This window comes from Grampus griseus (assembly GCF_964374135.1).
Source record: "Grampus griseus genome assembly, chromosome: 5".
Lineage (NCBI taxonomy): Eukaryota > Metazoa > Chordata > Mammalia > Artiodactyla > Delphinidae > Grampus > Grampus griseus.
In genome coordinates this window covers 139,870,235-139,931,182 of record NC_138998.1, presented here as the reverse complement: position 1 = coordinate 139,931,182, position 60,948 = coordinate 139,870,235, and the positions used below count along the sequence as shown (strand labels likewise).

General features: G+C 54.4%; 1 protein-coding gene across 1 annotated transcript; it reads left to right on the top strand.

The window, feature by feature from the left end:
- Window positions 1–2,075: 2,075 nt before the first annotated feature.
- PRDM15 (PR/SET domain 15) lies at window positions 2,076–43,651 on the top strand. Its single transcript, XM_082655420.1, is given in 25 exon segments — window positions 2,076–2,116; window positions 2,648–2,741; window positions 4,204–4,357; window positions 6,601–6,853; window positions 13,257–13,358; window positions 14,639–14,863; window positions 16,357–16,477; window positions 17,877–18,058; window positions 18,178–18,272; window positions 18,582–18,669; window positions 19,488–19,509; window positions 19,511–19,545; window positions 23,585–23,752; window positions 25,882–25,979; window positions 28,289–28,420; window positions 29,023–29,157; window positions 29,886–30,049; window positions 30,939–31,018; window positions 31,273–31,392; window positions 34,029–34,160; window positions 35,723–35,806; window positions 36,179–36,354; window positions 40,036–40,116; window positions 41,890–42,099; window positions 42,913–43,651. Coding segments are annotated over 25 exon segments (3,459 nt in total). The 5' UTR covers window positions 2,076–2,079; the 3' UTR covers window positions 43,384–43,651.
- The last annotated feature ends 17,297 nt before the right edge of the window (window positions 43,652–60,948 follow it).

Genomic DNA, 60,948 nt, shown 5'->3' with positions numbered 1-60,948 from the left:
AGCACTATTTACAGTAGCCAAGACATGGAAGCCTTGAGAGGCCCGACCAGAGGCAGGCACAGGGGAGGCGGCCACACTGGGCCATGGGGAAGGCCAGAACGGTTCCCTTTGTCCACACCCTCTGATGCTGCCACCTTTGTAAGCAGTTTGAGGGCTCCCTTAAGAGCCCACTGTTCTTGTAGAACTTCCTTGACCCTGAGCTGGTGTTGGTGGGTAGAGTGGGTTCCTGCTGATGGGCGGACGGCTCTCAAGCTCCTGGGGGCACCTCAGCAGCTCACGAAAGCGGGTTTTCATGTGTTTCCTCTGCCTCTTTGTCCCTCTTCTCCTTTTGCTCCGTGACCAGCCATTGCCCCTGTTCCAGACTGGCCCCTGACCCCACCTGTGGAGCCCATCAACCAGGAAACACAAAGTTAAACGTGCTGAGGCCACATGAGGCATCTTGTAATGTAAAGGGGTGTCCCCAGGAACAGAAAAAACTGTGCTGTGTTTGGGGAAAACATATGCCCTGGTTGTCGATCCTTGGCATTTTAGGGGTAAATTGGAAACGCCATCTCTCTGCCTTGTTTCCTTATAACTAATTCACTCTTCTGTGGTGGACCTTTCAACTAATCACGTGTTCAGCAAATCAGTTTTCATTGGGACTTTGCATTTGTCTGCTATTCATTCTTCGCAAGCTCCCGGGGTGGAAATGGGGCAGAGGGCGTGTGGAATCGGCATTCATGGAGCGCCGGCCTGTGTACTTCCCCAGAAAGGTACCTAGTGATACACTCGGGCTTGGCTAGGAGTGGGATGCAGGAAGGATGTGTTGAGTTAGCTTAATTGGGGATGGAGGGGTGGGAGGGAAGAGGAACGATTATTGAGTGGCACATACGGGGTGTGTCTCACTTTATGCTCCCCCCAAAACTACATGAGGTGGGCATTTTCATTTCCATTTTATAGATCAGGAATCTGAGGCCCCATCTGAACATGTCCAGATCGCCCACGAATATGCAGGGGGCCTGAGCACAGCTGCTCGCTGTGGAGGTGAACCTCAAGGTTGAATAGGAGATAGAAGTGACCAGTTGTGATAAAGGTTTTGTGGAGAGCAGGCGGGCTCTCCTCCATGATGTCAGGCAGTGCTTAGTCCCCCCAAGAGAAATTTGGTGTCACGCACAGGTTAGCAGGTGGAAGAAAATGGAGGTCACGTGTGATGTGATTGCCCCGGAGGAAGTCATAGTCCCATGAGGGAGGAAAAAATAGAAGTGGCAGTGAGAAAACGGGCTTTTTAAAATAGTGGTGTATTTATTTTACAACTGGAAATGGATGGCTGATATGAAAGATGAAAGCCTGAGTTCACGAAGACGTCCTAATTCAGAGCCATTCACATCAATGGCTTATGAAAAAGCATCATTCTCGGTTAGAAAACATTTCAAGGCCCCCACCCGAACCCACGATAAAGGGGACCCTGCTGCCTGTTGCCTTTAAAGCACAAAGTCAGGGACTTCCCTGGCGGTCCAGTGGTTAGGACTCCACGCTTCCACCGCCAGGGGCCCAGGTTCAATCTCTGGTCGGGGAACTAAGATCCCGCAAGCCACGTGCCAGGACCAATAAAATAAAATAAAAAATTTCTTAAAAAGCACAAAGTGGGCTTCCCTGGTGGCGCAGTGGTTGAGAGTCCGCCTGCCGATGCAGGGGACACGGGTTCGTGCCCCGGTCCGGGAAGATCCCACGTGCCGCGGAGCGGCTGGGCCGGTGAGCCATGGCCGCTGAGCCTGCACGTCCGGAGCCTGTGCTCCGCAACGGGGGAGGCCACAGTAGTGAGGCCCGCGTACCGCCAAAAAAACAAAAAAAAAAACAAACAACAACAACAAAAAAAAAGCACAAAGTAAGTCAGTCCCTACACAGGCTCGAGGGGGCCATTAGCAGGGACTGTCTTTAAAAACGCCAATGGAAAAGAATCTGAAAAAGAATGTAACTGAATCACTTTGCGGTACAGCAGAAATTAACACAACACTGTAAATCAACTGTACTTCAATTCTAAAAACGCCTTTGGCCAAAGCTGATCACTAACGCGGCGCTCTGTCCTGACAGGTGGTGGTGATGGCTGAAGATGGGAACGAGGAGATCATGTTCATCTGTAAGTGGCCCGTGGCCCGTCCTCACGATGGAAGGCAGAGCCACGTCCACACTTGGTTTCTGTAGTAGAGAAGAGCTCTCTCCTTTAGACGTGGTCTTACTTGTTTTAAGAACCGCGATTTATTACACGAGAAATGTGCTGCCGGGTACCGTTTTAAAAGGATCGTCTTTCTGAGAACTCCCGGCAAAGGGCACTCGGAGGGGTGGCAGTTGACTCAGATGAGTAACCCCGGGTTTTAGAAAGAGGCTCACAACATGGTAGATTTATGATAAACGGGTTAAGTTGGTGAATTTTCATTTACGCTCGTTCCCTGGGGACACCCCTGTCCTCCGTCCCCATAGAGGTGGCTTGGCCTACTTTGCAGCATGTCGTGGAGCAGGATTTCCTCCTGGGGGCGCACGTCCTGCGTTGCGCTCTTTTTGCGTCCCGTCCGTGGGGAGCACTGTCGCTTACCCCCAGGCCGCGCGATGCTCTGTGGGCGTCTCCCTCCCCACTCAGCGCCCCCTCTGACGCTGGGATGTTTGTTTGCAGGGTGTGAAGACTGCAGCCAGTACCACGACTCTGAATGTCCCGAGCTGGGCCCAGTGGTCATGGTCAAAGACTCCTTTGTGTTAAGCAGGGCAAGGTAAGTGACCGTCTTGAGCTGCTTTTATCGTCCTGCCTGTCAAACAGGGTTTTCGGCATGTCACCTGCCGCAAGAGCCTGGTGGCCTGGGTGTCTACGAAGCGGGGGGGGGGAACAGCAAAAGAAGAAGTGGGAGAGACTTCGGTGAGAAGGGCTGTCCTCACGTTTGAGGCCGTCCGAAATCTCCGTCCCACCGTGAGCTGAGTCTCCTGCCGCCAGGATGAGCGGAGGCTGGTTGCAGACACTTCAGGGTCAATGTCTTTTATCTAGTTCCTGGTTCAGCTGATGGGCTGGGTCGGTTTATGCGTTGACTGCCATGGCCAAGCTTGTTCAGTCTCCCCTGTGGTCCGAGCCCAGGCCTGCCGTCTAACTTGCCGTCTAACTTGCCCACTGTGGGCAAGGGGCGGGGATGCGGGCAGCCAGGCAAAGGTGTGGCAGCTTCTGGACGAGCACCTAGATCTGGTGAGGGGGCTCCGTGGCTCTGCCAGTGCACGTTTCCCTGGGGGAGAGGGGCACAGCCCCACCTACCACGTAGTAGCTGTTTGAACCCGGATGAGACGTGCTCCTGTCTGCACCTCAGTTGCCTCATCTGTGAAGTGGAGAGAATAACTACCCCTTGGAAAGTTGCTGTGATCGTTACACCTGATTTAGGGCCCGGCATGTAGTGGCACTAAAATTGTCATCTAATCAACGCAGTTCCTAGAAGCCGCCCAACTGGTTTTCCCAGCCTCTTTATTTCCTTGTCTTACTGTTGCTTCCCTGCACAAAGCAGAGATTACTAATTTCGCCTGAAGTACAGATCTGATGAGCTCTCTTCCAAAAACCTTCAGTTGTTGCCTGTCGCCCACGAAGTTCCCGTGGGAGCCATCGGTCCCTCTATGATAGGTTCCTCGTCTCAGCCCCCCTGCTCGCTCCTGGGAGGCGTGTATGCTCCAGGCGCCCTGGGGGTCCGCCCCACTCCCGACGTGGGCCAGGCTGGCCCTGGCCTTCACGCAGGGCCCCAGCCCACATGCCTTCCCGCTGGCACGCGTGCCCCATCCTTGATATTCTGAGTTTACTTAGAAAGGCCACATCCTCGATGAAAGCGGCCCAGTGCGGCCTGGCTGGAAGCGCTTTGCTGGTCTTTGGAATGCGGTGGCAGTTCTTGTCTCCCCCGTGGTACTCTACACGCGGCCCCTCTTTGTGGTCTCTCTGTGGTCCTCCTCTCTCTGGTGGCCGATTGAAGCCCACACTTAGGATGTGTGTGTGTGTGTGCGTGTGTGCGTGCACACACACGCATCGGCTCTGTCTCCTGGGCAGGGATTTTAAACGCATCCTTGAGTCAACGCCCCTCTATCGCCCACTCTGGGGGCCAGTGAGAGCGACCTTTTCCGTCACCCTAACGCTCTTATCCCCTGGTGTGGGTGGCACCTCGGTCAGTGGATGCCCGGGGCCGAGAGTCTCTTGCTTTGTTCTATTTCTAGGTCGTCCCTTCCCTCCAACCTGGAGATCAGACGCCTGGAAGATGGAGCTGAGGGGGTGTTTGCTGTGACCCAGCTCGTCAAGCGCACGCAGTTTGGCCCATTTGAGTCGAGGAGAGTCGCCAAATGGGAGAAGGAGTCTGCGTTTCCATTGAAGGTAAAAGCTGGGGCCAGTGGGGGAGGCAGAACCCCTGCTTTGTGACCTTCCTCGTGCAGATGGGGCAATGCCCGCTGAGCTCCAGTGATTCATAAATGTCTTAGAAACAGCTCTAGGTATTATAATTCTGCTGAATTTCCAAGACAATGTTCAGATTTTTTTTTAGTTTGTTTTTATATCACAAGAGCCTCAGAGTTAAGTTAGTATTTTGCAAGACATTAAAGAGAGTCTATTTAAAACATCTGCAAGAGTAGACCCCCAGCGCAGGCTTTGGGGGGGGCTTTCTGTGGATTTTTGCAGGGGTGCGTTAGTGTTTTTGCAGGGGTGCGTTAGTGTTTTTGCAGGGGTGCGTTAGTGTTTTTGCAGGGGTGCGTTAGTGTTTTTGCAGGGGTGCGTTAGCATTTTCACACCGGTGCAGAGCGTAGGATACGTTGCGAGGCTCTTTCGAAAGGAAGGTGTCTTGTCGAGGCCTTGATGAGAGGCCAGTGCAAAATTTGGCAGCTCTGAAAGGCACATCAGGCTGGAAAATGACAGCTTTTATATGACACTGAGAAAAACAAAACGGAAGGAAATCGGTGGGAGGGCTTGGATCACTTAAAGTGAGACCCACGGAGGCGCCGTGAGGCGAGGGACGTGGGTGTCAGTCACAGCTCTGTCCCTGCACCCAGTACGCGCCCAGCCTCAGCCAGCCTTCAAAAACATCTGTGACATAAACAGAGGAACAGGTGCTGGTTGGGCAATGGTTACCCCGAGAGGTGAGCTCTCCTGGAGACCCTTAGCAGACACCCACGTGTTTCAGGACAGAGGTGATCTAGGTGACCGCGGAGTTCCGCCAGTCCTTGGAGAACTGAGTTTACAGACAGATTTCAGCACAGCAGAGCGGAAGGAAAGGCACTTGATTTGTTTACAAAGAAAGAAAAGAAAGAGACGTTATTTTACGTGAAGGAGTGCGGTAAAGAGGCCTGGGGCTGATGCACGTAATCACTGTGGGCCCGAGGTCGGCCGAGGCCCCTTTGAAAAAGTCCTCTGTGCCTGTTTTGGTTTCTTTCAGCGACTCAGATTCTGAAGGTCTGTGTCTCGTATTGAGTTGTTTCCAGCACAGGCTCAGCGTTGGTTACCTGGGTGCTGGGGGCAGCTTTATGCCCGTGGAGGGAGGGCAAGGGAGCAGTTCCCACACCGGCTCAGGGTCATTAGGCACCTGGTGGACCCCTCTGCCCCCTCCTCTTGCTTCCGAGGGCTCCATCCTCAAAGGGGGCCTCTAGCTCTTAGCAGTGGGGAGCCCCTACAGGAAAAGCCCAGGAGAGGGGAGAGATTTCTTCCTACAACAAGGAAGCAATGATTGCATCAGAAAATGGAGGACAGGAACTCCCTATTCCATGTGGTTACTTTGAACTTCAAAATATTCAAGCTTCTCCCCCTGGTCCCTGCCTGCAGTTAATGGATAAAGCAGTGGTGCTGCTTTGCAGAGGAGGGCGCACCATATAGAGATTGAGGAACTTTGCAACAGAGCCGGGAGAAGAACTTGGGTGTCCTGATGCCCAGATGGGCCATGAGTAGAACTCAGGTGTCCCGATGACACCTGGGCCAGGTATAGAGTTCAGGTGTCCCGATGACGTCTGGAACTGGAGTAGAGCTCAGGTGTCCTGATTCCCACCTGGGCCATGCCTAGAGTTGAGGTGTCCTGATGACACCTGGGCCGGGAGTAGAACTCAAGAAGCACCTTCATGCCCACTTGAAAACTGATTAGAACTTGAGTGTCCAGGTTGTACACCTGGACCGCAAGTAGACCTCAGATGTCCTAGTTCCCACCCGGGCCATGCATAGAGCTCAGGTCTCCTGGTAACTCCTGGCCTAGGAGCAGAACTCAGGTTTCCCCGTGCAGCAGAATGCACGCGTCCGGGTGCCCACCTGGACCACAGGTGGAATTAGGCGTCCCAGTTCCCACCTGAGCCATGCGGAGAGCTAGGGTCTCCCGGTGACACCTGACCTTTTGCTGTGTCTCCTGCTTCCCTTCTGCTTGTGATCAGCCTACCTGACCCCTGTTCAGGGGTCTACCTCTGCCCTCCCACCACTGTAAATGCCCAAACAGGTCCGCATGGAGCACGGTTTGGCCTCTGATGTGGTGCCGTCCAGACTGGCCACTCAGCAGCCCCCCTTCTCTCTCACACACACACACGCTGACACGCAACCGGTGGATAACCAGCCCCCGGCCCGGCCCCTCGGCGGGCCGCGCTCGCCCCCAGGTGTTCCAGAAGGACGGGCACCCCGTGTGCTTCGACACCTCCAATGAGGATGACTGCAACTGGATGATGCTGGTGCGGCCGGCAGCGGAGCCCGGGCACCAGAACCTGACGGCCTTCCAGCACGGCAGCGACGTGTACTTCACCACCTCGTGTGACATCGCCCCAGGCACCGAGCTGCGCGTGTGGTACGCGGCCTTCTACGCCAGGAGGATGGACAAGCCCATGCTGAGGCAGGCCTGCCCTGGGCTCCATGGTACGTGGGGGCCCCTGTCGCCAGCGCGCCTGCCGTCCTGCCACCCCGCGGGACCCACGGCCCCTTGGCCGCACGCAGCAGCCCGGTGTTAGTGAGAAGAGTCGGGCCGGGCAGGCCCGCGGGCGTGGGGAGCACCGAGGGCTCGGTCCTGACACCACGTGGTGGGTCTGTAGGTCTGCTGGTTGAACATCTGGGCCGAGAAACCGTTAGAAGAGCTTGCCCCAGGCCAGGCGCTTGCTGGCGGGCAGCTCTGCCCCCAGCTCTGCGGCTTCACACGCGTCACTCACCCACCTGGTCCCTGGGGGTCAGGTTGTGGCCCCTGGGTTTGGGCAGAGGGAACGGAGCACAGAGAGGTTAAGGAAGCTTCCCTGAATCAGTGCAAAGAGTGACGGAATCAGGGTTTGCACCCGGATTCTGGCTCCAGTGCTGGTGCTAGCCACCTTCCAGCAGCCTTTTCCTGGAGGTCGGGGTGTGCGTGTGCATGTGTATACGCATGTGTGTGCCTGTGTAGCATGTGTCGTCAAAGAAAGGCCTAGTGGAGTCACGTGTGATTCACCCACATCCCTTTGGAAAAGCAAATCAGAATGCGTGTCCTGCTGACCTGGAGTCGGGGGATCACCTCGTGAAGGGGGCCTTTTCTACCCGCGCTCTGGGTCCTTGGGTGTTCATCCTCACCACCTGACCTTGAGGGACCACGTGAGGTGGCTCACACGTGGCACTACAACCTGGGAGAGCAGGGCTTTCATACGGCTCCACCTGGCCCTGCCCGGGGCAGCTTGTTGCTGCCAGGAAGATTACTTCCTGTGGCAGGACTTTCCTTCCGACCACCGAACAACAGGGTTCTGACAAGGAGGTGATCCCTCTTATTATGAGCACTGTGGGGTACAGACAGCTCCGTACAGGCTTGGGAGGTTCTGGTCTGTCCCATGTGGGCATCGTGGCGGAGGTTTGGGAGCTGCTTCCGGTGGGCTCACGTGGCAGTGTGAGAGAGGGAGGGAGGTATCCGTGAGGCATCCCAGACGAAGCACCACAAACCGGGGCTAAAACAAAGGAAACGTGTTGTCTCACAGTCTGGAAGCCTGGAGTCCAAGAAGCGGATTTCCCAGCTCTGGCGTTGCCGACAGCCCTCGGCGGTCCTGGAGTGTAGCTGCAGCTCCCCGTCCCTGCCTGGGTCTCTCCCTGTGCCTCTGGGTTCTCTCCTTATGAGGACACCAGTCACTGGATTCAGGACCACCCTCAACCAGTCTGACCCATCTTACCTTGGTTACCTCTGCAGAGACCCTACCCAAAGGTTCCAGGCGGACGTGAATTTCCAGGACCCCTCTTCAGTCACTGCAGGCTGGCTGGGTGGTGGTGGCCCGTGGAGCCTCTGGGGGGTGCTCTGGGGGTGACAGATGGCTGCACGTGGGGTCTGGTGGCAGGAGAGGGTTTGCATCTTCGCAGGGATATTTGCAGGGAGACTGGGCTTGATGCCCTTTTCTTTATTTTGATAGTAAAGGGGGCAGGAAGAATTTGAAGAGACCCTGCGTTTTTCACCAGACTGCTCTAGCCCCTAGGATTTGCTAAAACTGGGTACCTGGCCCTGGCCCTGCCCCTGCCCCTGGAGGCACCTGCAGTGGTACTCCACGGGGTCAGGAGTCATTTTCAAGCACCGAGGTGAGGCCACCTCCCTGGGTGCTGTCCAGGGTCACCAGGATCTTCCTGACCTGGCTTTCTCGTGGCGTGGATTCCTGACCCTGTGCGTGTCCCGGGACCAGCCCAGACTGCACGTCAGGGTTTGGCTTGTAGAGCCTGACCTTGTCAGTTGTGTGCTGGAGGTGGCATGCATGCCCGTCATGGCTCTCAACGTCAAAGTCAACACAGAGGTCACCTCCCCTTATCAGAGTTCCAGTTGTTGTTGGCCTTTTGCCTCCGGAGGGCTCTTGAATCTGGGGCTGCGTTGGAGAGCATAGATTTCATGAAATGAGCCCAGGACCGTGTTGTCCAATACCTGCCTCCGGATCCCGTTCTGACCGTTCTCAAGCAGGACACTGGGGTAGCTGTGGCCCTCCTCTGGGCTTCTGAGAATGTAGGGCGCTGTTCATAACCAGGCAAGCAGCGTGGCCACCCTACACTAGCTTCTGAATTGGGGAAATAAATAAGCAACTTAGGTACTCGAACAGTTTAGAAATAGCTTCTATGATCTTTTTCACTTTCTGTTTCGGGACAAATGTCAAGCACATATTTCTTGGCGACGTGATGAAAGTTCCTGACTACTGTTAACTAGCTGCTTAGTTGGGTTCCTTGTTTCTTTTCTTCCTGGGGGAGCCCCCTGCTGAGTGCCCGCTTGGCCCCGGCAGTGCTGCTGGCGCCAGTACCATTGCTGCACCTAGGGGCGTGGCAGCCGCCCTAGGACCCCCGCGTTGTCTCCTACCACCCTGGCCTCCTGCCCAGCCCCTTCCCCAAGCCCCTCTCCCCTGCCAGAGAGGCTTCTGGAACGCTGCTCCTGCCCCACCCATCCGGGTGCCCAGGGCCCAGGCGGTCTCAGGTGTGTGTTTTGAACACCTCACCCATCGGCAGCCGTGCGTTGGGAGTACTGGGTCACTGAGTGCCCACTTCTCAGTAACGGGAGCAGATGAGACCTGTGAGGAAAGGCCTGGAAACCCGTGGAAAGCTGGCTTTCTGCAGGATTCCGATTATCCAGATCTGACAGGTAGGGAGGTGGCTTCCCCTCTGCCCCTCCTGAGATGAGGCCGCTCCCCATCCCGCCTCTGGTCTGGACGCACCCGTGAGATCACACGGGGCCTTTGTGGCCAGCGCTGCACCCTTAGCCCGATGCGGGTGGGTCAGAGCAAGGTGAAGGGGCCTTAGGAACCAGCAGTTTGTTCCAGAAGCGTCCTGAGGGGGCCCGTGGGCAAGGAGCAGTCTGCCTCTACGTTATTCATAAACTTTCTAGGTGAGCGTCGGAACTGCTAAGACTCATTGGTTCTCTCTCTCTATGAATTTGCCTCAGACGTCCTTGTCATAGATGTTTGCCATAGAGATCGGCCAGTTTGTAGACTGGCAGAGGAGACTTTTAGATACAGAGGGAAGTGGGTTTCCTTCTCCCTGGCACACTCCTTTCAAAAATTAACCTGTTTTTTTTTTTTCTGGTAGTGGATTTACTTTTCTAATCACATGTTCTCCTTGAGCTCCCATTAAGGCTGGTTTCTCTTCTTTACACACACCTGGGCCCGTTGGCAGGTGAAGGAGTAGGCCCAGAAGCCCAGTGGTCTCAGCGGGCGGGTGCATGGGGTTCAGGGTCGGCTGTCAGCATCAGAGTTTCAAAATCACCTTTCTAGTGAAAAAAATGAAATATAAGTACATTTCATAACATTTGGGGAACTTTTAAATCACATATAACATCACCATCTTAACGACTCTTAATCTTTTTGATTAGCATTTTCTAATTGTTTTAAAAAACCAGCACTGTGGGCGTGTAGTTAACAAACAATAAAATAGCAATTTTAGGTGGACAGTTCAGAGTTTGGACAAATGTCTACAGTTGTGTGAGCTCCACCACAATCAAGATGTAGAACGTTCTCAGCACCCCAGACGGTTCCCTCGTACAGCTCTGTACTCCATCCCCTGGCGGCCAGCATCTACCCTCTGTCCCTGTAGTTCTGCCATTTCTTTTCCATCGTTTAAAAAGCCGTGCACTTCTGCGTGGTCGAGGTCTTGCTGTACATGCTGATGTACCACGTCATTGATCTTCATCACACGTTTTGCCGACCGTCCTACTGTGGGCCTTCTCCCTGTCTCTCCACTGCCAGCTCCTGTTTCATTTTGCATAGACACCTCTTTTGCTGGGCGTGTGAGTGGTTGGGATGAAGAATTGCCTTCTGACTGCTGGCTAATTTTTTCTTAAGTCTTTTTTTTTTTTTTTTTTTTTTTGCGGTACACGGGCCTCTCACTGCTGTGGCCTCTCCCGTTGCGGAGCACAGGCTCCAGACGCACAGGCTCAGCGGCCATGGCTCACGGGCCCAGCCGCTCCACGGCATGTGGGATCTTCCCGGACCGGGGCACGAACCCGTGTCCCCTGCATCAGCAGGCTGACTCCCAACCACTGTGCCACCAGGGAAGCCCAAGTCTTATCTTTGAAAGCTAATTTTTGGAAAATAGAGTACTGCCCTCGGTGGGAGGACAGCAGCCATGACTGCTTCTTCTAGTTAGTCCCGTTGACCTAGCGTTCAGGACACCAGGCTGAAGAGATGGGTTTCCTGCCGAAGGTCAGGTCACAGGTCAGGCCTATGTGAATTCCATTCCTGGGCAGGGACCTCGTGGTGGAGAGATGAAAAGAAACTGCATTTATTCCCGAGTGTCCACTGCCAGCTACCCCCTGCTCAGCCTCCTTCTCTGAAACTCTCCTGTGCAAGAGTGTTTTGCCCTCTTTAGAACGTGTGTGTTTGGGAAGGTGAGTGAGATGCAGGAATTTGGCCCTGATCTCCTGCTGATTCTCTTCTGTGGATTCCCAGAGATGGGTGCAGAGGAGAGCGGAGGCTGGGCCGCAGGGCACACCCCACAACGGCGCCCTGCTTCTGGGCTGCACAATCTCCACTCTTTCTGCTCTGGCTTTGGTATAACCAAAAATTTCATACTGCAGTTACATTTCTCTCTTCTTGTTATCTTACGGAGACTCAGAAAATGCCTGCAAACGGTTGTAGCAGTGGTCTCCGTCTGTTTCTTCTGTCCTTTGCAACCTTATCGCTGTGTTTTTTTTTTTTTTTTTTTTTGCGGTACGCGGGCCTCTCACTGTTGCGGCCTCTCCCGTTGTGGAGCCCAGGCTCCGGACGCGCAGGCTCAGCGGCCATGGCTCACGGGCCCAGCCGCTCCGCGGCATGTGGGATCTTCCCGGACCGGGGCACGAACCCGCGTCCCCTGCATCGGCAGGCGGACTCTCAACGACTGCGCCACCAGGGAAGCCCTTATCGCTGTTTTCTGACACAGACAGAGGCGTGCTTTTTCCTGGTTCTGAACGCGTGTGCAGTCGCTCTTCTGGATGGTTTTGCTTTGCGAGTGGCCCCGGAGGGTTGCGATGGGTCATGCGTGTCAACACAAGCTGCACAGAGATGGGAGTGGAGGTGGTGGTGAGGGCTGGTGGCCCCCGTCCAGCCCTGACAGGCTGCCACGTGGGGTTTAGCGAATCAGCTTCCTGGGCCAGGACATCACGAACATACCTTCACTTGGAATGTCCCCGTTACCAAGTCAGCTCGCACTGCTCACCGCACAAGCAGCCCGTAAATCGAGAGACCAGCTGGGGCAAGAAATGGCGACTTTATTGGAAAGCCAGCAGACCGAGGAGATGGTGGACCCGTGTCCCAAAGAACCAGCTGAGTTAGAATTCAGGCTGCTTTCATGCTAAAAGGGGAGGGAGTAAAATCAGGCATCTCCTGGTTCCGGTCAGGGGATGTTAATTTCCTCCTTCCTGCAGCCATTCACAGGTGAGCCTGGTCCGGATGTTTCCTGTGAGCCAAGCAAAGGTGTTTTAGCTTTACCGTCTTTACCTGGGAGGCAGGGTGCCCAGTGAGGGGCCATTAGGTATCATTTAAGCTTATAGGCAACATCCCTTTAGTGATTAACTTGTAACAGAATACAAAGGTTCTTCTCCATTACATCCCCAACTTTGAGATCTCACGAGAGCATCGGTAGTTTTTTTTGAAAAGGACCCTGAGCAACCAGGGTCTCTCTCTGTGTTCCATGGACCCTGGTCATCTCCCCCCGCCCCCAGACTCCCACGGGGGTGCCGGGAGGGCTAGGGGCACTGCCTCCGCAGTAAGCACCTGCCCCAGGCAGCTGTTTCAACCTAAATTCAATAAAAGTGAAAGTCCAGCTCCCCAGGGGCACTCGGCGCACGTGGCTGCCCCCCTGGCCGGCAGTTACAGAACATTTCTGTCACTGCAGAAAGCTCTGCTGGCCAGCGCTGGGCAGGAGCCGTGGCCACACCAGGGCGCGTGGCCTGGCTGTTTGGGGTTCCGCCCTTTCTTGTCACATGAGCCAGTGAGAGGTTGGGGAATTCGATGTGGGCCGTAGCATGCATTTTTTCTTTTCTTGAAGTTGTATGGGGGGGATGGTGTCTGGTCCCACCAGACTGGCTTCTGGGAGGAGGCCGTGTTTCCGTGACTGGTGACAGCCCTGCGTCAGGCCCTGGTTCCAGTGCTCTGTGCCCGGCTTCCTCATCTGTGAAATGGGGACATTCACGGGCACGAGCGAGTCCGTGTAGGTAAAACGCCGAGAACGGCGCCTGGAGCATTGGACCTGCTCCCAAGCGGTGACAGTTGTTACCGCTGTCATTGTCACCTCCTGTGAGGGCAGGTGTGCCCTGCACTGGGCTGGGCTGCACAGAGAGAGCAGCTGCTGGACCACCTCCCCCTCTTGTCTTTTGAAGCTGCAGGCACCCCAGAGAGCAGCACGCCAGTGGAGGCGGAACCCAGCCGGTGGGTGTGCAAGGTGTGTTCGGCCGCCTTCCTTGAGCTGCAGCTGCTGAATGGTAAGGGGCAGGTGCCTGCCCAGCCAGACGCCGGCGAGTCCCGCGCTGCGCTCCCCCTGACGTGCTCTGTCGCTTCCACGCCATCCCTCTGGGATGGTGGCAGAACACACGGGAGTTCCCTGGCTTTGCGGGAGCAGCTCAGCTCCCAGCCTGTGTCTTCCAGGCCTCCTCCCGGGATCTGTGCTTTGGCTTAAAGTTCTCTGCGTGTCTGGCAGCGAGGGGTCTTGTTTCCTTTCTCTGAAGCTCAGCAGAGCATTAGTTTGGTGTGGGGGACAGTCTCTATTTCTGTAGCCTTCCCAAGCATTCGCAGCCGGGTGGCCGCATCGTTAGCTTGTTCTGCTATGTGGCCAAACTTCCAAACGCTTCCCGTGACACGCAGCACGTAACGTTGTTTGCTTTAAAACTTTCCTTCCCTCATCCCTCACCCCTCTCCTTCCCTGGCCCCTCGAGGGCACTCGCGCTGCACAGTGGTCCTGAGCGTGGAACAAGTGGGGAGACAGCCGCCACTTCACACCGAGGCCTGTGTGAGCCAGTCGAGGTTGTCGATGGGAAGAATGGCTCCTTGGCCGAGTGTGCAGGCGGGCGCCAGTGGTCCCTGGAGGGCGCTGGTCCCCATCTGTCTCGTGGGTCACTCCTCCGTCCTCTTGCTGGTGCCCCGCCCTCCAGCCAGCCTGAGCCCAGCTCACCTTCATTCAGGGAGCATGGCCATCTCTGTCTGTTTCCTGTGTGTGGCCCAGTTATCTTTCCCTGGGAGGTCTTTGAGGTTTCTTCTGTTGAAAATAAAGGTTTTTGGCCTTCATGCAGTGTTTTGAAAGACAATTTTGTTCATTATGAATTGAATGTTTATCACTATTCCTCTTCAAAGGCTACATTTTAAAATAATTGTATTATATATTCATCGTAGAAAAATTAGAAAGCTTAAATGAGCTTTGAGAAGAATATAAAAGTCGCCTGTAAGGTCACCGTAGAGCGACCCACGTTACCTTTTCACTGTGTTCTTCCACAGTTTCTCTTTGCTCATACACGCGTACCCAGGCTTTTAGTTTTTACAAAACTGTACGTGATATTACAAAACTGCCCGGCTTCTGTCGCCTGACTGACTTTTTAAAATGGCGGTTGTGTTTGGTGCAGTGGAAATGCTGTCATTTTCAAAGCAGAAGAAATAACGTTTATTTGCCTCTGCAGAGGGCACCCTGTTAGCAAATAAAATTGAAAACAAACAAAATGGAGGTTGGGAGTGGACACCCTGCCTTATATGCCTTTGCTCCCCTGTCCTGCAGAGCACCTGTTGGGCCATTTGGAACAATCCAGGAGCGTCCCCCCAGCCGGCCAGCAGGATTCGGCGGCGGAGAAGGAAGCAGACGTGCCCCGGGGGGAGCCTCCCGCAGTTCCCAAGAGTGTCAGTGCCGCCAAAGAGCAGAAGAAAAAGCCTCGAAGGGGGAGAAAACCCAAAGCATCCAAGCCAGAGCAGCCTCTAGTTATCGTGGAAGGCGAGGAGCCCGCAGGTGAGGGGGAGGGGCCCGCAGGTGAGGCTGGTCCCAGTCCTGGGGTAGCAGTGAAGGGAATGGGGAGGGACCTGAGGCCATGTTGCCTCCATGCCGGGTAGCAAAACTCGGCACAGAGCCCTTCTCTTTCGCTGAAGCAGCTCTTCGCGCACGGCGACTCGCAGTGCGGTTGGCAGGCTGTGCCGGCTGTGACCTTTGACAAGCGCGTCCACCTGTGTAGCCAGATATCAGGACAGAGAGCATGTCCGTTCCCCCCAGCCGCTTCCCGGCTTGTCTCCGCGTGGACTGGCGTTCCCGTCCTGGGCACCGTCTCTGTGCCCCGTCTCTGTGCCCGGCATCTCCCGCACGGCGTGTAGGGGAGGCTCGTCCACAGCCGGGTCCCCGCTGCCTCTTCTCCTTTGCTGCCGAGCCGTGTTGGTCCATCATGTGGATGCCCCACCGTCTGCTCCCGTGTCCCCTGTGGACAGTCGTGCAGCTGGCCTCCAGGCCGTGGCTAAAGCCATTCTCTGACTGTACAGTAGCCTCAGTTGAGCTTGGAGTGACCTTGGGCCCTCATTCTCGGGTGTGGGATTCCCAAAATGCCATGTCCCCTCGGCCCTCACGTGGCCTCTGCCAGAAGTGCCTGGTGCCAGAGGATTCCTGGCGGGTCTCGCACGTAAGGACCAGACATGATGCTCAGACACTAGCGAGTCCCCTCACTACCTTCCTTACTGATCACTGGGCAGTTTTTCTTTTCGCCGTCTGCCGTAGCCCAGGATTTCTTTTGCGAGAGTGAGAAGAAATTTTTATCCTTTCTTGGAATTAAAGAGAATTCAGAGGAGCAGCCCTCACATAATGTTCTCAGGAGAAGTGGTTTAAACTTCCCCTGGACAGTTTCCCTGCTTCTCTATAAACAAGTAGAGGAGAAGAAGGTGAAAAGCTTATTAAATGATTATTTCACTCATTCTGAGTTGCATTAGGAAGATGTCACAGTAGGTGAAGTGGCTAAATCTTTTCATGTAACCTTCCCGTATTTCACTTGTCCAGAGGTTCAGGCCTGGGTCCCTATCACTGTGGTTATTTGATATTTGACTCTTGTACAAAATGATGATCTGCTTTTGAACATACTCAAGATGGCTTGTGTGATTACAAAAATTAATATTTCCAAATCTCTGTCAGGACAGAATTAGCTAGGTTATAAGGTCCCACTGTATGTCAAAGTGTTTCGGTTTTATGTGGTACGAAAGGGATTGAGATAGTGTCATGACTTAACCACAGATTATAACTCCAGTTTTGAGTTAAGAATAATATTTTGCTTTTCTAAATCTGCAGGTAAATGTGTGGATTCTAAACTATCGCTAGTTTTTTTGGTTTTTTTTCCCCCCGTGTCAATCTTGTGATCTGTGTCTGCCACGTTGGCCAGGCTGTGGCCCCTCGGGCCTGTCATCTTGGTTCGGGTGCGTTCCACCCCCGGCCCTGGTGATGACACGGCTTGTCCTGTCCCCTCCACACAGAACAAGTGGCAGAGATCATGAGCGAGGTCGAGCCTGTGGCTGCGTCGCCGGACGAACGGATCATGGAGCTGGTTCTGGGGAAGCTGGCCGCCACCCCCAGCGACGCGAGCTCAGTGCCAAAGTATGTCCCAGAGCAGCGCGTGGGCCCGGCTTCACAGGCAAAGGCGCCGTGGCGGCTAATCCATTCCAGAGGGAAGGCCGGATGAGAGGGGATGGTTTACTTCTTGTAGGAAACGTATGTGCTTGGGAAGCAGCAGGAGCTCTGGAGCCCAGGGGGTTAATAGCTCATCCACTGTGAAATAGCTTAAAATTTTAAAAACTATTTTTTACGGTAGTAAAATACACATAGTACACAATTTACCATCTTAATCGTTTTTAAGTGTACGATTCGGTGGTTTTAAATACATTCACCTTGCAGTGCAGCCTTCCACCCATCTCTGGAACTTTTTCATCTTCCCCAAACTGAAACTCCATACTTACGAAAAACACTGACTCCCTATCAGCCCCTCCCCAGCCCCTGGCACCCACCATTCTGCCTTCTGTCTCTGTGAAGAGCTCAGAGGAGGTACCTGTGTCTCCAGGGGCTTCATATAAGTGTTCTCACACGGTGTTTGTCTTTTTGTGATTGGCTTATTTCACTTAACGTGACGCCCTCGAGGTTCATCTGTGTCGTAGCAGGTGTCGGAATGTCCTTCCATTTTAAGGCAGAATAATATTCCATCATGTGGGATGGACCACATTTTGTTTATTCATTCTTCCATCAAGGACACTGGTGTTGCTTCTGCCTTGGCTGCTGTGAACAAATGCTGCTATGATAGGACAGTTTGTATTTAAATTTCTGTAAATTTAACACCTTGCTCTGTGTGTTTCCACTTTTTATGAACGAGGAAAATGTTTGTATTTTAGTTATTATTCTTAGGCAGTTTTTTGCCCTGGAGTTGAATAAGCTGGTGGCAGTATTTTTTTCCAGCCCTTTTCCCATGGGGCCAAAACGCGCCTGGTCCTTTAGGGTTCGGGAAGCCGTGGAAAAACTGAAAACAGAGCAGAGCAATGTCAGAAATGGTGAACCTGACCTACTTATTTATACTCCATCTTATTGCCCAGAGGGTTTCGGTAACTTACCGTCAGAAACACATTTCATAGGGAGAAGAAGTTTGAAAAATCAGGTTCGGGAAAAATATGAAACAGGGTAGAGGCAAGTGAAAAAAAAGAGAACAGTTATGGTTACTCCGGTCGGCACACAAACTGAGCTCCAGGCTTCCCGGTGGCCGGAGTTAACGCCCAGGGAGCTGAGTGGCCGGTACGGGAAAAGCTAACCGGTGGCACTGCGCGTTCAGCGTGTCTGTCCCTTCCAGGTGCCCCAAAGCTGCAGGGGTGCGCCTGAGCACGGCCCCCCGCTCTCGTGTCCGGCTAGGAGGATTTGCCAGGGCCTCTCTCCAAGGTGACTGTGACCTTGAACTTTTTTCTCCGGCCGCCCTGTCTCCCACCGGTCTCACCGGCTGGTGTGTCTAACCCAGCAGGTTCCCGCACCATCAGAGCGGCAGCATCACCCTCAAGAGGAGCCTGATTCTCTCGAGCCGCCACGGCATCCGGCGGAAGCTGGTGCGGCAGCTGGGGGAGCACAGGCGGGTCTACCAGTGCAGCATCTGCAGCAAGGTCTTCCAGAACAGCAGCAACCTCAGCAGGCACGTGCGCTCCCACGGTGAGTCCCCGCGACGTCGGCGCCGGGCGGCTGGGAGCCGGGCGGCGCGCCCCAGGCGGGCGTGTGGCCTCAGGGCGCCTGGAGCAGTGGCGTGCGGCTTGTCCCTGCTCGTCCCTTAGGCGACAAGCTGTTTAAATGCGAGGAGTGCACCAAGCTGTTCAGCCGCAAGGAGAGCCTGAAGCAGCACGTCTCCTACAAGCACAGCAGGAACGAGGTGGGTGAAGGACCGCTGCTGTCCAGTGACGGAGGAGAGCAGCCCGTTGGCGCTGATGAAGGAGTCACGGGGTGGGGGCAGCGGGAGCCGGAGCGGCCCAGGTGGGTAGGTGGGCGCCACCAGGGCTCGGGCCGAGCGAGAGGCCCGCGTGGGCAGCGAGCTCACCCGGGCGCGGGGCTCCCTTTCAGGGCAGGGGCACGGCCAGACAGGGCTCACGCTCTACGCTGGGCAGGAGGGTAGCGGGGGGAAGGGCCCGCTCCCTGAGGGGGCGCGTCCCAGCTGCCCCCGCTTCCCGCCCCGCCCCACCAGGTCGACAGCGAGTACAGGTACCGGTGCGGCACCTGCGAGAAGACCTTCCGCATCCAGAGCGCGCTGGAGTTTCACAACTGCCGGACAGGTGAGGGGCCCCGCCCGGCGCTGAGGCGCGGGTACCTGGCGGGGTGGGGACCAGGTGTTCCGGCAGAGGGTGAAGGTGGATTTAACAGGTGTCCTCACCTGTAACGTTCCCCTCCGTTCGGGGTGCTTCAAGCAGCTGTTACTTACTCTCAAGAGACCGAAACTTTCCCTTTAAAAGGGGATTTATTTCACATCCTGTTATTCCTCCGAAGCAGCCACATATGGCCCACGGTTGAGCCCGTGGTGAAGCAGGGGGGTTTCGTCGTCGCCGAGGATGGTGAGTGGTAGGGTTGCTCTGGGACCCGGTGAGAAGTCCTTGAAGAGATGGGGTCGCGGCTGGAGGGCTGGGCTTCCGCCTTGCTCTCGGCAGGAGCTTCCTCAGCCATCCGCTCCCCTCCCTCCGAGGACCCCGCCTGGGTCCAGGTGAGGGCCTTGCTGCTCCCTCGCACACACCGGCCTCCGCTGAGCCTGCCGCTGTCCCCAGTCCCCACTCGTGACACGGACCCTCGTCTGCTTGCGTGCAGCTGAAGCCGGCGTGCTTGGGCCAGCCGGCGGCCGGGACGGGTCTCTGGGCCTGGCCGAGGGTCTCAGGCCCCGTGTCTGGCCGAGCGTGCAGCTGGCTAGTGTACGCGATGTGTAAATCCCCGTGGACGGCCAGGGGACGGCTGTGCAGGAGCCCAGCCGGCAGGGGAGGCCCGTGTCCTGTCCCCGCGGCTCTTTGCCCTGTGCCCCGTGGGGGAAGGCGGGCGGCTGCGTTCCCACCCAGGGAGGATGGGGTTGGCGGAGGGTCGCTGTCGTCTTTTCGGCCCCCTCTTCTAGGCATCGTCGCACACCTGGGGGGTGGGTACCAGTGGCAGTCGGCTTAGAGACCTGCCAGGTTAACCTTTGATTCCGAACCCCCTTCCTGTCGAGCCCTCTGTGTGTGTCACCGGTCACTCTGTATCTCTGTGCTGGTTCTCGTTAGGGTGCCGGGGGGCCGGCCCGCATCTCAGGGCACCCTTACCCCGTCACCTAAATCGCCACTGCCCCTCCCTGCCGGTGGCCAGCACCCGCTCCTGCAGCCTCTGCAGTGTCCCTTCATTTGGTTCATCTGCTTGTTCCGCTTTGAGGGCTCCTGTTGGAAACTGCGGCTGGTTTCCTCCGTCCACAGAGCCTCGCTCCCAGGGCGGGGCTTTTCTGAGTGGCAGGTGAGTCTTGTCTCACCTGAGCTCCAGCTGCCCCGCATCAGTCACGGCATGAAGTGGCCTTGGAAGCTTCCGGGTGCGCTTCCAGGGGCTACACCACCTGCATTCCGCAGCCCAGGTGTTCCCAAAACCCGGGGAAAATCCACCAGTCTTGATGCCGTATCAGTCAGAGGACCCTCGAGCTGTGCTTATCGCCGGGCAGGATGGCGCTCCACGAGGCCACGCTCGGTTCTGCACGAGCTCAGTGGGTGGGCATCAGAGCGGAGGGTGATGCCCCTGTCCCGGCCCGGGTGTTTGCTGAGGCCCGCTGGAGGCTGAGGCAGAGAAGTTCTCTTCTTTTTATCTTTATTTCTCTGGACACAAATGAAACAGAAGGTACTAAGTCAAAGCAGCAGTTGCTACATGTCAGCAAAAAGTTCTGTTAAACCAGACGTTTGTCTGTCTTCGTTATATAGAAGTTAACAGAGCAGCAATGAATTGAAATGCAGTTTCTCCACAATTTCAAAGGTCAGAAGTTTTGGATGGAAGACAAAGGATAAACCTGGGAGCTGAGGTCATTTGTGTAATATATTATTTGCAGGCTGTTGTACTTTCTTATAATAGTGTTCACGTTAGGAGAATGTGTCTTCCGTAGACCATTGAAGTCAGGGATTTGTGTGAGGTTTGAAATGATGGGTCTGCTGGGCTTTTTCTCAAGCTTTCAGTCAGCAGGGCCTGTCCTGGGTGTGAGGTGGCCCTCGTCTGCCCTCGACCTTCCTGAGGGAGCTGGAGGAGAGCAGAGGCTCATGTCTAGGCCCTCAGGCAAGACAGGGTCTCCCTGGAAATCCCCTGTCCCGCCTCCGGGTGACCCTGTGCCCCCTCCTCCACCGGAGCCCACGTGTTGGGCTGCACCCCCAGGCCTGCAAGCCTTGGAGCTGCCCAACCTCGAGACCAAAGAAAGAGCCCAGAGACAGCGACAGAGACATCAATGGTTTATTGGACGGGGGAACCTTACACGTCCGAAACAAAGGTCCTGAAGCCGCACCCCGCCACGTGCAGAGGGCAGGCAGCACATGTCAGGCAGAGATCTTCCCCCCTCAGGGGAGAAGGAGGCTGCCCTTATAGGGGCAACTGACATCAGGTTGGCTCATCAGTTACCAGGGAAACCAGCGGCTGGGGCACACCCCTCCCCTCCCCTCAGGTCAAGGACCACCAGCAGGGCAGGTGTCTCCCTTTAATGAACTAGCAGAAAGGCAGAGCCTTCTGGCCTGAGGATTAGACAGTCACCAGCTGGGGCAGGGGGCGAGCAGTACAGGGGAGCGTGTAGAGGTGAGGCGGGCACTGGCTGGGCAGGGGGCAGACAGAGCGGGGCACAGCCATGCTGAGAGGCCTGACCATCCACCACATAACAGGTGTTTGTTCTCAGTTACTGCATTTTGCTAAAACATGAGTGTAGGCCTCGAGGGCAGCAGGGATTATGGCGGGGAGGGGCGAGAAGGTTGTCGTCCAGCACCTGCCTGGATTCCTGAACTGGTGACATGTGGACGCCATGGCAGGAAAAGCCACCGTGGTGACAGCCTGGCCCAGACAGCTGCTCCAGCTCTGCTGTCACCCGGCGAAGGCCACACCGGAGCTGTTGGGGATGGTTAGAGGTGGGTCCTCTCCATACGCTGGGAGGGACTCGACCCGTTAGAGAGAAGAAGCGAAAGTCCAAGGGCCGCGCTGCACCTTCCACGGCTGTCGGGTTCCTGGGCGTGTGGGCCACCTGCCCAGGAGGGAGGCTTACCTGTGTGGTTTAGCAGGCCCAGAGTGGGCGGGGTGTCCAGTGATCCCATGGAACGGCCCTGTAAGGCGCGGCCCTTCATCTCTGATGAGCAGAGCAGGATGGCCGATGCCCTCATCTCTGGTGGTCTCATTCCTAAGGATCCATGCCGAGGACATCTAGTAGGAAGAGCATCATTACATTACCTACAATATCAGAAATGATGAAGTAGGGCTTCCCTGGTGGCGCAGTCGTTGAGAGTCCGCCTGCCGATGCAGGGGACGCGGGTTCGTGCCCCGGTCCGGGAAGATCCCACATGCCGCGGAGTGGCTAGGCCCGTGAGCCATGGCCGCTGAGCCTGCGCGTCCGGAGCCTGTGCTCCGCAGCGGGAGAGGCCACAACAGTGAGAGGCCCGCGTACCGCAAAAAAAAAAAAAGATGGAGTAAATTACGATGTATGAACTGGGTGGAAAATTATGTAACCACTAAAATCAGCATGGAAATGCCTGCATGATAAGCACAGGTACCACACACACACAAACGCGTGTACAGGGGAGTGTGGATACCCCGGGGCCTCCACCTCGGGCTGCACATCGGGGTCCACCTGGCAGAAGTTAAACTGCTGAGGCCTGAGTCCCCGGGGACGCTGGGCAGAGTCTGAAGCCGGTTCGGTTGGAACAGCTGCCCGGGGGATGCTGCCCAACGTACAGGGCACAGGACAGCCTCCCGCAGCGATCCGGCCAGAGTGTCAGCAGCGCCCAGGCTGCGATTCCCGGACATGGGAGTCCGCTGTGCAGCAGAGTGAGGACCGCGATCAGTCACTGTAGAAAACGAAACTTGGCTCCGGCCTCCGGGATTGGCGCATTCAGCAAACATTTGCTGACTATGGGAAGTCAGTGGGCTTTAGCCAAAAGCCCAGAAATGAGGGTGACACGGTGTGACCTCAGGCCCTCGCTCTGGAGGGGGACGCACGCTGTCATGCCCACCCGCTCAGGTGACACGGGACGGTGTTCCCGGTGCTGCAGGACGGCCGTGGGCAGTGAGGGCTGACTTTCGGGGCTGGCGTAGGTGACGGACCCGTGGGCAGTTAACGTGTCCTGGCAGGAGCAGGGTGGGCGTGGTGGGGTTGAGGGCAGAGGACAAGTCTGAGTGGAGAGCGCTAACCAAGGCCCCGAGACCCCCTAAACCAGGGGTGGAGGCCGGGTGGCTGGGGCCAAGGCAGACAGCTGGAGAGGTGCGGGGCGGGGCAGATGCCCTGATGGCCCCTGTGCTTGTGCTCATGGGGGGCAGACCCCCCGGGCCTGGGGGGAGGGGACAGGACACCCCAGGGTCTGCCTTGGGCACCTGGAGGGAGAGAGCAGGTGGGGCCTGTCCGAGGCCCTGGTGGGGCAGTCTGGCCACCTTTGGGGAGGGACTGGGGAGGGACACCGGGCTGTGGGTATCTCTGAAGGCTTCAGTGTGGGGAGGGGGTGTTTGCTGGGGGTGGGTGCACTTCTCCCAAAGGTGACCTAGGGACCAGACGGTTTTGTTTACAGGTGGGAGACATTGGGGATGTCTTTGTGCGATGGGGGAGGAGCCTGTGGAGGGCACGTGGGAGGGGAGGGGCAGGCGATGGGTGGACTTCGGAGGAGCGGTGGGGCGGGGCAGGAGGCCGCTCATCTGACGCTGCGGGAAGGAGGGGCCGGCGCCGCGGTCAGGTTGGCTGAGGGGGTGAGGGCCAAGGACAGCTGTGGTCCAGCCGCTTTCCTTGCCACGAGTCCCCAGATGCTGTGGGAGGCTTGTGGCGCCAGGGAGGAAGGAGGTGAGCTACCTGTTTGCTCTGCACGCTGCTCAGGCCTGGCTTGGCAGGGGGCTTCGTCGGCTCAGGTGGTGCTGTTTCCTGGCCCCACCCTCCTCCTGTGCCTCGTTGCCGGTCCCACGGCCATGATGTTGAGCCTGTAGTCGGTGTCATGTACCTAAAAGTTGCTGTGTGTTTCCCTGCTTCCTCGACAGATGATAAGACGTTCCAATGTGAGATGTGTTTCAGATTCTTCTCCACCAACAGCAACCTTTCCAAGCACAAGAAGAAGCATGGGGACAAGAAGTTTGCCTGTGAAGTCTGCAACAAAATGTTCTACCGCAAGGACGTCATGCTGGACCACCAGAGGAGGCACCTGGAAGGTGAATGCGCCTGCCGGGGAGGGGGCGGGGCTCACGCTGGCCCCGTCTCTGTGGGCGCCTGTTGGCGAGGCACCACCTGACGGGAATTGGCTCAGGCATCCAGAGGTCCTGATGGGGGATTAGAGCATCACGTGCGAGTGGGAACGGTTGGAAACGCCCCAAACGCTCCGCAGCGGGAAAGTTAGGAAAACCAGACTCTTTGTAGGACTGAATTTTATCAGTCACCAAAATCTTTTTGTTTTCAGAGAGCTTAATATTGTGAGAAAATGCTTTCCATACGAAAGTAGGAGGAAAGCAGTGTATGAAATGTCACACGGGGTGTGGTGCACTCTCAGCCGTGTGCGTGGGACGGAACGTTTCAGGCGGAGGCTGTTTGGGGCCGTGAGTGATTCTGCCCTTGTTCCTGTTTCCCCAGGGACCCCCGATGACCCTCGCCATTTGCGGTGGGCTTGGGGTGCCTGAGGGCTGCCTGTCGTGTGGTGGGTTTACGAGAGGCCAGCGCAGGAGAAAGATGGACTTCAGTGGGGTCGCTAATGGGGGGGAAGGTGGGAGGCAGCACAGTGAGGGATGAGGTGGGGGTGCGGGCGACCCCACAGGGCAGACCCTGAGCTGTGCAGGGGAAGGCAGGGGCCCTGAGAGAAGAGAGAGACCGGGACCTTGGGCCACAGGTGTGTCCTGAGCACCTACCCTACCTGGGAGGCTTTCTCAAAGACCCTCTGCTCAGACAGACCCTCTTTCAAAATAGCATTTTAGTTTTAGTGATCTTGACATTTTAGTTTTTTACCCTAAAACCCACTGCCCTCTTGCTGACCAGCCTCTGTAAGAAGCACGCACTGACCAGAGCACCTTGTTATAAAAGTTTGAAAAAAAAATCGTTTTACAAAGAATTGAAAATGAAGTATACGCTTGTCGGGGGGAAAAGGTCAGAAAACGAAGTTGTACGTGAAGTCTGACCATTGCATGCAGCTGTGCGTGTACACGTGTCTTCGTGGCTTTTAAAACAAGCCTGGAGTCAGGTCACGTCCTGCGTCACCTTTGCACTCTGCCTTTTTACCTGGCCCTTCTTCACGTGGGTTCATAAGCTCCACCCCCTTCCCTCTGTGATCCAGTGCTGCACTTAGCGCCTGGTGTCCACTTAGTGGCCGGGTGGCCTTGGTCATGCTGCTGGGCCTCAGTGTCCTCACCTGTGTTGTGGGGATGGCCATTGTGCCGACCTGCTGGGCTGGTTGAACTGGACCCTGATGATAAAGCCCCAGGCGGGCCCGTAAGTGCCGCCATTACTGCCGGAAGTCAGGTGTTTCCTGATCGACAGATACGTGGGTTGCATCTTACAACTTTATCTTACAACATTTTACAGCTGACGCACTCAGATCATTTTCCTCGGGAATGAGCGAATGCTGTGTGGCCGTTCCATGGTTTTTCCCTCTACACTGAAGCGTAATCCACGCCCAGTACAGACCTGTGTGCTTTACGCCGCTGGGGGCTTTCTGGGGAGTCACGTACTTGTCTCCAGGCCAGCGAGCTGGCCGTTCTTGAGCCCAGCTGTGCAGGAATGTCCCAGAAGGACGGGTCAGTGGTGTAGAGAGAGACCGTGGGAAGGAACTTCTCTCTTTCTTTTATTCAGAGATTCCCTGTTTCCTGAGAACTTCTAAGTCTGTTTTGATCCCAATTATGATCACTTTTGCCTTAAAACCATAGAAATTTATTATTTTCTGGCTTTTTACCTTGATCCTTACTGGGCTGATTTACTCTGAAGGATGAAGTTAGCACCTTTTTAATAAGAATGCCCTCCTACGCACAGACGCCTCTGAGAACCCCCGTCCCTGAGCACAGATACCTCCCTGACCAGTAGCTCATTCTGACTCCTGCGTGGAAAGCTCAGGACACTTGCTGCCCTTGGATTGCCAAGTTTCAGGTGCGGCCCGGGCTCCGGAGTCGGTGGTGCGGGCCGCCTGCCCTCCCTCCCGGGTCGCGTGTCGGAGCGCCGGTGCGTCATGGACGAGTGACCCGCTCGCTCCTTTGTCCCACCCGTGGGCAGCCCTGTCCTCCATCAGCTGGAGGTGACCCTGGCTGATGCGGGAAGGTCTCCTGTGTACTGACTCTCTCGGCCGGGGGGCGGGGCGTTTCAGGAGTGCGGCGGGTGAAGAGGGAAGACGCGGAGGCCGGTGGTGCCGAGAACCTGGTGCGCTACAGGAAGGAGCCTTCGGGGTGCCCGGTGTGCGGCAAGGTAACGCAGGCTGGGGCCGGGGCCCGGACACAGCTCACCTTTTCTTATGGGAAGGCTCAGAGCTCTATGCACTGCGTGTGGCGGGGGCGGGGGAAGGTTAAGGTCGCGTGGGTACTTGGTGTCCCGAGCCGCGGCGTCCCCTCACTTGGTGCTCTGGTCATCTGCTCTCCTGCTGTGGAGGAAGGAGCTCAGCCTTGTCTCCCTTCGGCCACGATTTTCCACTAGTGCCACCCCGGCACGAACACTCCACCTCCAGCGCCCCGAGCCACATGCCTCTGGCGGAGACGGGACGTCCGGGTTTATTTTCCTGGCCAGCACTGGTCCCCCCGCAGCATTTCCCGGTGAGAGACTGACGGAGCCACAGCCGCATGCTCTGTGCCCAGTCCACGGATGCCAGTGCCCCGAGCGAGCAGATCTGTCCGGGGTGTCGGGCTGGCCGTCAGAGGGCATTGACTCCTCAGCAGGCCCTAAACGTCCGGAGTACACTCCCCGTCCGAGCAGCCCCGGGCCGCGTCAGCCCTGCACAGGGAACCCTGTCCGGGCGCGGCCATCCAGGCCACGTCAGCGCACCACGTGAGATGGCGGTGGTCTTTGCGCACAAACGCCTGGTCTCGGCTGGAGGGGCGGTTGCTCGTTCCCTTAGGCTCACCTCCCGTGACTCGGCTCTCCCAGGTTCTCAGCCACGCGCAGCCCACGTGAGCCACGTGGTCCTGGAGTGACAGCAGCCACCGGAAGTGAAGGCCCGGTGCACGGCCAGCTGTGACTCGGCCCAGCCAGCTGGCACGTGGCAGCATTGCCGGATCTTTTGACCTTTTCAAGAGAACACAGAAACCCGTGTTTTTATGGGAAATTTCCTGATTTTTTTTCAAACCACAAAGCAACAGGTCTGCAGGGTAGCGTGGCCTGTGGGCTCCACGCTGGGGCTCTGACTTAGTGTGGGTTTGGGGGCTGGAGGCGGGAGTGGAGCTGGGGTAACGGAACACACGCCTGAGCCCGGGTGGCCAGGCCGGGCCGCTCCCAGGCAGGGGTGGGTGGAGGCTGCCCCGTGTTCACGTGTCCCACTCATTCTGCCCACTGACCACCGGCTCTGAGGAGTGGTGGCACCGTGTCCCTTCCATGTCCCTGGGAGATGGTGTACGTGAAACCAGCCAGCCGTGTGACTGACGTTCAGACACCTTTTATTCTGTGAAATGTTCACTGAACACTCACGGAGGGGCCAGGCAAGAGGCGAAAGGTCTCTCAGTGGCACATGGCTCGGGGTGCTGGAGATGGAGTGTTCGTGCCGGGGTGGCACTAGTGGAAAATCCTGGCCGATGGGAGACAAGGCTGAGCTCCTTCCTCCACAGCAAGAGAGCAGATGACCAGAGCCTGAATGTCTCTAGAACTGAATTCTTCATTGCTTCCAAGTATCCCGTCTCCAGCCCCATCTGCCTGGAGAACACAGATGCCGGGGGACACCTGCAACCTCCATCCCTCCCTGGAGGCCCATCTTCCTGCCCTGCTGACTCCTTTTCCCGCCCAGCCTGCCTGGGCTGTGGTCTCAGGGCTGTTGGCCGCAAGTCACCTGCAGATCTTGAAAAGCAGTGTCCGTGAAGGCATTAGCCTCTGTTCCCCGTGAACCGTGTCCCTTTCGTTCATGGAGTGTTCTCTTCCTGAGACCACGCGTGGTCGGGCTGAGCTCTAAGGAGGCCTGCTCTCCAGGTCACTCGGCCACTGGGGCGCAGGCCGTTCTCTCAGATCAGTGCGGGCCCTGGGGGTCATCTCTGCTGCTGGTTTTGTCCACTGAGCTCTGCTGGTGGACGCACAGCTGCACCTGGCCTGTGGGCAGCAGAGGGGACACCCAGTGGATGAGTACTAGGTGAATGACCGAGTCTCCACACTCATCACTTTAGACAGGAAGCGCTGAGAAACTGGGGGAGGCGGTGTGAGTTGTGCATGAAATACGGAACACCCACTGAGGACATAACTCTTGACATCCGCTTTCGGAAAACTGCAGCTGTTTCTGTGACAGCCTTCTTGGTAGGCCCCATCCTAGTGAAATATTTAAGTGAGCTGAACGAAATTGAGCAGAATACTGTTTATGGTGAAGACTAGACAACGGTTAATTCTGTACTATAATGTAAGCACCAATTTAAACGGTCAGACGGTCAGGATTCTAGCACCACGTGACTATTTGTGTCTCCAACACTGAGGAGTTGCTGCAGCTCAAACCCTGGAGGGAAGCTGCGTTTTTGTGCCCACTTATGGCCTCCCCGTGGGCCGGGCACGCACGGTCCCAGGCTTCTCCGAGCCGGCTCTCCTCCCCACAGGTGTTCTCCTGCAGGAGCAACATGAACAAACACCTGCTGACGCACGGCGACAAGAAGTACACCTGTGAGATCTGCGGGCGCAGGTTCTTCCGCGTGGACGTGCTCCGGGATCACATCCACGTCCACTTCAAGGTGGGCTAGTGTCCCCCTTCCCGGGCTGCACGGGGGGGCGGGGCCGGCCCTCGTGGTCAGCGTGGCCACCTTGCCGCTCTTCCGGTGAGCTCTCTGGAGTCTTCTTGCCGCGTCTCCTGAAGCCCACCTGCTGGGCTCGCGTTAAAACCCCTCCGTGCTAGGCACCTCCCGGGAGAAGAATGAGGGTCGAGGGGACGGGGGGCATTTGCTTCCCTCCCTGCCTTTGAGGAACGTGAGACGGGAGCTTGTGGGTGTGGTGGGGAGAGGAGTGAGGATTCGGGGTCATGGCTGCGGGGTTGGGCGGGGGAAGAAGTGCCGATCCAGGGAAAAGGAGGGAGGGGTCGGTGGTGACGAGGCCCACGTGAGGACGTGAGGACGCAGAGCACGCCCTCCAGGCGCATCCCAGCTCGGTGACTGTTCCCAGCAGCTCCAGCCCTGGCGTTCACAGTCGCCTGGACGTGAGCAAAGCCTGATGGCCCCACCGTCAGGGGGTGGGGTGTCCCAGGTGACCCAAGGGCACGGTTTCTGCATCCGGCCTACAAATCCCCGGTTAAAGCTCGCGCCAAGCGTGTCAGAAATTGGACGCGGTGACTGTTTGCCAGGACATCGCGCTGATGGACGACCAGCAGAGGGAGGAGTTCATCGGCAAGATCGGGATCTCCTCGGAAGAAAACGATGGTACTTCCGACGAGAGCGCAGACTCGGAGCCTCACAAGTACAGCTGCAAAAGGTGTCAGGTAACTGGACCTGCAGCCTTCCGGCCCTGGGGCTGCAGGGCTCTGGCATTGGGGGGGCACCTCACAGATGTCCCGGAAGGCGCCCCAGGTCTTGTCGCATCTCAGGGATGTTGGATACGGGTCTCACCGCCATCAGGGGACCACTGTCTCAGAATCAGTGTGGTCCACACGTGCCTGTGTGGCTGACCGGTGGGGATCCGTGTCCACGAAGGTGGGTGCAGGCCAGGGCTCCTCTGTCCTCCGCCTGCCCCCCACACGGCAGGGACCCTTGCTTAGAGGCTGGGGGTGCGGTGAGTTTTCAGCAGTTTTGCTGTACGGCTTCACTGCTCTGGGAGCTGTGGTTCACCACGGCCGAGCAGGTCCCTGCGTTCTCCCTGGGCGTTCGCACCCGTGGGCTCGGCACAGCACCTGAACGTGCACCTGTCAGGGCCTTCAGGCTTGGGGGAGAGATGGGGTCAGGTGGGCGGAGAGGAGGGGCGTTCTGGAAGCTGGCTGGGGGGGGTGGGGGGCGCGGGACCTGCCGGCAGGTCCAGGAGGACCGGAGTCTGCTTCCTGTGCTCCCCCCGCTTCATGATTTTGCCCACCGCTGGCCCTGCTCTCGGGAGTCCCCCCTCTCCTGCTGGGAAGCGGGCTCTCTCCGGCGTCCAGGGCGCCTGGGTGGCGGCAGCGCAGCGTTGGCCGCGGGGATCCGGGCTGCGTGCTCACGAGAGCAGTGTGCGTGTCCACAGCTCACCTTCGGCCGCGGGAAGGAGTACCTGAAGCACATCATGGAGGTGCACAAGGAGAAGGGCTACGGCTGCAGCACCTGCCATCGGCGCTTCGCCCTGAAGGCCACCTACCACGCCCACATGGTCATCCACCGCGAGAACCTGCCTGACCCCAACGTGCAGAAGTGAGGCCCCCCCGGGCAGGGGCTCCCTGGTCTAGGGTGGTGCGGAGGGAGGGCTGGCTTCCTTGCAGAGAGGCAGGTGCCCAAATCAGCCGTCTGGAGCGTAGAGCAAGTTCTCCCTCCTTCGGGGGCCCTGGGCGGGTCTGGGGGAGGCACTGGCCTCGCTCCTTCGTGGGTCCTCAGGCGTCTCCCAGGTTGCACGCCTTCCCAGACCCCCGGCACAGTGGGCCACGTTGCAGCCCTGCCTCCATACGACCAGAGCCCCTTTGCCCCGCAGTAATTAGGTGTCGTGAATGTCAGTCCCGCTTCTGGCTACAGCCCGTAATCAGCGCTGTGTGTCCAAGCAAGTCAGGCAACAGCCCTGCTTAGAGCCGAGTAGTCTGCTCGGGCTGCCGACTGGGCCGCTCGAACAGCAGAAATGTATTATCTCAGTGCTGAAGGCCGGACGTTCTAGATGCAGCAGATGTGCTTCCTCCTGTGACCGTGAGGGAGCATCTGTCCCAGGCTCTCTCCTTGGCGTGTGGATGCCATCTTCTCCCTGTGTCCTCGTGGTCTTCCCTCAGTGCGTGTCTCTGTGTCCCTGTTTATAAGGGCACCAGTCATGCTGGATTCGGGCCTGTCGTGAGGACCTCAATTTTAACTTAGCCCCTCTGTGACGACCCCCATCTCCAAGCACCGTCGCGTTCTGCAGTGCTGGGAATCAGGACACCAACGTGTGAATTTTGGGGGGGACGATTCAGCCCAGATGGAGGCTGAAGTCTCTGGGTCCCTTGTCCCCCGCCCAGCACCTTTTATGCCCCACCTGCCGATAGAGGCGCTCAGGCAGGTGCACTCGGCCGCTGACGGCCCCGGGAGGCTGTGCGGGGCGTCCTGAGCCTGTGCCTGGTTTCAGGTACATCCACCCATGTGAGATCTGCGGGCGTATCTTCAACAGCATCGGAAACTTGGAGCGGCACAAACTTATCCACACAGGTAGCCGTGCCTGGGAGGACACAGGGGCCCGGGCTGCATCCTGCCCAGCGGTCATCTTGCCTCCCTGCCGGCGCTTCTCTGTCCGTCTTTGCCACCGCTCCCCCCTCTGGGTCCCCGCGGAGACCGGGGAAGGAGGGCTCAGCGGGCACTGCTCCAACTGCAGGCGTGGGGCCGCACTTCTCCCGTCACTGCCGTCACGCGGTGACCGTGGGTGCGGATCTCCTGCTGTGAAAGTCTGACCTGTTTGTCTGTAGGTGTGAAAAGCCACGCCTGCGAGCAGTGTGGGAAGTCCTTTGCCAGGAAGGACATGCTGAAGGAGCACATGCGCGTGCATGACAACATACGAGAGTACCTGTGCGCAGAGTGTGGGAAAGGTGAGGGCAGGTGGGGGGGACCCGGGCTGTGTGCTCAGTGTGGGGGGAGGGGGAGGGAGGGGCGAAGGCGAGAGCGGGTGCATGGAGGTAGGGGGGACATGGCCGTCAGGCAGGAGGGGCGGCCAGGCCACACGGCGGGGGGGGGGGGGTCGCCCAGACCCGAGTCATTTACTCAAGAAAGGTAAGACCCGAAGAGATCAGCGAGAAAAATAAAGCCGTCCAAAGGCAGGGAGATGGGGTGAAATCAAAGCACAAGCAAATCGTTTTAAAAGTAGGGAAAGAGTGCAACACAGAACTCTGTGAAGTACAGAATAATCTGAGGGTCCTCATGTGGCCTGAGTGTAGGTGCAAAATCCGCACTGCCGACTGGAACCACTAACTAGGACCAGCTGTGCACAGTGAGTACTGTTATCAGTGATGACTGTGACCGTTATTTGACTCAGGTGAAATGAGTTAAATGATAATAAGTCCATTAATAAAATCTCCCACATCAGTAAGTAGAATGAGGGGAAAAAAGGTAATCGCAGTCCATGGTAAAATTTTAACTCATTTCTGTTTGAAAACAAACCAGAACTGTCAGGAAGACTTGGGGCAGCAGATCTTTGGTGCTTTCAAGTGGCCGCCAGTGTTCTGTGTGGTGGAGAGCGGCAGTGCCGCCCTCCTTCAGATATGGGACTGGTCAAGTTCATCTGCCTTGCTGTGAGGGTCTTTTAAAAAATTTAATATTCCATCAAGTTTTTACTTTCTTCCTTTATGTGATTTTTAGGAAAGTACGAAGAAAACACAAATGCCCCGTAATTCCACTCACTGGATAAACCCGTTAGACTCATAAAATAAGATTACACGCAGAAGGCTAAAAGAACTGCAGAGAAAAGCAGAAAGTGCACAGTCCCCCACCCCTGGCCCCCAGTCCCTCTCTGCACAGGTGACAGTTTCTTGTCTGTTCTCCAGAGTAACTGTGTGCAGCGTGTAGATTGTTTTATTGAAAAAGTAACCCAGGCCAAAAACCAAGAAAAAAATTTTTTTGACACAAATGGATATGCAAAGTAAAGTTATTCCCACCTCGGACCTCAGTTATACCCTTCAAAAGCAGCATTTGATTGTTGTGCACCGACATTTCTAGAAGTTTCCACGCATGTCAGCACTGGCCCTGCTGGCTGGAGCTCCAGCTGCAGCCCCCGTCTTTGCTGCAGCAAGTCCAGCCCCTTTCCCACAGAGCTAGAGCCAGTTAGAGGTGGGAAGGTTGTAGGTAGACAGGTGTGGTGGGCCGTCCACCCAGCTGGGCAGGGGGCAGCCACCCCTGAGACCTGAGTGTTGTTCAGTGAGCCCTGGCAGGTCAGGGAGGGGCGCCCAGGGTGGGCGCTGAGGTCCGTGGCACATCTTGTGTTATATACATTTTTATATCTGAAGTGTATTTAATGTTTAGTTTCATGATTTCTTTCATGACTTCTGAATACTTTAAATATAATGCAGGTGTTAACACTTGGGTTACCGTATTTATTTTCCATAATCCTAAACTATCAGTGGTCATTTTACTTTGATATTATGATCACTGGCACATACAAGCAGATGCTTGTGCTTACCTGTTCTTTCCATCCCTTACTTTTTATTTACTTCCGTATCCATCGTGGTAACCTTTTCATATCAGGCAAATATGGCCCTAATTTTCCCCTCAAAACCTTGACAGGATTCCATCCTGTGGATTCCTACAACCAGACCCTTTCATTTGTATCTTCAGGGGTTTTTGCTGTGCAGTCTTTTATCATTCCAAGTGATGTTGCAGGAAACGCCCTTCTTATTGTCAGTACTTTACATTTTCCCCCCAAGTTCTGGACCTGACCGGGTCCTATTCAAATGGGAGGCTGTAGAGGTAGTGAGAGTCCCATCACCTGGCAGCAGAGACCCCTGTGCCCTGCCTGGTGGGTTTCCACGTATAGCACTAGTAGCCGAGGGTACACAGGAAGATTTGTTCAAAACACTTCACGCACCATGAGATGCGAAGGCCGCCCCCCAGGCGCCCTTTGCCCACAGGCCCTGCAGCCCCCCTTCCTGTCCAGCACTGCCCGCCTGGTGGGTCTCCTGGCCTAAGACCCCCCACCACTGATTCAAACTCTACACCAGGGTCTTTCCTTCTTCAGCGCCTGAGCTAGGGAGGTTTTAGCACGTTTCGCTCCTTTCTGCCAGTGTTGACTTTGTTACATTAACCTGAAGGTAGATGGAAAGTCTGTGTTTGGACCTTTAAGTATCTAATCGTAATGAACACTTACATCACCAAGATCAACATTGGACTTCAGGAGGCTTGGAGCCGCCTACCAGCTGAGTCAGTTGCGTCACAGTGGTTAGATGCGCACGGCCACCCGCAGCTCCTGTTGCTGGGAGCGCTGACCGTGCAGGCTGGGCGGGCGCCCGCCGAGACGGGCTGCCTGGAAGTGGCCTCCGAGGACACAGGGCCCGCCTCACGGCGGGTGGAGGGGGCCCTTGGAGACGAGCCCCCGCGCCCTGTCCCTCCTTGCTGTCACCCCGACCTGTGTGGGCCGGGGCGAGGGGCGGGGCGCGTGCGCCGCTGGGGTCTGTGGCAGGGCTGGGGCCCGTGGCAGGGCTGGGGCCCCCGAAGAGCCGCCGCGCTCCGTCCGCAGGCATGAAGACCAAGCACGCGCTGCGCCACCACATGAAACTGCACAAGGGCATCAAGGAGTACGAGTGCAGGGAGTGCCACCGCAAGTTCGCGCAGAAGGTCAACATGCTCAAGCACTACAAGCGGCACACGGGTGAGTCAGCCCCGGCCGCGGCGCCCTCGCGGAGGGACCAGGCCAGCGGTGCGGGCGCAGCTCGGGGAGCGCCGCCGCTGCCCCTCGCGGCCTTTAGCCCCCAGCACGCCCCGGGCTTCCTGACCGAGCTCTCGGAGGTGGGTTGCTTAGGTGGCCGGTTTCTCAGAAGCTCCCGGTCCCTGCAAGCGCCCTCCATCCTTGTGCGCCCTCACGGAGCTCGGGTTACCGCCCGGCTAGCTGTCCTCAACGCCTTCCCACCCACTCAGCCGTCGCCCTGCAGGAGCGTGTGAGGGAGAAACCATCAGACGAGGGCCCGGGGCGTGTGTACACGCCGGTCATCCTGTCGTCTGGGTGTGTCCATCAGTAGGGCAGTGGCTAAATTATGGTGTGTTCACCATGAGGGAGGGTGCACCCCTGCAAGTGATGGAATCGTATGTTGAGTTACGCAGACGTTCGTGGTCCAGTGGGAGAGAAACCAGCCTCTACAACAAATGAGTTCATTGTCTTATAAAACATTTGTGTGTGGATGAACGTGTGTGTATAAGAGGATTAAGATCGACAGCGGAGTGAGAGACGGTTATCCCTGGGTGATGGAGTTGTGTCTCAAGTTTCTGGTAGGAGCCTCTGGTTGGTTCCGTGTTCTCCCTAAAACGCACCTGAGTCCTGCCACTGCCTGGCCCAGCTCACCTGTGCGCCCACCTCTCTCACTGCCCCCAGGGCTGTCCAGGCCACCACGCAGGTCTGCTTTGGGTCCCCCTGGAGTGCCAGCCCCCAGGGCACTGGGCTTTCACAAAAGTGTGCTGCCCTTCTCTTCCTGGGGAAACTCATCCGTTTCACTTCCCCTTTTCTGGGAAGCGTTCTCCCCCAGGACTGAGTCCTGCACCACCTCTCGGGTCTCACAACACTGCACCTGCTGGGCTGTAGTGGCCTCTGGCCTCCAAAAGCCACAGTGAGCATACGAGGGGTTCGCCGAATACAGGGCCAAGATAAGTCCAAGATGAGTGGACCCTGAAAATCACTTACCTAGTTTTCCACTTGGGGGGAAACCTTTATTTAAAAGGCGTTCTAAGGACCACTTTCTTGTCAGTTTGGGGAGAGAAACAGTGCGATCGATGCCTGGATGCTTCCTGGCCGGGTTGCAGGCAGGCAAGGTGGTCACCCCAGACCGAGTGACTGATCTGAACACTCAGGACTGGAGTGAAGCGGGCGGAAGCCTTAAACGTGTCATAAACGTGGCCCTGCCTTCCCTGGTCGCGAGCTGTGCAGAGTAAGCTCATTGAATCAGATTCTGCTGAGACTGTGGCAGTCTGAGGGCCTCGGGCTGAAACTGTCCTTGTCACCCCTTCTGCGGAAGGAGCTCGCCTGGGTGCCAGCCATAGGGTAGCTTTCAAGCCACAGTGTGCCGGTCGCGTGTGGGAATGAACACTTACTGTCTGCTCTCTCCTGGTAATTTACCTCCCGTGCAGCTTCTGCAAAAGCAGAAATGTGTCAAGGACGAGACAGCTTCTGTGTGTAGTTAAAACACTCGTGAAACGTGAAATTAAGTGTGCCTTTTTCTGCAGGGATTAAAGATTTCATGTGCGAACTGTGCGGAAAAACTTTCAGCGAGAGAAACACGATGGAGACGCACAAGCTCATCCACACGGGTAAGCGGGGCACCTGGGGACCGGCCGCCCGCCCGCCGCGGGCTCCGCTGAGGCCATCGGAGCGTGCGCGGTGGGGATGGCATGGCTGTGATGCTGTTGGTAGACCTTTTCAGATGTTTTGGTGCTGTTCTGCCTTAACGATGGCCCCTTGCCCCCAAAACCTCAGCCCATCAAAATTTTCGGACATTGTCCGAAACTTGAATTTTCGGATATTGGAGTAGCTACTGGGCTCCAGGAGGGGAGGAGGCCGCGCTGCCTGTCCCGCGGCCTGACCACCGGGTGGGTGACCCGGCCGGCGACCCTGGGCGCACGTGCAGAGGCTGACCCCGCTCACCACCCGTGCTTTCTCTTCTGCCCCGTGCGTGTGGGAAGTGGGCAAGCAGTGGACGTGCTCCGTGTGCGACAAGAAGTACGTCACCGAGTACATGCTGCAGAAGCACGTGCAGCTCACCCACGACAAGGTAGAGGCCCAGAGCTGCCAGCTGTGCGGGACCAAGGTGTCCACCAGGGCTTCCATGAGCAGACACATGCGGCGCAAGCACCCCGAGGTGAGCCTGGGCGGGCGACCCTGCCTGCCTCCCCCCGCCTCCCCGCGCAGGCCCGGCCCCTCTGCCCTCTGCCCGGTGGCGGCTCCTGCCCAGAGACCCCGCCGCGCTGGCTCACCATCCCTGCCCCCACGCAGGCCCGTGGTTCCTCCAGGCGGGGCCGGGCCTGGCAACTCCCCTCCGCCTGCGTGCCGACGGCGCTGAACGAGTGAGTGAACAGAAGAGCCTGGAACGTGTTTTTTGCTGAGGTTATAAATTACATTCTCGCTGGAATTACAGCGAGACGGGAGTACGACCCTGACCCCTCCCCCTTTCCTCCCTTTGGGCAACTAAAAAAGATTCAGGACGGGAGCCTCCATGTGGTGTTAGGGGCTGATTAGAAGGTGGCCCTGGGGACCGATGGGGAGAAGCTGTATTGAGGCAGATAGACCCTGGCTCACCCGTGGGCTGGTTCTAAAGGCAGGTCCAGCGCACTGAAGAATTTAATGCTTTTTAAAAAGAAGTAAACTGAAAAACAAAGCTAGAAGAAAGTACGGGAAAATAGCTATATCACTGAAGGGTGGAAACTTTCTAAGCGCAAAAGCGGTGAGAGGAGTCTCGAACAAACGATTTGACTAAGCGGCATAACATTTAGAACTTCTGTAGGTCAAAGGGAAAACGGAAAAAATGTGGTAAGATATTACTACCGTTAACAGATAGAAACTGTTAACGTTAAAGGTAATATGGATTCCATGAGTAGAACACAAAGAACCCAGTGTGTCCACGGAGATTCATGAAAGCTAACACCTGTGGTTAAGACACAGGAGAAGGCCTTTAACAGTAGAGGTGCGATCCTTCCTCCGTTGAATTAGAGGAGGTTCTTAGATTCAAAATGCCTGTGCGGCGGGCGTGAGCCGGGCGCCCGGCCGTGGCGTGTCCTCCTGGGGGGTAGCGTGACCATCCCTCCAGTGTTTTATATAAATGACTACTTGGACCCCTCAACGTCCTGCAAGAGGAACGTGATTAAGTTAGTGGTAGTTCAGTGATGTGCCTGAATGTGACGTGTTTGCAGAGAACCCTGAGTGAAAGCGGGAGTGTTTGCTGTAAGAAAGCCGTACACGCCGTGCGTGTACCGCGTGTGTATACACTATGTCATTCACGTTGTGTGTGTTTATGGGATACTCACGTATGTAATATAAGTGGGGTGGGCGAAACGAGAAAGGACGACAACGTTACACGGTGGTCTTCCCCTGGCGTTGAAGTTTTGGTTATTTCTTCGCTTGTTCTCCGTTTTAAGTAATTTACTCTAGTGAACGTGGGTTACTTTCGCAATTGTACAAGCACCCTCTGCCTCGTTTGGGTGGCAAGTGCGTCTTTTTCTGCGTCGCCTTGACCCTGAGCTCTGGGGACCCCGAGGAGCTGGGGCTCCACCTGCTTCGCTGTCCTCACTCCTGGCCTTTTCCACCTAGTGGCCAGCTAGCGTTTCCACCTAGAAAAACAAAGTTGGGAGAGCAGGAGCCCAAAGTGTCAGCATCCACCCGCTGCCCAGTGTCGGCAGACAGCGCCCTCCAGGCCTCGGGGCCCAGGGCCAGCGCTGCAGGCTCCCCCGGGGGCTCGTGACGTGTGGGAGTGATTTCTCGGTGACGTGTGGGTGTTTGTAGCTACACGTGCTAACAGCGCGCACAGCAGTTTTTGCAGACGGGTTGTGTGATGCACGTTGCTGGGTGCGGGAGGCCTTGCGGGCGCGGAGCAGCTCGGCAGACGCTTCCGTCTGGTTGACGGTCGCTTCCTAGCCAGCCCCTCTGTGCGGCCACCATGCCGGCGGCACAGCGCTCCGGAGGGGACTCCAGCTCACGGAGGGCTCCCCTGTCGGGGCTCTGTTCTCAGTCCCTTTTGTCTCTGAAGCCTTCAGCCTCTTCCCCCGTTGATCCTCTGATGTTTCTCTGTCATCTCCTTCTGTGTTGCTCAAACAGATACAGTTAAGTGCCTGCAGGAATGAGCACTGGTGACCGGCCGGACAGGGTGCGCCCCGTCCTCCTGGACCGACCGTCTAGGGTGGGAGACGGGGGGTGGGTAGGACACAGACAAGTCAGACAGAGAGGAAGAGACGGAGTGAGGCCGAGGGAGGGCTCTGCTGCCGTGTGGGTGCCACCCTGGGGCCCGGCTGTGCAGGGGTGCGGGGCAGGGGGCCACGCAGTGCTGGGCACAGACTCGGGGGCAGGTGTCCCGTGGAGGCTGGCTAAGGTGTTCAGCGTAAACTGCTTTCACACATTGGAGACCTTTCAGAATTGATGCGATTTTATCACTTCAAGGTATGGTCTTTCCCTCTGCTTTGAGTGAACGTTACATTCAAAAAAATTCAAACACACACAGTACTTGGCATGCGTGGTCTTCTCTCCGAATAAGAGCGAAGCCAGCAGATGCTTCTGTGGTTGTTCTTCGTGGCATGAGCTTCCAGACCGTGTGACTAGGACGCTGATGATGTCGTCGTTGATGATGGAGGTGGTGGTGACAGTGAGGTGGTGGAGGTGATGGTGGTGGTGACAGTGATGGAGGTGGGGTGACAGTGACGGTGGTGACAGCGGTGGAGGTGCTGATGCTGAGGGTGGGAGAGGACGGTGGCATCTGGCCGCTGTGACTAAGCTTTGCGGCATCACAGTCACACTTGGGTCCTCAGCGCCACGTCAGCATTTACGTTGCAACACACATGACCACGACCTCCTTGCTGCCCGTCCTTTCAGAGAACGCCCAGCCCTGGTGTTGGAACCTAAGTCCAGAAATGCAGCTCCCCGTCATTCTGCTTAAATGAGCCACACCCGCTATGTATAGCCTATAATTTTGTTCTTAATTTTTTTTGACCAAGAATGTAGAGATGCTTGCAGAGCCATTGGGCTGAAGAGCCCGTGCAGACACTTTCCTGGTCTCCCTGCTCTCGTGTAGTCTTTGCACAGTGCTTCCCTTCTTCAGCAACTGCCCGTTTCCACACCTCCCTCCCAGGGATTCCGTTCTCTCTGCGCTCAGGGTCCGTCGCCCCACCTGTGATTTGTTCACTTAAGTGATCGCAGTCACGGTACAGCTGGTGTCAGCAGGTGTGCGGGTCAGGTTCAGGGAAGACCGGGTGGACCCCGGGCGTGTGTCGTGGCGTAAGGGTCTGCGTGCTGGGGACCGGCGGTGCGGCTCACAGGTGCACTTCATCAGAAATGACCAATGAAACTACCCGGACTTCTCTACTTTTCAGGTGGAAAAGTCACGTGTGTACAGTGTAAATGTCTCATTCTCGATGGTTCCTTGTAGAACAGGATTCCTGTATCTTATCCCGCTCCGCTCTGGGTTTGAAAGAACAAGACTGAGTGAGAATGCACTATGCACTGTGCACTGTGCATGTTAGTGTTTTCACTAAACTAAGAGGGAAGGAATAGTTTCCACCCTCGAGCGGTGGGCAGTGCGGTGACACACGGACGGGGCGAGGTAACACCCCCGTGTGTGAGAGCACAGCGGAATCTTGAAGAGAGGGGGCCTGGGAGGAGGGAAGGAGAGCCCGGACGGGACTGTGGAATCCAGGTTTTCAAGACCCGAGCAGGGCCCGTGAGGGCGTGGGCGCCTTTGAGGGTGGCTGCCTGTCGGCGCGTGTCTGGGTCCCGCCTGACCTGAGCCTCAGCCTTCGGGCGTGGTGTCCCGGGCTCACCGCCCTGTGGTCACTCCTAGGTCCTGGCCGTGAGGATCGACGACCTGGACCACCTCCCCGAGACCACCACCATCGACGCCTCCTCCATCGGTATCGTCCAGGTGAGCCCGGCGCACGCGGGGCCCGGGACGTCTCAGCCGAGGGGCCCCGGCAGGTGTCCTGAGCAGCCTTTGGGAAAAACCCCACGTTTGACGCTCGTTTGCCTCTGCTTTATTGGTTGGTCGTCACCCCAGGAGCCTTTTAGTTTCTGTAAAAGTTTCTAGAATTTCAGTTTTCTGAATCCTGACATATCTCCTTTTAGAGAATAGATGGTTTCTTAAGTCACAGTCGGTAGAGAGCGTGTGTACACGTGCGTACGTGTGTACAGAGAGAATTAGGTTTATTTTAAGGACTTGGTGCCCACGAGTGTGGAGCTGGCAAGTCCAGAGCTTTCAGGACGGGCCGGAGGCTGGAGACCCAGGAGGAGTTGATGCTGTGCCCGGGGTCCATCTGGAGACAGAGTTCCCGCTTCCTCTGGGAGCTTCAGGCTTTCCTCTCGAGGCCTTCGCCCGATGGGACGAGGCCCACCCGCATTGCAGAGGGCGCTCTGCATGACTCAGTACCCACCGATGTCAGCGTTAATCACATCTGAAAGATCCCTTCACGGCAGCCTCTAGACTGGTGTTCAGCCACCCAGCCGGGCGCCCGAGCCCAGCCACGCTGACCCTTAAACTTAAGCATCACAGGTGTTTCCAGAAAAGCTTATTAGCACGATTAGATTATTAGAAGCAAAATAACTTTCAACGTATTAGGTGAACTTACTTTTAAAAGGAATTTTTAGTCAGTACCTTTATATAAAGAGCTTCTCTTATTTTATTTTATTTATTTTTTTTGTGGTGCACGGGCCTCTCACTGTTGTGGCCTCTCCCGTTGCGGAGCACAGGCTCCAGACACGCAGGCTCAGCGGCCATGGCTCAGCGGCCCAGCCGCTCCGCGGCATGTGGGATCCTCCCGGACCGGGGAACGAACCCGCGTCCCCTGCATCGGCAGGCGGACTCTCAACCACTGCGCCACCAGGGAAGCCCAGCTTCTCTTCTTTTAAAGGAAACGTGTCATGCTCTCGGTTATTTTAAAATCACGTTTCTACCTCTGTGTTTTGCAACGGAGCTTTGGGCGCGGCGCTCAGCGGCCGGGTTGTACTGAACCGCCGTGCCCCACGCCTCAGCAGCCCCGGAGGGCCAGGACCACGCCCACCCTGGCCGGGGCAACCCCTCCTCAGGGTCTGCCTGCCGCTGGGTGGGAGCAAGTCTCATGCATGGCACCAAGGACCAGGAGGGAGGAGAGCCTTGCTGGCCACCGTGACTCAGCGGCCTCCGTGATGCTGGGCCAGCCCAGCTGTAGGTCGGAAAACAGGCCACACTTAGCAGCTCAAGAAGACGTGTGCAGGGCACCCGTCTGGGGTCGCCATTACCGCCGGGCCCTGTTTGCTGTCCCCAGAAAAGGTGACTGCACAGTTCTTGCGGTCAGCCTCATTTTGATCGAAGATTGTGTCTGCAGTGAATCTGTTTCAGCCAGGGGATGAGAGTCCTGATGTGAAAGCATTTTTCAGTCTCAGACTGAGCTCAACAGGGCTGAAACAGTGGCTCAAAACATCTGCTTTTAGAGATGTTTCTATTTCAGCACAAAATGTGGCTTTTAAAAATATGACTGGTATCTAAAATCCTTCACCTGAAAGAAAAGCAACTGAAACCAACAGGAACTTGCCCCCGTCCTTAGAAGTGCAAGTTAGCAGACAAGCCTGGTCACCTGGTGTCCAGGAACAGGGCTGGGCCGCGCTGGCCGCTTCGGGGCCACGGCCCGTTGACCCGCTGTTGTCACGCCTTCTCTTCCTGCAGCCTGAGCTGAGCCTGGGGCAGGAGGATCTGGCGGAAGGGAAGCACGTGAAAGCCGCCAGGAGGACTCACAAGAGGAAGCAGAAGCCAGAGGACGAGGCCGGGGCCACGGGGCCCGAGGAGGCCACCTTCAGCGAGTTCTCGGAGAAGGAGGCCACGTTCTCGGGCGGCGTCGGGGACGAGACCAGCTCCGCCGTGCAGAGCATCCAGCAGGTCGCCGCCCCCCGTGCAGGGCTGGGGGCCCCGGGCGTGGGGGGCCTGGACTCTGGCCGTGGCCAGCACGTGCCCCGTTTCCCAGCTTAGACCCAGAAGTCACCGCCATCCTCCCGGGTTGGGAACGGGGCTGCGTCTAGTTTGGGGAGGTTCTCAATGGCCTGAGCATGCCGGCCAGTCAGGCAAGGCCCGACTCTGCATGCCAGGGCGTGTGGCCGGCCAGCCTGCTGCTTTTAACCAAGGCTTCCCCGCTGGGGTTTCGAGGCCCCCAGCTCCTGGTCGGCGTGCGTCGGACGCCACTCCCCTCCCCTGACTGGCGCTGGTCGCCCTGGTTGCAGACGTTCCTGCGTTGCAGCCCTGTCTGTGGGGAGGAGCATGGCTTGCTTTTTCATTTATTAGCTCCGGCACTGCACACTGGTTCACTGCCCTTCTGACCTTTACAGTTGGGATTTCCAGTTACCATCATCACTTCACAGAAGTTAAGAGACAGTGAAGAATGTGCTCTGTTTTTCTCATTACTTTCTTCTGTTTTTTTTCCTAGCTACGGAAACCCTTTGATTTTCAGTTCCAGCTGATGGCCTCGGTGACGGTGTCTGTATCTTGTTTCTCTCTTTCACTAGAATTCTTTTTCCAGGAAAAATGAACTTGGTTTAATCTCTCAGCAGCAGGTGTTTTAACTCCTTCCTTTGGGCCAGGGGTGTGATGATTCCAGCGTCACGAGATGGCCTCCGTGACAAAGTACAGCACAGGAAGCTGCTCATGTTCTCAGTTCTGCAGGAACTAACGGTCCCATGTTGTGCGTGACTCTTCCAGGTGGTGGTGACGCTGGGCGACCCCCATGTGACCACCCCGTCGAGCTCCGTCGGCCTGACCAACATCACCGTGACCCCCATCACCACCGCGGCCGGGACTCAGTTTACCAACCTCCAGCCGGTGGCCGTCGGGCACCTGACCACCCCGGAGCGCCAGCTGCAGCTGGACAACTCCATCCTGACCGTGACCTTTGACACTGTCAGCGGCTCTGCCATGCTGCACAACCGCCAGAACGACCTCCAGATCCACCCCCAGCCGGAAGCCTCGAATCCGCAGTCGGTGGCCCACTTCATCAACCTGACCACCCTGGTCAACTCCATCACGCCCCTGGGGAGCCAGCTCGGCGAGCAGCCTCCGCTCACCTGGCGGGCGGTGCCCCAGACAGACGTGCTGCCGGCCCCGGCCCCCGCCCCGCAGGCCGCCCAGCCCCCGGTGCCGGCCGAGCAGCAGCCGCAGATGTACAGCTACTGAGTCACCCTGCGGGGACCTGGGGGAGAACCACGGGCAGGCGGTCCGGTTCTGTTTTTATTTGAGATTTGTTTGCTGGATACCAAACAAAAAAACACCGCACGTTGCAGCATCAGGAAGGTTGGCGTAGCTTTTGCAGCGTCATCTCCAAATTCACCAACAGCCATCGCAGTCTGTCAGCTGAGCTCACAAGTGACCCCGAGCAGATCCCCCTGAGGCCCCATGTGCTCTGCGCGGCAAGGCCAGGCCCCCAGGCTTCCCCCCCGGAACGCGGATGGGCGCAGGGTTTGGGAAAAGGAAACCCAGGGAGGAGCAGCGTGGTAAGACCCGTATGTCACCAGGGATGTAAGTGGCGTGTTTCATGTTTCCCTTTAGGGCTCCGCTACTGTGTGGAAACGTAGCCGGTTTTCTCCTGTGGCTCCTGCACGTTTTTGCTAACGAGCAGATAGGAGTTCAAGTCACGTTGACTCTCTTTGAAATTTGAGTTGAGTCGAATTCGTTCTGCACCTTTGGGCTGAAACCATGTGGGAGGATGCCCTGTGGGAGCGGACGCCCCTCCTCTGGCCTTCACGAGTTGCTCTCGGGCAAGGGGTCGCGTGAGACTGCCGACCAAGGCACCTTAGTGATAGAATTTGTGAATCGATTCTCAATATGCCTCTTCCCTTTTTTTTTTTTTTAAACTTTACCTCGAGCACGCCTTGTGTGATCGAGACTGCGGAGGCCACGTCGTTCTCTATTTTCCTCTAACACACAGAAGTCGTTTGCACTGTGGGACTGCGGGTCCACGTCCAGCTCTACGCGGCTGCCCCGATGCAGGGGCCGTGAGCCTCATGCCGGCCCCTCTGGGGGCACCTCGGGGTTGTGTCTCAGGATTCCCTGCCACCAAACGTATTTATTAGGGCTGAGGCGTAGCCAGAATCCCCCGCACTAGAGAACAGGAGAAATTCGTGTCTTTTTTCTGTTTAAACTTTAAGTCCAAAGGTTGGTGTGTTTCAAGACCAGTTTTCTATACAATGTTGAATGAACTTGGCTCTTTCCCCGAGAAAGGTATAGGTTTTTTGAAATGTGAAGACAGTGCTATTTCCTGCCGAGCAGTATGAAAGCAGAAAGGCTATCAGCTGAGCAGTAGAAGCGTCAGTGCCCCTAATGAACGAGTGAATAAATGCTGAGCGACGGGAGCTCTGCCCCTCCGGGGGACGCGCTTTCACACGCGTGCGCCCGTTTCAGAAGTGGCCGGTGAGGCTCTGGACCACCAGGGTGGCAGCCAGCAGCCAGCCCTCCCACGGCGCAGCCAGGGACACAAAGAGGCGGCCAAAGAGGCTAGATTTCTACCCTCCTGATGCTTTAACGCTGTCCAGAATGAGATGATACGTTTGTTTGCCTTACTTTGTCCTGATCAGTATTTGTCCCCGATCCTGCATTGTTTGGGAGACCATCAGTAGCAGATAAATGAGGCAGGATAACCTTACGCTGCTAGTGAGGCTACAGACGACCTGTTATGCAAAACGCAACGTTCTCAGCACTTCGCTTCATTCCAAATCGCACGGTTCTGAGGAGGGGGCTAGGCTTTGAGTTGTGCAATACATGCTTTCGTGAACTAAGTTCATCACCCACGCGGCATGTGAAAGGGGCTTCAGGATTCGCCCTCCACACCCAGCTCACCGGTAACTCCCGACGACTCGCACCTCTGAATTGGTAGTGGGGGATTGTTTGACTTTTAATTTATGATAATTATTTTTTATGTTATTTATGTATATAATTAACTGCTTTATACCTAATAGTTTCATCAAATGAACTTGGGCTGGGGGTGATATACTTTCTAAGTATCGTCTCTGTTCTCCAAATGTAAGTGGTCCAGGTATCCGTGGCATCATCAAAAGCGCCGAGGTTCCTAAGGTATTTTCTTAAAAATCGCTGACCGTCCTTTTGCATTTGCGGAATGTAAGGGATGAAATGACCAAGTAAAAAATGCAAACATGATTGAACACCCGCTAGCATTTATCTTTTATTCCTCTCCCCTATGAAACAAAGGCCTTTTAAATCACAATTTTATTTTTTTAAGAGAAGTTGTTTTTATGCTTAGAGTAAGAACGCATCAGATGTCTTTAAAGAACCTGACTTAGGTTGTGTGGCCCCAGTGTACCTCCCGCCGTTTATTTAACGACACAGATGCTTAATCATACTTCCTGTTATAATAAGAACTCTAAATAAAAATCAAATTGACTCCTGAGTTTTCTGTAGAAATATTTGGTCTAATAGGGTGACTGTCTGAGGCAAAATAGGTTCGTGTTGTCTTAAAACGGTTGCTATGAATTTGCATATAAGACACTGGGAAGCAAAAAATAAAAAGTACTACTCAGCCCAAAGAGCTACCAGCTGTAGACTGTTCTTCACCTCTGTCGCTGTTTCCTGATGGAAAAGATTTACTTTTTTTAACTGATCCCAGTGCACAGCTGTATCCATAGGAGGAAATTGGATGGAGCCGTTGTGACCACTGAGCTCTGCGAATCCCTCGAGGTTATTCTAAATTAATAAACAGAAGATGCGTGGTTTTGGCCGGTGAATTTGTGAAGTTGTGTCGTTCTGTGCCATCTGACGGTGTAAGCCTTGCAGAGCAGGCCCCCGGGATTGCGTGTCCCTGAGGCAAGGAGGGGACGGGGGCCCCGAGTGGGATGTGTTCCTTGTGCCGGGTGCCGCTCCACTGTGACCGACAGGGACCTGCCTTGGAGGATTCGGGGCCCGGGAGGCAGATGCACGGACTTCACAGTCACAGTGGCCAGAGCTCGAGGCTCCCAGCTCAGGGCCGTGTCAGTGACTTTCCCGTTGGATTTTGAAATGCATCAAGGCTGAGAGGTCACGTGTATTTCGTGTCCCATTAGTTTGTATAACAACAAATAAAAGTTGCCATGAGCTGTGTTTTTCCATTGCTGGCCCTCTGCTCAGACTGCCCGTTCCAAGTAGTGGACACACGGTATATTTTGAGAACGGTTGTAATTCCCGTGTAGTTCAGACCCTGTGAAATGTTTGGATTATTTTAAATGACCCAAACATTGAAAATAAACAAGATACTGAGATATCAGAAGCTTTCACAAGGGTTTGTTTGTTTGTTTAAAAGCAACAAAGCAGGGCTTCCCTGGTGGCGCAGTGGTTGAGAGTCTGCCTGCTGATGCAGGGGACATGGGTTCGTGCCCCGCTCCGGGAGGATCCCCCATGCCGCGGAGCGGCTGGGCCCGTGAGCCATGGCCGCTGAGCCTCTGCGTCTGGAGCCTGTGCTCCGCAACGCGAGAGGCCACAGCAGTGAGAGGCCCGCGTACCGCAAAAAAAAAAAAAAAAAAAAAAGCAACAAAGCAGTGGTTGTAGCATTTTTTTGTAAAGCTTAGATGGAGGGAACGGACACAAAAAAAGATGAGCAGCCAGAGAGAGGGGAGAACTTAGTAAGCAAGGCGTTCCTTAGGGCACGTGGTCTGGAAGAATCCCTCATTTTATTGATCAAATAATGATATGTTCCGATTTGTTAGGAAGAGTCATCTTAAAGTTATGAAACACCTGGAGTGTCATCCGATCTTCTAAGGATTTGAATTATGAGAACCTTGTTTTAGGTACTTCAGTTGTATCTTAGAGAACAGCTGGTAGCAGCTAATTCTTCTGCCAGTGAATAGGGTTCACCCCCTCAATGTCCAACCAATTGTGAGCATGTTCTTGTATGTGCAGCAAATTCCAATAGAAAGGGGGAGACCGCTGGGCCACTGGCTGCTTCCCCTTGTGGGTGTTTGCACCTGGCTTGAGCGACCCCACATCAGGAGGTCCTAGTCCTGGAATGACAGCCAATGATCTGACCTGCGTGCGCTGCAGGCAGCAGAATTACCTGGGTGACCCGCACAACGAGCTGGCTGGGACCACCCCTCCCCCGCCAAGCCCTGGTACCCATGGACCTGAGGCTTCTCCTCCCTGAGCCGGGACCTGTGGCTCCCTGGGGTCCTGCAGTCCCAGGTGCAGGCTGCTGGCATCCAGACAACACTTGAGGGCAGGCGCCCCACATCCAGACTGCCTTGGCACCAAGCCTCCAGCTCTTCCTCGATGACCGGTCTGTCTGCCCACATTTGCTCCATAAGGAGGGAGACGGACGCCCCTCTCCATGGGAAGGTGTCCCTTCAATGGGACACAGACCCACCCTGAGTGTCTGCAGAGAGCCCGGCCCAGCATACTTCCCGGGAAGAGTGAGGGTGCAGGACCCGGGGCTTGGGGCCCGCTGTTCACTGTCTGTTCCACTTGGGCCTTTCAGCTCCTCCTGGGCACAGTGCATCACCCCCTCGCGTGACCATCTGCAGCTTGCCCTCAACCCCAGGAATTCTGTCTTCCTAGTTTTAGCTACAAAACAGAGTAGCAAGGTCACAAAGGAAAGAGAAGGCATGGCCGCAGTGTTGCGGGAAATGCTCTAGAAATCCAAAAGCTGCCCTGCCGGAGTCTCCAGAATGATCCGGGGCTGGGGGTGAGGCTGCTGCCGTCAGGAGCGGCCGCCGTTTCGTCTGTGCGTTGCCATCCTCTGTTTCGGGAAGGCACACGGACTCATCCCCTGGATGTCGCCAAGGACCATCAAGCTCTCACGTCTGACCCCGGAGTTCATGACCCCTGGCCCCGAACCTGGCGCTCCCCGACTGTCCCCACTCACGGCCCACAGCCCTGCCCTCCACCTAGTCGCACGGGCAGGAGCCCAGAGCCATCCCACGCTTACACCCCCTGTGCCTTTGGGTCTGTCCGGGTGTCACCATCCCCATGACCACCTTCCCAGCTGACAGCCCCTAAGGGGCCACCCGGCCCCCGCTCGTCCCCAGGAGCCCGTCCTCCACACGGTGGCCTCGTTGGCCCTTGTAAAGGTGTCATTCTGTGTGTCACCCATGCACCAAGGTCCGCGTCCTCCAACGGATCCGAAGTGCTCCCTGGACACGCCGATCCCTTCTGCGGCCTCGAGCCTGCAGGAGCTGCCCCGCCTCCTTCTTCCCCGTTCTCTCCCAGGGTCTCCGCACGCCCAGCGCCCTGACCCCCCGCTTGGTTAATGCTGCTTGGCCCTCAGATCGCGGCTCAAACGTCACTTCCTCAGAGAAGCCTCCTGGAATCCCCCGGAAGCCCTCATTTCCCACTCTGATAGCAAAGCAAGCACTGTGCGCTCCAGTGGGCAATTACGCTGGCTGTTTACTCATTCTATGAATTTGTTCCTGTCTGTGCCTCCCTGCTGTTCAGTAAGTTCCGGAAGAGGGGAGACTGTGCTTCTTCTCATCATTTCGTCATTTCCCCTGAGGCCCCCCACCCCCCGACAGTAAGCCCGAGCCACAGAGATTAATAGGCAAGTGTTTTTCCCAAGGGTGGCCACCAACGCTTTGAAGCGCTCCCCCCCAAAACCCAACTTTGCTATATCCAGTTGGAATTATCACCTGAAATTTCTGTCTTCATGAGACTCTTGGAAATCCTCATCTCCAATGACTCGATTTTATTGATAAGATTATTAATTACTTCTTCAACTTTGTTCATTAAGTTATGATTTTTGCCCCTTGTTAGCAAATAGTAAAACGTAATCAAGCCTTTCGATTCTTCCTGCTTCGTGATTAATGGCAGGGGACCATTTAGCAGAAAATGGTTCCTTCTTTACAACAAGTGCTCTTCGTTATGTTAAATGATCACATAATGGAAATGGCAGTAAAGAAGACACTCATTCGACACAATCATATAGGTTTCAGGTCCAACATTGTAGTACATTTTTGCAGACCCTGAAGTACATGTCAGCAGGCACCCTATGGTTTTCAAACATCATATTCCCTGGACTGCCCCCATGCATGCCAGTCATCCCTACATCACTTCCTAGCATCCTCGCTGTAACAGTCTGTGGGACACACGTGATGAATGGAATAGAACAATGGAAGTTTTTGTTTTTTTGGAGTATAGTTGCTCTACAATGTTGTGTTAGTTTCTGCTGTACGACAAAGTGAATCAGCTCTATGTATACGTATATCCCCTCCCTCTTGGACCTCCCTCCCATCCCCTGCCATCCCGCTGGAAATTTCTAATAAATGCTATAGTGAAAAAAAAAAAAAAAAACCCGTGCCCCGTGTTCTTAGCATCTCAGGATCCTGAGCAAAGGTCTTTTCACGCGGTTGGTTATCTTTTTGGTGGGTTGGACATTGATTTTTCGAGTTCTTTAGAAACGGAGCTGAAGCGCGTGCCCCTAGATTTTCAGCTTGCATACATCTCGTAAGCATCAGCAAAAACATAACTGAAAGGAGTCGTATTTAAACACCCTGCATGTCCATTTCAGATAAGAAGAGTGACAGCCCGAACTCCTGCTTGCTCGGGGCTCCACCAACGTCAGCTCAGCCAGTCCCTCCAACGGCCCCCTGAGATGGCTGTCGCCTCATTGTGACATGACGCGGGGTTTCTCAAGCAAAGGGTAGACTTCACTGCCAGTGAAATAGCGTTAGAAAACGTTGTCTTAATGGATCTGTAACGTCATGTGTGTGGAATTGGGTTTCTTCGCTTATATTTAGAACCGTGTCCGTACTTTTGGAGACATCGTGAATTTTTGCCTGAAGGGCCAAACAGTTCCTCTTAAGAAAAGAAGACGCCAGTGTAGCTGGCCCACACCAAGCCAGCATTCTGAGGCTTCTAAGAGCATCCCCCAGGGATTCGTCAGAAAGTTCCCAAAATAACCAGCGTCTGAATTGTGGCACCAAATAGTAGAGACTTTTTTTAAACAGAGGCCTATTTTTTTCCTTTTTATTTTTTACAAAATTGTATTGAAGCCATAGTTGATTTACAATGTTGTGTTTAATTTCTGCGGCACAGCAAAGTGACTCAGTTATACCTATATATATTCTTTTTCATATTCTTTTCCATTATGGTTTCTCACAGGATATAGTTCCCTGTGCTCTACAGTAGGACCTTGTTGTGTATCCATTCTATATAGAATAGTTGGCATCTGCTGACCCCAAACTCCCAGTGCTTCCCTCTCCCACCCCTCCTCCCCCTTGGCAACCACAAATCCGTTCTCTATGTCTGTGAATCTGTTGCTGTTTCGTAGATACGTTCACTTGTGTCGTATTTTAGATTCCACATATAAGTGATGTCATATGGTATTTGTCTTTCTCTGTCTGACTCACTTCACTCAGTATGATCATCTCTACGTCCATCCATGTTGCAGCAAATGGCATTATTTCGTTTCTTTTTATGGCTGAGCCGTATTCCATCGCATATATGTACCACGTCTTCTTTAGCCATTCATCTGTCCGTGGACAGTCAGGTTGTTTCCATGTCTCGCCTATTGTGAATAGTGCTGCTATGAACATTGGGGTACATGCATCTTTTCAAATTACAGTTTTGTCCAGATACATGCCCAGGAGTGGGATTGCTGGATCATACGGCAACTCTATTTTTAGCTTCTTGAGGAAACTCCTTGCTGTTTTTTTCATCTTTTTAATTGCAAATGCAACAAAACATTATGACTTTACTGGCTCCCGTCTGACTGTCTGTCAGCCGTGGCTCAGCTTTCCCGCTCTGGCTGTAATTACGCTCACCCCACCCCCCATCTGCCTTCAAGGGGGTCAAAGCCTAAACAGTCTAACCGACTAGTCACCAGCTGCAGTCAGACTTCTGACTCTCCAGGGCTCACCGTCGCCTCTAGCTTGCTGTGCAAATCTACGACCACTACTACCATCAAAGCTCCTACTGGGAACCAGCTCATCCCAGGCTCATCCCTGGCTCCGGTGACTCACAGCCCAGAAGAGCGTCTTTTCCTCAACTTGGGAACAACGCAAGTTTTACAGCCCTGAGCTGCCATTCAGCAACTGATTTCACACCAAGAACAGAAACATGGCTAAACTCCCCCAGACATGATGTATTTTATTGTTAATGGGGCAAGTGGAAGAGGTTTCATAATGTCATTGTTTCTGTCTAAAAACATCTTCGTGTTGGATAATTGAGGGTATTCATTCGTGTTCTGTTTGTGGTAAACATCAAGAAGAGGGGATTATAGCCTTTTGTCTAATAGCCTTTCACTTCTTAAACCCACCAACTCACTTCTTAACCTGCCCTAGTCCTTCAGCCTTTTCTCTTCATGTTTTCTCCTCTCGGACTTCCCCCTGAACCTTCAAGGGTTTCAATTTTCTTTTTTAATTGAAGTGTAGTTTATTTACAATGTTGTCTTAGTTACTGTTGTACAGCAAAATGACTCAGTTATACACATATACACATTCTTTTTTTTTTTTTTTGGCTGTGTGGGGTCTTCGTTGCTGCTGCCCGCGGGCTTTCTCTAGTTGCGGCGAGCGGGGCTACTCTCCGTTGCGGTGAGCGGGCTTCTCATTGCGGTGGCTTGTCTTGTTGCGGAGCACGGGCTCAGTAGTTGTGGCACACGGGCTTAGTTGCTCCATGGCATGTGGGATCTTCCCGGACCAGGGATCAAACCCGTGTCCCCTGCATTAGCTGACGGATTCTTAACCACTGCGCCATCAGGGAAAACCTAGAATAAGTTTTTACTCTTCATATTCATTGAGCGTGTTTTTGCAAATGAGCGTTTAACAGTACATCGGAGTGTAGGTAGAAATGTCTTCTGAAATACTTATACTTGCTGATCCATTATCACAATTTATATTTAAAATGTTGTAATTGCAATTTTATTTTGTTTTCATTATTTCTATCTGTGTTCAACTCTGCTTTCTGTGTGGACCTCACTGGTATGTACTTTTACCTCATGTAGATTTTCAGGAAAAATATGATTTATAGTTTTAAAGAATCTTTTATTAAACCATACTTTACTGACAAGTTTATGTTTCAGTTTTTGGTGCATTTATGTTTAGTTTTAGAGCATGTATTTATCAGTATTGTAGCAAATACTTTGTCAATAAGAGAATTCTATGGAGCCAGATTAGAACTCCTGGTGAGCTAGAATGCTTTGTACTTTTCCGATAAGGCACAGATCACTTTATGGAGATTTTTAAACTTAATTCAAAAAGATATGTCACTCTATAACTATGTGCTAGTCTATTCTGAAAAGGGTAAAGAATAAGTCAAGTTTCTGAATTTGATTAATTAGAGGCTACCAAAGCTGAGGAAAGAAAGACCGAGATGAATCCCTAGAGAAAATGACAAATTCATCTTAAAAAAAAAAAAAAAAAGGACTCTTTATATTCTGAATTTCCTGGTAATGAGGTGTTTTTTTTAATGGTGGTTTTCATTTTTTTGGCACCTGGCCCATGATTTGATGCTGAATCGTTTAGCATAGAAAAATGTATGGTTTCCATAGCAACTACGATTTCTTTCTCTCAATTCCTGCCTCTGACCAAGGCAATCTGCAGTTGCTTGCAGTGTTGGGGGCGCTTCGTTCTCCCTGCAGCTTTGAGTGGCCAGGGGAGAGCCCCTGGCAGTCAGTAGGGACCACCCAGTCTGATCTTCCCTTGTCAATGCACCGAAGGGAATAGGAAGCCAGCATGGGGGTGGGGCGGGCTGAGGAGGAAGGGGGCCCCGCAGAGCCCACCCCCCATCATCGTTGAAGTAGAGACCGTCCCGGAAGTGTGGGCCCACTGGGGCTGTAGGTTAAAATATTTTAAACCACTGCTTTAACACATGCCACGGCGCCCTACGAATAGCTGGGGCTTTTTGGAAACAATGTATATGTATTCAAGACAGTTGACATTCCTTTAAACATCTTTGCTACTAAATTACCTTTTAATAGGTAATGCCAATATTACGGCGGTGGCTTGCAAAGCCTTTTGTTTGGTTTTGCACATTGAAGAGGTAAAAATCTTGCCTCAGATAAACGGGATTGTTTTCGCATTTCTACCGATTTCCTTTTCGGTAGCTACGCAAGCCGTCTGTTGTGCCCTGCGGTTTGTGTAAATGTCTCCTCTCTGAGACAAATGTCTCTGGAACTGTGGTTGCTGTGACAACTGGACAAAATCAAGAAGACAGCTGGACGAAAGTAACTGAGGTTGGATGTCCGCAGGGAACATTGGTAGCAAGCCAGGAAACGTACACCTGGGAGGTGTCATATGCTTAACTATGGCACGAATCTTCTTACCAGCTTGAAGAAAAGTAAATGGGCTAGTTGCTTTTTTTTTTAATTAAATAAGACTTTATTGAATGAATGAAAGAATGATCTTCAGCAGTTCAAGTTTCAGATATGATGGAGAGGTTGAAAAGCATTTCTGATTTATGTTATGCGATCTTAAAATACGAAAATGATCATATGAATTTGAGTTAATAAAATATCAAATTTTTGCTTAACATCTTACACCAATATGGAGCAAAGCCAACAGAAAAGAGAAAGACAAAAGGCTATATAATTTAATATTTTCTCCATCAAATTCATAATGGTGATTTATTTTAAATGCCATACCTTTCTTAAATTTAATTTTTATTTTATATTGGAGTATAGTTGATTTACAATGTTGTGTTAGTTTCAGGTGTCCAGCTAAATGATTCAGTTATACATATATCCATTCTTTTCCAGATTCTTTCCCCATATAAGTTATTATAGAATATTGAGTAGAGTTCCCTGTGCTCTACAGTAGGTCCTTGTTGATTATCTATTTGATAGATAGTAGTATGTATATGTTAATCCCAGACTCCTAAAAAAAAATAGGTAGTTTTTTATGTAATAGATACAAAGGCATCTCCAGGAGAGCTTATAGAAGGCTTTGGCGTGAAAGGCAGGGATCTCTCCTTGAACTCTAACCCTAGGTTCTATCGTGGCTCTCAGGGAACTGCCAGCCCAATCTTGCTTTCTCCTCCGGGCTCCAGCCTGTCAATATTTACCTGGCTAAGGTGCACCTGGCTCCCAGCCCACGTACGCACTTCTGCCCCTTCTGCTCGCTATTGACTTGTACGCAGATATTAGCTAGTTGCAGAAGAAATTATTTCCACAGAAAGTGAAAGTATTTAAAATTGATCCAAAAATAGGACACTTAAAAAAAATCATTCACCTATTTTTTTTTTTTTTTTTTTTTGCGGTATGCGGGCCTCTCCCTGTTGTGGCCTCTCCCGTTGCAGAGCACAGGCTCTGGACATGCAGGCTCAGCGGCCATGGCTCACGGGCCCAGCCGCTCCACGGCATGTGGGATCTTCCCGGACCGGGGCACGAACCCGTGTCCCCTGCATCGGCAGGCGGACTCTCAACCACTGCGCCACCAGGGCAGCCCCATTCACCTATTTTTAATGTGTAGTTAATTTAAATGTTAACATTAGTTTACTTAATTTAAATGTTAATTTTTAATTATTAGTTAAGACTAATTTACCGGTATTGGTTCATAAATTATAACAATGCAGGACACAAATAATGATGTTGATAATGGGGGAAACTGTAGGGGTGCAGGGGGACGGGAGTATATGAGAATTCTGTAGTTTCTGTGTAATTTTTCTGTAAACCCAAAACTGCTCTAAATAAATGAAGTCTTAATTTTGTTAAAAGACGTATATATATGTATGTACATATAAAATAAGATAGGTATGTATATATATGTATGTGTGTATATATGTATGTAAGTACATACGTCTACATGTGTGTATGTATGTGTGCATTTGTGTGTGTGTGTGTGTCCTTGGCATTGGTGGGAGATCAAAATGGTTCAGCTGCCTTGGAGGACTGTCTGTCAGTATCTTTTAAAGTTAAGCGTACATCTCCCCCTCAGTTTGGCAATCCCACTCCTAGGTATTTACCCAAGAGAAATAAAATCATATGACGGGGGTGTCTCAAGGTGAGTGCCCCAACCGGGGCTGGGAGAGGAGGTGTGAGAAGGGGAGGGTGCTCTACTGCCTTGTCCTCCCTGGTTTCGTTCTCTTCCGAATTTTTACTTTGTGGACCTGGAGTACCTACTGCAGGCCAGTCCTGGAAGGTCCCGGTGTTCTTTCTTTGATAACTTTCCGATCTCTCCATTTCTCTCTCCTCCTTGTTTTGGAATTCCTGTGAGTTGGACGTTGGCCCTTTCCTGCTGATCTACTCTAATTTTTCCTTCCATCTCTTTGCCTTTTGTTGACATCTCTGGTAGACCTCCTTGGCTTTTCAAGTTTTTGGTTTTACGATTGTGTGTTAATTTCTAAGAGTTCTTTCTGGTTCTCTAGTAATCTTTCTCCCCACCGCCCCATCTTGTTCTAACTTCATAGGTGCAAATATCTTGTTCCCCTGAGATTATGTGCAGGTCTCTTGTTTTAAGTTTCCCGCGGTTTTCTCTGGACTGGCTCTGTTTCTTCTGAGTTCCCCTTTTCTGATTATTTTCTGCCTCTCACACTGGAGACGTTCCTCAAATCTCTGCCGGTCCTGCTAGTTCTTTGGGTGTGGGTAGGGCTACCTTCACCAGTCCCTTGCCCAGAGGCCCCCAAATGCCATGTGTAGAATGTGGGGTCATCTATGTGATGGGCAGTGGGTGTGGCGGGCATGTCTGGGTGACGGTGCCCTGGGGAGGGGGTCTGGTGCAGCTGAGTGGGGAGACCCTGGTTCAGGTTCACACACGTGCACACACACAGGGTAAAGAAAGGTGCTTTAGACCTTAGGAGGGAATGCAGTTTCAGAATCAAGTTTTATAAAAGTTAATTAATTTTGCCATGTATTCTGCAGTCAGGCCTTTGATCTTTTCTCTGCTTCCCTCTAGACAGTTCTTGTATTTCAGCCACATTCTTTAATAATAAACATTGACTTTTCTCTCTGCAAATTAAAAAGGAGCATTTAAAAATGCACCGTTTGTTTAAGTTTTAAATTACAAATGAAATGAGTAGCCATAAAGCAGAGGTGTGTTTGAGAATAATGGAAGGATGACATTGATGGAAGTCACCTTCATCTGAGTTCTCTCCAGCTTTACAACTGCCAGTGCCTCTCCAGGTAAACTCGTGGGAACCTCGCGTGACCACTCTCCCCGGATCAGCAGGTGGGATTTCACTCCAATCACCTTCCCGAATTTCGGATCAGGAGTCCGAACAGGAGTCGGTTACCGAAAGCATGAAAACCCGGATTTCTGCAGAATGATTTTATTCGTTGCGTGTATAACTTGGACCTACTGTTGTCTGATAACTTTCAAGCGTGATGTTATTCCAGAAAGCGAATATGTTTTGTTGACCTTTAGAATGAATAGTGAAAAATACAAAATTTTGATAATCTCATCACTGATCACGAACGGAAGCAATTGATCAGGCGGGGAGGGCTTTGGCATTTTAAGAGACTGTAAGTAAACTCTGAATAATCTATTTCACCTTTTATTCTCAGGATGGCCTAAAGGTTCACTGCAATAAATACAATGCCTTTCATTTTGGTAGAAATGGGAATTTTGTGTCTATATAAAAATAGTCGACGGAAGGTGCAGCGGAGGAGAGACCTTTGCTGTTTGGAGGAACAATCTCCCCAAATACGCACTTAGATAGTGATGGATAACCAGCCCAAGTTACAGCACGTTATCCCCGCAGATACGCACTTAGATAATGATGGATAACCAGCCCAAGTTACAGCACGTTATCCCCGCAGATACGCACTTAGATAATGATGGATAACCAGCCCAATTTACAGCACGTTTACATTGTCTAATTTTATCAGTTTTGCTGACGACTCTGAGCTAATATTCCCTTTAAGTTCAGAGCTCCTTAACTTCCACTCTCTCAAAACGAAAAAACTCCACAACACAGGTAATAACAGACTCTGAATATCTCATTTGCTTTATTCCTCAACATACACCAGTCCCAGAATAATAATACCCACAGCATGAATATCGGGAAAGGTCTAAGAGTTTTCTCTCTTTCTCATCGTTCTTTTGGTCCTCGGGTATTTTCCCCAGGAGTGACTTTCAAAGTCACTTGAGATAGCTCCCCTCTGGTCGGTCAGGCCTCCAAAAGGATATACACATGGTTTGTCCTGTTTTATTTTTGACCTTTAGGGATTGCTTTTTAAAAGTTAATTTGTTTTGTAAGTGAGTGAAATATTTGCATGGTTCCAAAGTGAAACCTTTAAAACAAGGCATGTCCAAAGATGGTGGGTTTCCACCTCAGGTCTTCCTGCCCCCCCACCATAGGTATCCTTCAACGATACTTATAGATTATTATCCTATTGCTTATTTTTAAAATATAGATAGATAGATAGAAGATAGATAGATGATAGATAGTTGACAGTTGATAGATTATGATAGATAGATGATAAATAGTTGAATGGTGGCTGATTGATAGCTGGATTATGCTAGATAGGTACATAGTTGATAAATGGTTGATAGATTATGATAGATAGCTGATAGATTATGATGGGTAGATGACAGATAAATAATTGAACAGCTGTTGATTGACAGATGGGTTATGATGATAGATGGGTGGCTGGCTGCCTTCCTATCCCCCACCTGTCCTGGACAAGCTGTAACGCATGCTTCGCGCTTCCCTCCCCCTTGCTCTGTCCACAGAGATCTGTGTGACCGCCCGGCGCCACCCCTAGGGACCGACCTCCTGCCTCTTCCCGACTGCCAGCTACTCCTCCATGTGGATGAGTGACAGTAATTCACCCAGGGCCCCATCCCTGGGGATTTGGGTTGCTTTCACTGTTTTGCTTTCACAAATTGTATAATATTTTAACAGAAATGTATTTTCAATGGGAAAGTACACCAGATGGAATTAACAGCAGAAGTTTTCAGTGCATCGCTGAAAGCCCATGAAAACAGCCCAGACAGGAAGAAAAAACACAGTCGTGCTGACGCTGGCACAGGCCAGGCAGACACGGTCCTGGGGACACGTTTGTCTGTTTAAGTCCCACAATCCTGAGAAGTCGGGACCCTCAGTTCCACCTTCCTCCTTCTACAGAGGGAGAAACTGAGGCAAGAGAGCTCATTCACCCGCTGGGAGGTGGCGAGGCAGGACTGGCCGCCACGGGCAGCCCGAGCACCACCATGCTGCCCGCTGTAGGCCAGTCTGATGGACCCTGGGGGCCAGAGCCAGGCCACGGCCACCCTTGCCTACACGGTGCCCGGCGCAAAGCTGTGCACCATGAGGTTCTGCCGAGTGACCGGCAGACCGTTTGGCTGGGAACCTGATTCCCCAGCGGCCGCCGTTGCAATTCCCACGCTCGGCCCGCAGGTGGCAGAGGTCCACCTTGCCGAGACGCTCCCTTGAGAACTTGGTAAAGCCACCTGGGTGTGTGTGAGAAGTACCCAAGGACGATTCCTTTCCAAATAGACGTCCTGGGGAGGAAGGTCTTGGCTGGTGAGGGCTGATCTGGAGCAGCGATAGGAGAGACCCTGCAAGCGACGTGCATGCAGGACCCAGGCCCTGGGGTGGGCGTGGCTCAGGGGCGAGGGGCGAGGGGCGGGAGGGGGCGGGGGGGGGGAGGTGGGAGGCAGGGGTTAGCCTCCTCCTGGCTGTGTGAACATCTGTGTACAAGTTTTGTTCGAATTCCCGTTTTAAGTTCTTTGGGGGGATACTCCTAGGAGGGAAATTGCTAGATTATATGGTAATTCTTTGCTTAACTCTTTGAGGACCTTCCAGACCGTTTTCCCATAAATACTTTTCAAGTTGTTTGATTCTAACTTAACAAACAAAACTTCCGGGCACTTCTTTGGGCCTAGGCACACTGAGATACTAAAGGTACGTGTGGGGAGGACGTCTGGGGACTTCCTGACCTAGGGAGCCCGTGCTGTACCACCCAGGCCCTGGGGGCTCCGGAGGCCAGCCAAGCAGATCCTGAGTCACCGAAATCACCAAGGGTGAGTGTCAGCAGAGAGATGGCAAAGCCCCCAGCCTCCCGCATGACTCTGAGGGGCTGCCGTCCGGGTAGAGTGGGTCAGTGCTGTTGTAGACAGGAAGGGGAGGTGGTGACACTGAACAGAAAGAGGTGAAGGCAGGTGAGGCCCACCGAGGATTAGGGCCAGAGTGTCCCAGGACCAGGAGCCACACAGAGGGGCTGGGGAAGAAAGGCCAGTGGCTGGGACAGACAGGGGGTGGTGATCAGTGATGAGCCAGGACAGGTGGGCGGGGCAGCGTCAGACATGGGCCTCTGCCTGGGGAGGCAGAGAGGCTGCCCTGTCCCCTCGGGGCCCAGAGTGGAGGAACCAGGTATTAATCAGCAGCCCCTGGTAAACACGATGATACACCCAGCCACGTGCCTCATGAGCTTGTAACAGAAGTATGTGACCGGGAGAACAGAGAGATGCGCTGAGTGGGAATAAACCAGGCTTCAGCTGAACTTCCCAGACAGAGAGGACAGCTTGTGCAAAGGCCCTGGGGAGCCTGAGTCGGAGGACCTGGGAGAAGCAGGGTGGGGGAGGGCCACCCTCCAAGGACAAGAGCAGCGGAGACCAGAAGATGAAGCTAGAAAGGTAGGCCCATTTCCACACTAAAACAGTGAGGTGGGTTGTGTGTTTTCAGAACATCAGCTGCAGTGTGAAGACTAGAGAGGGGCTGTAATGACCCCGCTGGGAAATGACCAAATGGCCCCGGGGCTGGCATGGGAAAAGAAGTTCCCTCAGGAGGGTGTCCTTAGGGAAGAGCTAGTGTCTTGGTGATCAGACCGTGCAGACATTTCTCCCGGGGATGGGTACAGACTGAAATCTACATGCTAATTGTCAAAATTGGTGAAAATTATAAATCAAGCTAACAAAATGTTAAATAAAATGTAATAAAATGTATTCAGAATTAATGGAGGCAGAATTGCAGCAGTGAACAAGTTATGTTCTTTCAGCAAATAGCGTTCAAATCATGCAGAGAATTCTCAAAAGCAGCCATGCAGGCTGCTGCAGGAGTTGCAGCTCCAGGAGAGCAAGGCCACCTTCCTAGGGAGGAGCCTGCCGGGCAGAAAGGGGGCAGGGCTGGGAGGAGCCGCCGGGAGGATGGGGGAGGGGAGAGGGGCCAGGAGGGGGAGGGGAGAGGGCGGGGAGGAGGAGGGAAGGGGGAGGAGAAAGAGGGGCAGGGTGGGGAGGAGGCGGGGAGGGGGTGGGGAGGGAGGGGAGGGGCGGGGCCGGGAGGACGCCGCCGAGTGGCCTGGGCTCCGCTGGCCCCTCCCTGTGGGCCGCTCCAGCGGGAGGACATTAAAGGCGCTGGCTTCGTTCTGGACCCCGGGAACACGGTCAGCTTGGCTCCGGAACCTAGGTGAGCCGTTCACCTACGAAGGCTGTGTGAGGGGGCGCACTGCTCCCAAGGAGGGGACCCCCAAGGAGGACAAAGATAGGTTTAAACCCACGGAGCAGACACACGTCCCAGAAGCAATAAACCACCGACACTGTTTATCCATATCCTGGTGCCTGCCATGCGCAGTCCTTGGAGCCCGACGCCATCCTGAGGCAGGGACCCCCACCCCCACCCCCCGCCCTCAGGGACCGGCAAACTCATCCAGAGTCAAGGCGCCGGGACCCTGCCCCATGAGAGTCCTCGCACCTGCCTGTCCTTGGCCTGCAGGGTCGTCCTGACCGCACGGTGGGACGGAGAAGCAGTTCCCGGCCCCTCGTCGGCTCCGGGGTCAGCGCGCCGTGCTAAATGGCCACGTGGAGGGGGGGCATCCCATCGCAGCCGGGCACAGCCGGAGGGACCGCCTATGAGATGCGCAGGCCGAGGACCCGAGGGAGGAGGAAGCGGACCTAG